Below are 60948 nucleotides of genomic sequence, written 5' to 3' on the forward strand. Positions count from 1 at the left end.
CTCACTTGTGTAATTTATTTCCTATGAAGGACTCAAGACGTAATAGTGCACCCACCTGGACTGCAAATTGTAATTAAAAGTTCAGACACCATTTTAAACGTTTTATATACACTAACCAAAATAATTAACCCCTGCCCTCCTCTGTACACCCATTGTGTCTCACATACAGCAGGGTTGTTCTTATTTCTACATGTGCCATGTTAAAATGTTGCTCTGCATTTTCAGGAGTTTAGATTTTTTCCATGGTTGTGCATCATTGAATTTCCCGAGCATAGAGACAGAAGATCAGTTCAGGCAGAAATAGACTTTTTGACCCAACAGTTGTCCTGCAAGTTCTTTTTTAAATCTAGTGTGGCTATATGTACATAAACAGTGGGCCAGAAGCACAAATATTGTGCAACTTAATCTGATATTGGAGTAAAGTAAATTTTTCTTGTTTAGTACAGTACTGTAATGCTGAACAGGATTTTTTGTTTCAATTCAGTTTTTCTCTTTTAGATTTGCACACCTGGATTCCATCATTGGTGTTTTTAGATAGAATTGTACAACCTGTGATATGTCAACCTGCTGAGCAATGTGATCACGGCACCGCCTCCCCTCTCCTCATCTCCCGCTCCTTCTTTTTAAATTTTAGGTAAGGTACTTTATGTACTTTACTTCTTTATGAGATATGCTATTCATTCTGAATATTCTCTGCAACAGTGATATAAACACAATGGTGTATCATGGGTTTATCATCAAGTCACAGATCAAATGTCAGTTATAGGGTATGCATTCAATCACTGGTGATGATACACACTGTAAATAAATATACAGGATTGTGTGAAAATACAGGGAACAGGTTTTCCTATATGTTCAAGAATTTTTTTTATAGCGTGTTGAACAAATCTGATGAGCGGTAACACATTTTCTTACACCGAACCTGCTGACTTGGTATCTAGATCATCTCCGCATGTCTTGTCAATGTATTGCTATTTTAGGTATAGCATCCAATCAAGCTTAGGATGTAATACATGACTTCAAATGGTCATAGGTATCAACTTACCTGTTTTAAAAAAAGTATCTTTGGACTTTTTTAATCTCTGGTAATGTCTTCAAAATCTGACCAGTTTATTCAAAAAATAATTTTTTTTTCTGCCATATACTGAATTTTAGGACTTTTTTACCCTTCATAGGGTAGATACTCTTGGTCACAGGAATCTTCATAAACTATTTTGACTTTTTTTGTGCAATGAAGATTGAATGGGGTCTTAAACTTTCTACTCTATCCAATGCAGAATGTTCATATTTTACTTATTATGCATAAAAGAGGACTGCTTGTATTTAAAAGTATGGGAAACTGTTTCTTTCAAGTGGGTCCCTTTGAAGTCAATCTCACTTTGTTTTCAAATAGGCTACCAAAGACATCATAAGTTACCTTTGTCTCATAGTGACAATTTGCCCTTTTTATTGGACATCAGTACCTACCTCTTCACCCAGTGTTCTGTCAGATATGGACAAGCTCTGTGGACAAGTCCTTCTGGCTACTTCTTTTACTTTCCTGTTAAGTTTTGTTCTTCATGAAGTGGTCCTTAGGGATACTAAATGTAGGCCATGACTCTTTTTGCTATATTAAATGTTTATGTGAACTTCAATGTTTATTGATACGTTTTTGGTTCATAAAAAGTTCTTTTAATATCTGGAGGCCAAAGCCTGGCTTCCTCCCATGTTTTCCACTTTTAGGAACTACAGTGCAGTTTTATGTGTCGTGTTATACTTGAATAGGGTATTCTAATTAGTTTACTCTGTGTTTGGTCTACCAACCTTCCCCTTTTTGTTTCTTAACCCTTGTTTTTTTTCCCTTTCCTGTCCTCCTCTTGTCTTGTAGGACTTTGGTATTGTTTTGGTTTTATGCCCCCAACAAGAATCGTTCGTTTAATGTTAAGGGCCTGAATTTTAAAAAAAAACTGTAGAGACTCAAGGCCCATATGGTGCTTATTCAGGAAATGCACTTTCAAAGGGATAAAGTGCGTAATTTAGAAAAGAGGAGTTATCCTATAGGCTACCACAGCAGCACAGGGAACATTAAGACTAGGGGTGTGAGTATCTTGATCTGTTTTTTTGAAATTTCAGGTTATTCACAGCTCTGAAGATGGTGGATGTTTATTCTTCAAAGGTAACTTGAATGGGATTCTGATTACATTGGCCATGATTTCTATGCCTAATACTGCTCAGTTTCCCTTTCTGGAAGAAGCTTTATTTGTCTTGCAGAATTTAGTTAAGATATACTTCTTTTTGGAGGGTAAATTAATTTTACTGCTGAGCCTGAGATTGATGTGTCTAGGTCTCCCAGGAATTCCTCTCTTTCTCATATCTATAATTTGAGGAGATGTCCATACCATCATCAACTGATGAATGTATTGTGTATGTGAAACCTCATGGGCAGAGATTTTTCTTTTCTCATGCACATCAACCCTGGTTTAGGATTGATCACTTTTGGCTTCACCATTCCGTTCTTCAAAGGGTGGTGAATTACTCTATAGGAAACATTACTGTCACAGACCATACTCCGGTGTTATTATTGCTCCATCTGACACATTATTCACAGACGTCTGGGAAATGGCATCTTACTGTCTCTCTCTTACAGGATTTGGTGGTCGCTATTTTAAGGAAAATACAGTACCAGACAGTGATCTGGTAATTCTTTGGGAGGCCCATATGACAGTTATCTGTGGAGCCTACTTCATTAAGCATGGTAGCAGGCACAAAGAGGCTGAGGATCAGGAAATGGAACAGTTCCTATATTCAGGTATTGAATGTAACATAATATAAATGTTCATACATTTTCCAGAGATCTACAAATTAGTGGAGAGTTGACTGCAGTTTGAACAAACCTGGCCTCCTTACATGTGACCAAAGCAAAGGTTATACTAGCCAAATGCAATAGGGCGGTTTATTAATATAGTAATAAAAGCAGTAGAATGCTTTCCAAAGAGAGTGCACTTCCATTCCATTACAACTCTCTGGCAGACTAACACACATATTCCTAGAGCCATTTAATAAATAAAACGCCTTAGCCTGGGCGCTACGTAAACTCCATCTAAGACCTTCCAGCCAAGCAATGGGACACCCTGTCTTACTGGATACATGCAGGTATATTTTAGTAATCTGTGGGAAGTATAGAGAGGACATGGTTCTCTATTGCTATAACATGTGACTGATACTGGATTGTATGCATTTCTCTTGAATGGTTTGTCCCCTTGGTCCCTTTTTACATTACATTAGTTCCTTTCTGTAAGATAATTGTTTTTTCAGTTTGTTACTGTTCTTTTTCTTGTCTAAACAAAATAAATAAATAAAAAATGTAATAAAAAAAGGGCTAATCCTATTCTTATATACACAGTACAAATTTAAAAGGTCAGCAAACTTACATCCTGTTTTTATAAACAGAAACATTATGAATTTATTTGTTCCGTAATTTAGATAAATACGTCTTCATGGACATTTTATACAGTGGAATGATAGATTGTAAAGTTAGGAGGAAATAAATGGTTACTGTCTGTACTGGTCAGCACGGTGTCTCAGTGGTTAGCACTCTGGCCTTTACAGCACTGGGTCCCAGGTTGGAATCTCGGCCAGGACACTATCTGCATGGAGTTTGCAGGTTTGCCCCGCGCTTGCATGGGTTTCCTAACGGGTACTCCGGAAATTAGATGTTCTCTCGAATAATGCCAATACACACAGCTGACTAATCAGTTATTTCTCTATCTGCCTATTTTTGTCTGTAAAAGAGTGCCCACTACTACCAGATGGACAGAAGCCCACATTGCTGTTTTGCTCAAGCCAGGAAGGGACATGCACTATTGTACTAATTACAGGCCGATTTCTCTCCTTAATGAGGATAATAAATTGGCCAAAATGTCGGGTAATCATCTCATAGCCTCTTTATTCAAACTGATAGGTTTGGACCAGGTTGGCCTTCTCCCGGGCCGGGAGGCTGGAGATAATATTATTATTACCATTATTAGTCATTAATTTGCTTCACTGGGCACAAACTAACCCAGTGCATGGCATGTTCCTATCCACCGACGCCAAAAAGGCTTTTAATAGGGTGGTTTGCGACTACATGCTTGAAACTTTATGCTATGTTGGATTTCGGAACCGCATGATGTCCTGGTTTGGGTCGCTATATCGTTCACCAACGGCGAAAATTTTAATTAACGGCATATTCTCTGAGAACTTATTTATTAGTAATGGCACCTGGCAGGGCTGCCCGCTGTCACCATTGCTATTTATTTTAACTCTGAAACCTTTTATTAGAAAGGCTAATCTGAATCATGACATCATGGGATTTAGGGTAGGAGAGGGAATATAAGACGGCAGCATATGCTGATGATTTGTTGTTTTCTCTTACACAACCTTAGACGTCAGTGCCAATTTTACTACAAGAAATGGAACAGTTTCATAAAATTTCTAATTTCAAGATAAATTATAATAAATATGCGGCTTTGAACATATCATTAGCGCAACAGATGGTTCAGACAGTCCGACATTCTTTCCCTTTTGCATGGGAGTTAGACAGTTTGAAATATCTTGGCATCTGAATTCCAATGAGTACTATTGAATTTTTTAATAAAAATTACACACCTTTAATAAGAACAATACAGGACGATTTACAAAAATGGAAAGATAAACCCTTTTTGTGGTTTGCTGAGTTTGCCATTGTAAAAATGAACTCCCTCGTTTGTTTTATGTTTATATAATACGATATACAATTGTCACTAAGGCCAAATTACAAGGTGGTATGGGTTTTCCCAATCTATTGCAATACTATCAGGCAATATGTTTAGCTAGAATTTTGGATTGGCATTGCCATTACAATTGTAAAGATTGGGTAAAGTTAGAAGAAGCGGTAGGGAAGGTAAATGTGGACACAGTCTTTTGGATAGAGAACCATTTTTTGCCTACTTACGTTAAGACCCACCCATCCATAGGGCCAACCATAGCAGTTTTCAAAAAACTATTTAAAGGGAAGAGTTTGGCGTCCCGGCCAGGTCAGCTTACACCATTGGTGGGTAATTCAGATTTTCAACCCGGTCTAGAACACAAGTTTCTAGTGAGATGGAAGTCGCAGCTGAGCCCAAAAGTTGGTGATTTTTTAGAGAGGGTGGAGTGTTAGACAGGTCAGAACTGAAGGACTTAGTAGAGGGAGATGAAGAGTCCCTGTGGTAAACAGATCAAACACTATATTATATTATGTTGGATTGTAAGTCCAAACTTCCAGTAAGACCAATGGTGTTTGAACAATATTGTTTACAGGGTACTCCACTGTTACGTACCACCTCTCTAATGTACGGTTACCTAAATCCTCCTGATTGCTCACGGAGATTTAAACAAAAATGGGAGAAAGAATTAGGTCTCCAGTTGATGGACAGTGGGAAAGACCTTGTTTTTTGGCACATAATTGTTCCCTAAGTACCAGATTGCAGGAGAATCCTTTTAAGATACTTACGCAGTGATACTGGAAACTTGACAAAATTCATAGGATAGCTCTGGAGAAATCTGATGTCTGTTGGCGTTGTAAGTCTGAGATAAGTACAATGACGCACATATAGTGGGGATGGCCCAGATACAAAATTTCTGGAAGGAGGTTGCAACATTCAGCTAACTTATCACTGGTTCTATATTACCTTTGCAACCAGAGGTATGTTTACTGCACCTACACGAAAAATCATTGAAAAATATAAAATATCTTTAGCAATGCACCTATTAAATGCAGTGAGAAGTGTTATTCTGTTGTTTTGGAATTCTCAAGAGGTTCCCACTATAAAACTGTGGTTAAGCAAAATTCATTCCGTTTATTTATTGGAAGAAGCAAAAGCTATTAGCTTAGACAACATAGACAAATTTTCTGCAACATTGGATGCTTGGATTGTTTTCTGAATGTACTGCTGCGTATCAAGCTATGTTTACAAAATGACTATTTTGATTTTGAATTTATAATCTCAGGGACATGTTCTCCTTCTCCCATACTTACCTTTTTCTAACTGTATCAATAAGTAATATAGCTTAATATGGTCTGTATTGTAAAATGAATCCAAACATTTTATATATTACTGTATGTTTTACTTTATTTTGGGAAGGTATCGAAAAGCAGATATTTTTCCTTTCTGTATAACTGAAAAGATTTGTATGGTAATGTTCTTTAAATGTTTTATTTTTCTACTCAAGAAGTTTTTACTTTTTGTTTTTACTCAAGAACCAGTCTGTATTAATGTTATGTTTTCATGTTTTATTCAAATAAGCTTTAGGTTTGGAGTGCCCACTGTTACTGTGTAAATTTTACATTTTTCACAAAATCAATTTTGTAAAAATCCTGTGTCCATTCCTTCCCAAGCATACACACCCAATTAGCCTTAAACTATCTTTTCACACAGTTTAAGCTTGTAAGAATATTTTTCAGAGTCATTGTTTTGTTTTAAATTAGGGACTGATGGCTGATGCCTATTCATGTATTGGTCAAGACTTGGTCACAGAGCACCATGATATCTTTCTTCCTGTGTGCTCTATGTGTCTTCTTTCCCCAAACACATGGCTGTGGGTTCTTGCCTCCTTTCTCCCTCCTTTTTTTGCTAACATCACTTATTGTATGTAACACTGCAGCAAAGTTTGGTGGGCACTAGAAAGCTGAAGCTTTTGGTGGGAGTGAATTAGAAATCTGCAATACAGTATGGATGACACTAGAATGCTGCAAATCTACTGGGGGGCAGTGCAATGTTGCCACACTACAAATTACCCAATTTTGTTCACACCAAGTGTTACCCCCGTCCCACCTTCCCCACCACATTCCCCCTTTATCTATTGTGCTAGGGTCATTTAGTTGTCCCTGCCCCACATGCCAGATCTTCTCAGTCCACCCTTGTGAAGGAAACTCATCCTCATCTTTTGTGTTCATGTCTCCATTCAATGGAGTCTCTTCATTTTTTGTATCATTTAGCATCAGTCTGTATTATACACAAAACAAGGTAAGGTTAGTAAAATGTTTAAGAAGATAAACTTGATTCTTAAAAATGTCAGAAGGCAAAAGAAGGAAGATACAGAAATGTGAAGGAACTTACCTGTAAGCCTTTAGGCGTTCACATGCCGAGATCAGCCCACCCTGTTGTCACTCCACTCATAATTGTAAGGAGGATTAGAAGGGTGTCGGCACATTATCCCAGTCGTTTACAGGATCGGCGGTTTTCTGCTTGTCGTTGTTGAAGGAGATGCATCTGTAGCAGGCCCCTCACCTTATTGTTGCAAGCCAATTGTCCATGATGATTTATGATGTTTTATGTTGCTTGGTCACACAAAGTCTGTGTCTTTTTTCCTAAACATATCTATGGGTTCTCACGTCTTTCCTCTATCAACATCACTTCTTGTATGGAACAGAATTTGGAGGCATACTGTGATGGTCAATTGAAGGCTGCAGCAAAAATTGGTAGGCACTAAAATGCTTGCGCATGCTGTGGGGTTGAATTAGAAATCTGTAACCGAAAATGGATGACCCTAAATTGCTGTAAATCTACTTGGGGCACTGGAACATTGGCATCATCCTACCCACAGTTAGTACCCACTACCCTCCACCCTCCCCCTATATATATATTGTGCAAGGGCCATTTAGTTGTCTTTGCCCCTCAAGCCAGATGTTCTTAGTCAACCCTTGCAAAGAAACTCGTCCTCATTTCTGTCAGGATCGGGAACCGAACCCGGGGTTTTGTCTGTGCCTGGCAGTAGCTCTTCACACTAAGCTACTGGAAGTGCTGGATAGCTCCATGTCTGATTTCACAGTCAACCTTCCCTGATACCCAGCGTTGTGATAAACTCTGAACTTCCTGCTTCTCCTCGTGACTTCTTAAAAAGCCCTGCTTTGGATTACCTGTTTGCCATGTTATTGTATTCCTGCCAGTGTCTTGCCTTTGTTACTGCTGCTGCATTGCTTCCAGATTAGAGGCAGCAAGCAATAAAGAGTCATTGATAATTATGTAGCCAAAGGTCGGTCGGTAAAAATATGCCTGTACAGACCTATAGGAACGGTGCATTGCATATTTTCCTGGAGGAGCCAGCTTTGTTCCTACAGCTACTGTTACCTACACTCTGCTGCAGTTATGCTAATGAAGTAAATCTTACCTGATGGGAAATCAAAAAGAAAAAAAGATTCCTAGAAATAGGAATGCCTGCATGTTTTCCATTAACATGCTCCGAAGAGTGAAAATGAATAAGTGCATTTCGAAAAGAGCAAACCCGTTACAAAAGAGCAAAATGAACACACTCTGAATAGAGCGAAAGAACAGCTAAAATGCTCATGACTGATCACTGCTCACACCGATAAATAATAGTATAAATTAAATGCAGATTTTAGAACAAAAATATTTACATTTTTAGAAGACATCTCTAGTGTGGTAGATTTTAAAAGCAGGGTGCTGCACAAAGTCCAACATCACAGTCAGGACAGTAGAACCTGGTTTCTTTGCATTTCTTCCTTCCTCTGTCATCTGTCTTTGAGCAGCAAACCACACACATCCTTGTAGGTGCTGCCTTTTTCTGGGTTGGTGGGATGTATTCAATGAAGTGATGACTGGTCAGGCGTTCTGGGTTGACAACGGTGGAAGCACGACGTCCAGGTCTATTCATAGCCACTGATGGTGGTTCTTGACTATGGATTCTGAAACTTGCAAAATAAAGTCTGAATGATTCATAGGCCTCTGACAATGTTTTTTGTACAGAATGTAGGCATTCCATAGGCACTGCTCAACTAGATGCCTGAAAATCTTTTTGTAGTACTTCCTTTGCTGTTTTTTTCTCATCGCTGGATAGAATGCCATGGCTTGTTCAGCTCTGTTGACACCTCCCATGGTCTTGTTGTAGTCAATCACCACCTTTGGCTTCATCACTTGTTTCCCACGTTTTGTGTGTACCAAAATGGTGGAGGCATCATGGACAGTACTCATCAGGCACACATCTTTCTTGTCACGCCATCTCAAGGCCATCATCTTTCCTTTCTGCTAGGCAACAATTTCTCCTGTCTTAAGCCCTAACGGTTCCATACGCATCTGTTCTGTGTTGCAGAACAGCTCAGGAGAGGTGTAGAAATTGTCAGTTGTGACACAATAGCCCTGATCTAGCAATGGCTCAATGAGGGATAGCACTAAAGATGTTGTCAATCCATAATGGCTGAATCTGGGGCTGAACTGTGTCCCTTTTCCAGTATACAGTACTGTATTCCAAATTTAGCCAGATGAGGGTTCGCACAGCATATACGTTTTCACTCCAAATCGTGCCCTCTTTGACGCAATGTTCTGGACCCAGCTGAGCCTGATCACTATTGCTCAATTCCACAAGGGACCCTAAATCGCTATCGCTGCTTTCAAATTCCTCCAAAACAGCGCTTGCGCTGGCGAGATGCCTTTTGGATGCCATGTGGTCTTCAGCAATCAGTCAGGAACAAAGGTCAAAGACAAAGTGATGAAATGATACATTCAGGAAGTGATTTATAAGCCATCAAAAGGTCAGATCAAGGTCAGGGCTAATAGTGGGCAAAATGTAAATCAGGGCACTGATGCTTGGTGCACTAAAATTTGTTTTTATACTTTTATTTTGTGTTTTTTACTTTAAAAAATTTTTTTTAAAGCAGATTATCACAATCCATCACACCACAGCATCACCCAGAAAATGTCACATCTTGCCGGGTGATGAGATGGGGATGTCCCCCGCCCTGCTCACTCCACTGAATCCACCAACGATTGCTCACATTACCAGGAGGGTGTGAGCGTCACATTCTCCGGGTGATGCGAGCAGCTATAGTAAACTCCTGGGGCAAATCGCCGCTGGCATCACCCCTGGAATTTACTATTGCTGCTCGCATCACCACTTAGATGTGATGCACCATGCAGAAGTCCTGTATGGTGCATCGTATGGTGCATCTAACTGCGGATTCGAGCAGCGGCGTGGCCGGGACCCGGGCAGCATTTAAAAGCAGATTACTTGGTAATCTGCTTTTAAATTTCCCACCCAGCCACACTCCTTGACGGAGAGACGCCCGGCATCACAGTGGGATTGTCCGATCGCCGTTGGAGCGCAAGGTACAGGTAAGAGGGGCTTCTAAAGTTACCCCGAGTGTGACTCGGGATTACCTTCTTTTTGCAAGTGAATTCCACCCCGAGTCACACTCAGGATTACCGCTAGGGAGGTTAAATTAGCAGGCTCCAACTGCCAGTTTTAACCTTGGCTTGTGTTGGTATGTTCCAATCCCCCTTTTAATTTCAGCTAGTTAATATCTCCCACTTGTCACTGTCCTAACTGTAAGTTGTTTACTATTTTCTTCATCCATAGGTAGTCAGGGCTGCAAATGAGCAGATTTTATCCCAAAACTGCTCCAAAACCTGCCCCAAACTCTGCTGTAACCTATATGTTTTGGTGCAATAAAGATTTCTTGGAACCCTTAGAAAAGGGTGTTTGGTGAGTAAAGATATCTGTAGTTGGGGTCATTTAGCATGGAGATTCGCCATTTATACAGACTTGGTTGACATTGGTGTCAAAATACCTTGGTATAAAGATTAAGGGCAGGAATCTGGCTAAGATCATTAAACTTGGGTGTCCTCATGTACAAATATCTTTACATCATGCACACTGGTTATTACATATTTCCCTGGGGTGAAACTGGAGAATGTACCTAATAGTGCTTTGCTATCCCATAGAAGTGCAGATTTCATTTGGACCATTGTGAAGCATTAGGCAGCCCTAATGTAGTGAATGAAGAGTGATAATGAGCGGGATTAGGCATGCCCCCTGGAATATGTGTTGCATGTATCTCAGGAGACTGCTGGTTTCCTATTGGCAGTAAAGATAGGAAGGGAGGGATCTATCCTTAAAATATTAAACTCCTCAAAAAAACACATTTATATAAAATAGTAAGCCACCCTTTTATGTAAAGTGAAAAATGTGGTGATAGGTAAGCTTTAACTATAAATTGCTATATTTAGGACATTGGTACAGATCAGAACATTACCAGTAGATGGATAGCTCATAAGCATGCACAGAATAAATGTATATATATACGCAAAACTTTTCTTGAATTGCAGATCCATTTCTTTGAAATGAAGAAAAACAAGCTTAAGCTATTTAGGTATTTAAGTGTACATTCCTGTCCACTTTGCTTTAGACCTTGATAATTAATCTGTATTTTTGGTCTCCGAGTAACACCCAGTTGAGTTAATTGCATCAGGGACTGATGGCAAACTGCCTCACCTCTAACAGCTAGACAGAAAAAAATGTGAATTACTGGTATGCGTGGTTTGTAGAACAGAAACCTATAACATACATCATTATTTGGCTTTGAACCATGAAGACTAGCTAAATTATAAAAGGTGGTAATTGTAAGTTTGCCTCAGGTGCTCAATTATAAACACAAAATATTTGGATACCTGTCAATAACCAATTTAGGCAAATGTTACATTACAAAGGTTGTAGACTCTCAAGAAGCCTAAAATTCAGAATGTATTTATTGTATCTATTACATGCCTTTTAGTTTGTGAACAGTTGTTTTTTTTTAAATATAACTATTCTGCTTTTTCAAAGGTAGAAAATGCAAAAGGGAAATCCATGGGTGAGAAGAAAAGTCAGAGCATGAGCTGCCCAAGGACAGTGGGGAGTGAAAAAGAAACTTTGGATAGGAAGATCATTGACTATGGTGCAAGATAGGCAACAATGGGATCTGATCATGGGCAGGAGATAGAGGAGGCTGTTTTCATGATCTGTTGAATGAATAAGTACCCTGGACAAGGTTGGGGGGCAGATTGAAAAATTGTTGTGGCTAGGGGTATAGCGTCTCAAAGGGGGAGCTCTTCATAGGAAGAGAAAAGGAAAGGCAGTGTGAGAAATGGGCATTGGTAGAAAGAGGATCACTAGAGAGGAAAATCATGGTACACGATAGGCAACAATGGGATCTGATCATGGGCAGGAGATATAGGCGGCTGACTCTGATCATGGTCTGTTGGAGGAATAGGTAAACTGGGTACAATTGGGTGGGGGGGGAGAGGGGAAGATGATTGGGGATGAAAATGGGAAGATTTCAATGGGAAGGGAACAGAGCAGTAAGAAAATTAATAATGGTATGGGTTGGGAGGAAGGGAGCATCATTCGCACAGATTAATGAACAAGGGTCAGGGAGCAAGCTGTAGTGGGGGGTGTGTATAGGGGTGAAAGGAACTGTGATTTTTTTCCCCCATGGGAGGACATCTATTCAACATTCCTCTTAATATGTGAAATGTTGCTTCAGCTGTTGTCAGCAATGACAAGCCTTTGAAAAACTCCGCCATACTGTTGAAATCAGGTGAAACTTAGGGTCTGATTTTTTAATACTCTCTAGGACAAGTGGGTATACACTTTCATTGGTGAAGCTTGGTGATTCAGAAAACCTGGAATCAGGCCCCTAGTATCTGCTTAGGGGATTGTCCTCACTATAGCAGCCAAGGAAGAGTGTGGATGTGATTTATTTTATAATACAACCAGAGTATGTACTTGAATTTTGTTTGATAGAAGCCTGTACTCAATGGCCTACTTTTAGAGATATTGTACACATCTAACCAAACAAGATATCAAAGATTACTTAAAAAAAAAAAAAAGTTAAACATCACAGGTCTATTAGTAAACACACATTTTTCTCCCAGGAAGCACCGAACCAAACAATTTTTTTTTATGTGTATAACAGTGCCAGGGGCCCTGTTGACTGACGAGAATCTGAGGCCGTCATGCAGCAGCAAATGTTGCACCTTTTTATGTCCACCGCTGGTTCAGGGTATGATCGGGAGCTGCTCTCCTGGACATATACTTAAGACCATGTCAGATGGGTGATTTTGGCCCTGGTGATTTGTCCACAGGGTCAGGGTCACTATGAGATTTAAACTCTATTGCACGGAGAATAAAAGAGTATAAGAGAATAAAAACTGAAAAAAAATTCTAATGGGGTGACTGGAAAACAAAAGTTGCTGAAGAGACTTCAATTTGCCTTGTCAGATATCACATTTCCAATACCTACATTGCAAATGTTTGACTGCCTGCCTGTAGCTCACTTTTTGGAAATAGCCAGCCCTGGTGATAGAAAATGTTTGGAAATCTCCAAATCAAACCAAATATGTATGTATTTACTTATTTAGTCAATAATAAATATCAAGATACTCATCAATCTAGCAGCCCTGCCATTGTAAAAAACAATTAATATATGATTGACTGGAAGTTGCGAAATCAAGGCCAACATTCATGACCTATAAAATGCTAAATAACCTCCAGTGCTGGATGATAGACATGGCTCTAAAATTACAGTTTTGTATTTAGAATCCTGATTACCAGCCAACGTTTTTTTAAATAATTTTAGAACAAGTCATAACAAATGTAGGCAGCTGAGCTGACTTGGGTCTTTTATTGAAACCATGAGTGTATAGTTTGAAATGAGAAAGTTTTCCTTGACTAGCATCCTTCCTAATATGGACATAACTGGAGATTACAAATAAAATATGATACATCAAAGTTTGGCTTCCCGAACAGGAAAAAAGCACACACGCTGTCTAGCGGTTTTTGGGAATACTTTATTTATAGGTTGTGCAAGGAGCCTCAGGCGGTTGTGTGGGACAAACAGGATAAACAAAATGGGATAAACCACTTCTATTAGGACTTGTTTATTTCAAGTTGTTCCTATTTTTTTGTTTGAAACAACAACAATCTGCTATGAAGTATTTTCTCTGAAGATGAACAATTTTTTTTTTTATATAGTGCTCTCTGTTGCAAACCTGAAATGGAGCCAGTCAGTACCTGGGCTCAGGCGACAGATGTGGTGTGGTATTCTGTACCCAAACATCAGCCCTTGCAGGTTTATATTTACTTGACCTCTAAAGAGAACTTTAACGAGACCCGGTTACCAGACCTCACGTATATTTTCAATTACTTTTTGTCATTAAATACATTAAAATTACTTTCTGAAATTCCATGCAGATGCAGCTAAATGACTTCCTGCAGGTTCTAATGCAAATTGTGAGAAGCTCATAGTGTGCAGTGAGATCAGAATAAGCATTATTAGTACAGAAGAGGAGCCTGTACAACTGTGCAAGACGAAAGGGAAAGCTGGAGGTCAGTTTTAAACTTGGATGACCATTTATTGACAGATACAGTGACAGCATAGGGTCAAAACCTGCAATGTGTGTTATTTGTAGAAATAATTGTGCCGTTTCACAGTTCACTTCTGCTAAATATAAATGTAACATTAATATAAGTTTTGTGCAGAGGCCCTTGCACATTATTTCAGTGATCTGAATAAAAACCCCAAAAAGGACTTCTTTGAGAGGCAATCACCATGCACAGAATAGAACAGGGACTGCCCAATGACATTACTCAATCTAAAATAAGGTATGTTACTGAGAAATTTTATGGGAATGGATGAAGCAAGAAAGACAAAATATATGCAGAATAAACCTTTGCTTTTAAATCAATAAACCAGAGATAGCCAGCATTGAATGGAAGTGCTTCAGGTATCCTACAAGTGTGGACAATTGCTATCAGACAGGTCCTAAAATAAACTTACCTGCATGATCCCAATTTTTTTCTTTTTTACACTCCACTGTCCTCATTTCCCCTGGGTGCTTTATCGTCCTCCTTTTTCCTTTGCTCGTTTTCTGGGTATCCAATATTTGGCCATCTCGATTTGCATGTGTGCAGGAGTTAATTCTCCAGGCCTGCCACTGTCAGGCTGATACCTGACATATCCCAACATCCTACACTGAGCTGCACATTTAAGACTGTGAACAGGCAGGTAAGTATAATTTATTGCAAAAGGGACAATGCCTGTCCCATTCTGCAATAAAATTCCTGCTTGCTTGCAATTTTGATCTGCAGAAATTTAGTTCTGCTTTAAATTCCTGGCCATAAGGATACTAAAAAAAACTGTACTTTAAACCTAACAGTCCCATGGAATCTCTGTGTTAGACATCTAACCACAGACAGCTATAAAGCTCTTGAGATTTTTTCCAACATGGAAACTGAGATATATAGATCATATTCTAAAGCATTCCCATAACAACTTCTCTAAATAAAGATTTGGGATCAATGACAAGCACCACACAAGCTCTTAAAATAGACTTTCCCATCTGAAAGCCTGCAGTAAGAAATGCTGTCCAGACATTAAGTTATAGAATTGTTTGTATTCGTTGAATGTATCTTTACAGTATCCATACAGCTTTAAATCAAAAATCAGACACTGGTGGGGAAAATATTTTTGGTCTCAAAAACATTCCCTTATTCTATGTAATTTGGTAAATATTTCTTAGATGTAAGTATTTGGAAACTTCCTTTATTCCTTGGAAACCCCAAAAATTTATGTTTAGTCTTATATGCAAATACATTGACATTAGTAAGTCAGGAGTTTGGCCCACCCCCTGCTATTCCTTACTATTGGCCCATCAATGTGACGGATGTCCCCACCGACCAATGATAGGATGTGGAAGGAGCTAGGCCATTACAATTGCTGTGCCATGGCATTTCTTACATAAGGCAGAATAGAGATTTCACAGCTTCTGTTACTCAGCATCTGGCAGCATATCACTTCGGTGTTTATTGCAGAAATGGAAAATTTTGAATTTTTCATATATTGATTTTTAAAAAGTATAATTGTAATTCAAGCTTAGTACTGGTTACATCTCTGTTCTCAGGAAATTCCAATATAAACATTTTAAGTAAACAACCCTAAGTACTGACTCCAAATGGATTCCTAAGACTTGCACATATGTAGACCATTACCGTATGTGCGTAGGGTTTCCTGATAGCGGTCAGCTTTATTAAACAGAGTTTTCCTATTAACAAACCACTCACTGCAATGTTTCTAAGTTATCTGAAGATATGAAACATGCTGGGGCAAAGCTTGGGAATTTTTTTCAATATTAGGTTTTACATATAGGCATGGATAGTACAGTATTTGTACTCTTTGGCTTTGCCTGGAGTTCAGCTTTAAGTTTATTTCAGTATTTACCCTCAGGTATCCTGTGGTGGGTATCATAAATTTAAAAGGGGTGTCAGGTATTGGTTTGGCTGCCAGTATATATTTCTCAGAGTGCTGATTCGTGGAATACAGACCAAGGAAGAATTACTAGATGCTTTGTGGATCAGATTGGTATTAGAATGCTTGGATCTTTTACGTAATATGCCTGGCAGGTTTTTTCCTTCATACCTGTGAATTTTATTCCTGAATTGTATGACGCACAATGTAAACCTCACTATTTTGCTTTCTTGTAGAACTGCTAAACAATTCTGTTTACATACTTTAGGCAACATACTTGAGCTTTTTGGCTCTGGCAGTATGTACTTTTTTGGCATAATGGTTAAGTGTTTAAGTGTTCAGCCTTGTTATTGTATGAACAACTTTGCCAATGTAAGGGAGACATACCGGAGATCTCGGATGTAACTCCCAAGAGTCAGGATATGTAGATAAAACACATCGTGTTATCTTATGTCAGGTGTGTTAAAAATGAATCTGTACTTGGCCTGGACACAGCCTTTGGGAAATTATGTCTCCATTTGGTAATATATTTTTAAACCTTTGTTCTTTTCTTCTTTGCTCTTGCGCTCCCTCTCTCTCTCTCTCTCTCTCTATATATATATATATATAGAGAGAGAGAGAGAGAGAGAGAGAGAATTCCAGAGAGCATTTGATATAGATTTATTGTGTGACCAACACTGAGGCTGTCCAACACTGAGGCAGTGTTTACTGCTCCTGTTTACTTCCTGTTTACGTTTCTCCTTGTAAACAGTAAAGGAATGGCTAATCACTGATGAGGGACACTTATTTCTATGGCCATTCAGTGGATCAGGTGTGGGATAAATATCGAAAATATTTCCATGAGATGAGGTTTATAGGAGTTTGTGAGAAAGTATCTAGATATGTTCTGCCAGGCCAGGGTCCCAGGCCTAGGCTGGTCCAGACCTGTGTTCTCCTAACCACAAGGTCAGGAATGGCTTGAGGCCTGAGGGAGAGAGTTGGTCACCCACCTTGAGAAAGAAGCCTGCCAAAACATGCTTGGTGCACAGATATCAGAACTGAGGAGGGTCAACCACCCTCAGTTTAGCAAGCAGACTAATGTATGGCCATGGACATTGAGAAATACTATTTGCGAGGACAGACTAGAACTTAGCAGAGTGTCCCTGGGAGGAAGAAGATGAGTAAAGAAGCTTGCGGAGGACTGAGAAGTTCTGCAAACCCCTAGACTTTATTTACAGAAGGAGCCTGTGTGTGAGGTATTGTCTTACTAGATGGCTGCACCCACAAAAATTCAGATGTTTCCATGAAGATGAGTGCTACATATGTATACTACCAAACTTCTCACTAGTTAGAACCCCAAACTGTGACACAGCACAGTGTGCAAGCTACCACGATATATACATATGATTCACAGAAACAAAAAAAAAAAAAAATTATCATTTGTGCTGGCCTACAGGAATCCTTTTATACATTTTTGTTAGTCCAGTGCTGTGACAGGGGTGGAGGTGGTAAAAGATTCCTGCTCCTAACCTCCTGTTAAACTAGAAATGTAATATTCATTAGATCCTGCTAGGTGACCAAAATTTATGGAGAATAAACTATGCTTTATAATAACCCTAGAAGGTGGGCAGACTTGGAAACCAGTGGAAAATTCATCTCAAGTAACAACTACCCAGGCCAAAATTGTAAGTGGACAAATCCAAGTTATTATTATTACTACACAGTATTTATATAGCACTGACATATTATGCATCACTGTACAAAGTCCATAGTCATGTCAATAGCTGTTCCCCAAAGGGGCTCGCAATCTAATCCCCCTACCTCAGACATATGTCATTAATACAGTCTTGGGGAAGCCAATTACCCTAACTGCATGTTTTTGGAATGTGGGAGGAAGCTGGAGTACCTGGAGGAAACCCACACAAACACAGAGAGAACCTGCAAACTCCATGCAGATAATGTCCTGGCTGAGATTCAAACCTGGGACCTAGAGCTGCAAAGGCAGGTGTTCTAACCTCTGAGCCACCACACTGCCCCTAATCCTATGAATTACATCATACCATGTTTTTTATTTATGTGGGTAGATTTTATTTTGATGCTTCAGATATCATTTATTATGATGTAGTTTAAGGAGAAGTCTCCAATTGCCAAAATTCCAGATGAAAGCAATGAAGATATCATGTCATCATGAGCAAAGGTCACAAAAGTTTGTGATGGTGTCAAGTACTCTAGTCCTCTACATATCCACTTCTCATCTTTGCCTATCTATCAGTAGACATAGGCCTTTGAATAATATCTTCCAAATGTTAGCACAAAAAACAAATGGAAATTTCCAGCATTCGTTCTTTCATGCTACTTGACATGTGGAGAAATACATTCTTCTGCCAATGTTTTCTGTTCCTGATTTCTCATTCTTTGATAATGATAATTTTTTTGAAAATGAAAACATCTGAAAACACAAGGGAAAAGTGAAAAAAGAATTGTAGGTTTACAGTTTTGCATTAAATATGGTTAACTATTAAAATCCCAGATGTCATACTGTGGCCTTTTTATCTTAACACCGAGACCCCTGGTGGGTCCAGCTGGCAGAAGGTTGTAGGATTATTGTTCCAAGTTTATCCAAATGTTTTCTTGTTGTCGGATTACATTTTTAATAATCAATATTTATGATTATTTTTTTATAACTGATTTAGAAAAATGATGCTATGCCATTTTTACAGCAATGTACTATGGAGGCCATCCATCACATTTAGCTATAATGGAGCCATCTACAATCCTATAAAGCTGAAATCCAAGCAAAAGATTCTTATTTTTTAAAAATATTTGTTGTACTTAACTTGTTCTACAAAATTGAAGCTACTGTTATGGACTGGTGAAATTAATGCTCACAATCCTACCTATGGTTCAGGAATGTCTGAAAATATAGTCTTGGCTACATAGCATAAAATTAAAATTACTGTTATGGAGTTGTTAAAATTAATGCTCACAATCCTACCTATGGTCCAGGAATGTCTGAAAATTTGGTCTTGGCTACATAGCATGTCAGCCATTGAACCTGCGCAAAGACCATCATAATTGCAATGATTATCTCTTTTTTTTAGTACAGTATATGGTTTCCGTTTCTGATCCGCACCGATCAATGCACTGATCACCACCATACAAAATCTAATTGGTCTTATATAATATTCCTGATCAGATCAAATGGCAGAAAACTAAAAAGTGGTAATCTGCTATTAGATCACCACTTCTTTATAAGTGTGCCCCTAAATGTAAAGTTGTTCTTTAAAATCAAACTAAACCCAAATTTGAACAAGGAAAACGTCTAAGGGCAATTAGCATGATAAGTTAATGATGGACAGAATACCATTCAAATAATAAAAAATAACATTCAAAATAACATTCAAAGTAGGAAGATCAATAGATGCTGGGGGTACATTTCCCAGGATCGAATGCATTATTGTGGTCACCATGGACCTGATTTATTAAAGCTCTTCAAAAAGCAAATTACTTTTGGGAAATCCCTTCCAGGTTTACTGGATCACCCAGCTAAACTGATAAAAGTGTATCCTCTCCAGCCTGGGAAAGCTTTAATAAATCTGCTCCCATTTGTCTACATGAGAAGGCAGGATTTACTGTCATGGAATGTAGGTGGTTAGTAATTGGAAGACCTCAATCTTTTACAGGAAACTAAAAGACATGGAACAGCCACAGGTAGACACCAGCTTCACCAACTTTGATCTTTTTAACATGGAGGAACCCTTAAAGAAAGCCAAAAAAAATCATTGGTGTCACATAGACTGAGCTGGGAGGCCCAAACTGCTCATTGCTCAAGGAACCCCCAGCAATTTAAGGAGGAACCCTCCATAAAACCCTGGCTGAGAAACACTGGGCTACACAATGAGTTTTTGAATTTGAAAAGTTCAGTTCCAAAGGTAACACTTATTGTTTACACTAATCAACGTGATTGCATTGTAATGTTGCCTTGTACAATCTTGGCTTTAATTGGGCTGTAAGCCTTTCTTTACCACACACAAAGCAGAGGCATGCAAAATGAACACAAATTGCATCCAGATGTTTTTTAGTCTGTCCATGAAAAACAAGACATGCCTAATGTGATCTCGGGAAACAGACTGCAAAAATGTTCCAAGATTCTGAATGTAGAATGTGAGACAGTGGGTCTGAACCTGACCAGCACTATAAGCAGCAGACAATAACATAGAGGCTAACATTACTTATTGTACAAATACTAGTTTCCTGGCTTTCATTCTTGCCACTTAACAAGGACAAGTATATAGGTAAACATATATGACATCGCTTTTTTTCCTGATATTGATGTCTGTTTCAGGACGATGATCCCCAACACACTATTGCAGCTTTACTCAACCGTTTTACCATGGAGGAACCCTTGTAAAAGGATGTAAGAAATCCTTTCAATTATTACCATATCCACAGCTCACAGTACATTAGTGTGGTGGTCAGTAGGAGGAATGTCTCTTACATTGCTGGCCAGGGGATAGAATTTCACCCTTACTGATACAGCTAAAGTGACCTGAGAAGAACAAATTGCTCATGGCTCAAAGAACCCCTAGCAACCTCTGGAGGAACCCTTTGGTTCTATGAAACACTGGTTGAAAAACACTACATATTATTCTTTAAACTAGAAATGTTGTACTCATTAGATGCAGCTAGGTGACCAAATGTTACAGAGAGTGAACTATGACTTGTAATAACCTTGGAGGGTGGGCAGACTTGGAAACCAGTGGAAGATTCATCTCAAGTAGCATCTATCGTGTTGTGAGTGGACTAATCCATTAGGTTTGCTAAAAGTTGACATGGCACTATGTAAAAATGTGATCACAAAACTGCACAGTCCTCTGCATCTCCACTACTCGTCTATCACTATCTATCCGTAGACAGCAGCTTTTGTATAATAACTTCCAGACGATAGCACACAAAAAAAAACAAACGGAAATTTCCAGCATTCATTCTCTCATTCTATTTGACACATGGAGAAATACATTCTTCAGCCAAAGTTTTCTGCTCCTGATTTCTCATTCTTTGATAATAATAATAATAATAAGAAAAACATATTTTTTAAGACCTTGAAAATGGAAACAGCTGAACACAAGTGAGAAGTTATAAGAGAATATTAGGCTTACGGTTTTGCATTTATTAGGATTAATCAGACATGAGAGGCACAAATTCCTCATTGGTCAAGGACCTCTAGCAACCTCTTAAGGATCCCTGGGGTTCTACAAAACCCTGGGTGAAAAACACAGCACTATTGTAACATAATTACATTACAGCAGACCACAGTGCACTCTACGGTTGTGCATTATGCTGGGCTGTTTGGGAGAAAAGATGCCAGTACATATTTTTGTGAATGGACAGCCTTATTGCCACACACGTTAATGAGTGACATAAAACCATTTACCAGAAATAGGTGTGAAGGGGCCTTACTGATCAAAATTCCTATAGATCTTTAACTTAGAAAGAATTCAAACCAGTATAATTGGCATAGGCCATTTTGTATAAGGTAGTTAGTAATTAGCTGAAAAGTGTTTCTTTAGAAAGGTTAATTTATAGGAGTGTATCTAGTAAAGTTGGTTAGGTCCCATTCACACTGGAGTGCTCTGTTGTGCAGTGTTTAACACTTTAGGCAGCCCAGCAGTTTGTATGGCTGATATATGTTCCTACAGCAATGTTCAATAGTCCAGCCCACCCCAAAACATGGTGGTGTGCTAGTGAATAGAACAGGCGTATTAGGTTGCTATTTGCAATAAATGGCACCTCAGCACTCATGAATGTAAATGGGCCACAAAGCCTTTCATAGGTTTGTAGTGTAGATTTACATTTCTTAAAAAAAATCTACTGTTAGTAAATTTTCTTGCATTCAAAAAGTTTGTCCTAAATGTTCCCAGCCAGCACTTCCATGATAACATGCAGACTTGGACTGTTGGGCTATATAGTGAGAGTGAATAGGGCAGATAGTCATAGTTCCTGTTCTCCAAGGAATCGATAGAATTTCTAAGAATTTAAAATCTTTTTAAAAGGATATATTAAAAGGATCAGCTTTATGCAGTCAGACATATTATCCTATGGTATTGTAAACCCTTTCTCTATGTATAGTACAAAAGGGCTAAAAACCCTATCAGGTTATTTTTTGCTGCAGTGTTCAGCTGGAGAGATTTACGCTTCCTTCCTTTTAGATGCAACAGAAAATGAGGGCAAAAATCTACCATCCTAAAACGTCACATGAACAAGGTGTCCCCATACCTTATCTCTTGCTATAGTCACATCTCAAAATTAATATTATTAATATTAATATTATTATTATTAATAAACAGGATTTATATAGCACCAATATATTATGCAGCGCTGTACATTTAATAGGGGTTTCAAATGCGACAAAGATACAGACAGTGACACAGGAGGAGGAGAGGACCCTGCCCCAAAGAGCTTACAATCAAAATGTTTTGTTTTTCCCTTACCTCCCAGTTGAAACGTCCTACTACCCCTTCCCCACTCTATCCAAAATTGCATATAGAATTTTGCCTTTGCATACACTTTAAAAATATTTGAAAGGTTTGCAGCAATGTGTTTCTTGTTATATTTATGTCGGAAGCACTTTATCATTGAGAAATACTTGATTGTAACCTTTTTTAAAAGGCTGACCTTGCCAGATCAGATGAAAATATGTCGGTGAAAACTAGAGAAATGTCTGGAAGCAGCGGGGAAGGAAAGGATCAGACGTTTTTGTGTCTGCTTTTTGTCTGGCAGCAAGAAATTCTGCTACTACAGCACTGGATGTGTGCCACCGCGAGCATCTGGATTGTATAAAAGCATAAAAAAAAATTCCAAGAATAATTGTTAGAAAATCTAAGGAATGTTCAATTAAAAAAAATGAGTAGGAGGGGTGTTGAATCTCCAAATTAACATTCCACAAAATGTGTGCCAGCAAAACACATTCTAATAAGTCCAAGCAAATCATCTGGCACATATGTAAATCTGAAAGGAGCTTTGTGTCAATTAGCTGGGCACAATTCCTTCTGGAAGAGTAATAACTTTGAACTGTGCCAATAAACAACATCTGGCTAAGCAAATGTTCCAGAAATCATCGTCTTTGTTAGTGGTGTTTTTCAGGAACCTGCTGACGACTGTCTAAAAGACAAAGTGCCCTATAATGAAAAATAATATGTAAAAAAAAGGTTTGGTTTTGACTGTTGCAAGCACACCATTGTTTGGCAGAAAGCAGGTTTTTATGTTTAGGACTACTGTGCGGTAATGCTGAAAGGTGTAGCTAAAAAGTAGTTAGTTGTTCCTTGCAAAATAGTTCCAACCACAAACAGATCTCCGAGATTTGATTTTGGACACCAAAAACAAGTAGTTTTTCACAAGCTAGAACACGACATCTGTCTGGGGTATTTGACTTTATAGTGACCTGTTGACATAGTTGTGACTATCAACAGGAAATATGGAGGAGGACCAGTGTAGACATAACCCTGCCATGCGAGCCATATGGGAACTGCCATTGTAACCCTCATTCTGAAAATGCTAGTTTTGCTAACCCTTTCGTTACAGAGTTTGTCAGAGACCTATAACGAATTTGCAGATCAAAAGTCTGGATCAGGGAGCCGCTTTCCAAATGTAGTATAATTACATACTTTTCTTCCATTTCTAGACCTTCCCTTGTTTCAATTTTTGCATTTCACGTATAAATGTTACTCAGTAATGGACTTGAGTGGCCCTGCTTGTTTTCTGTTGCCAGTACAATACATAACCCCACTGTGAAATTTTGGTGCATACAACTCTTTCTTATACCCCCTTCTATACTGAATATGGTATAGCCATAATTATCCTGGTAATAGACTGTTTCACTACCTTCCTGTGAGGTTCTTCTCCCTCACACATATTGTATTCTCTCTCCAATTCTTCTCACACTGCTAAAAATTATTGTATTGTAAAAGCTACTATAATTCCAATGTTATGTTTTTGATGGACACAGTTTTCTATCTCTATATATGTTTTCTGCCATATACCACTTATGCGTTTTTTTTTTTTTATGTCTGTTGCCTATTTTGGCAGAATTGCAATTACTTTTTTGTTCATTATTTTTTCTAAAAAAAAGTGTTATTGTTAAACAGGATTTATATAGTGCCAACATTTTGCGCAATGCTGTACATTAAATAGGGGTTGCAAATGACAGATAGTGACACAGGAGGAGAGGACCCTGCCCTGAAGAGTTTGAAAAAAAAAAATACAAAAAGGAGTCTAAAAGTGTTTCATATGTATAGATTAACAATGATTAACATATTTTCTAAATTAATAAAAGTGAAAAAAGAGGTTAATTTTTGGGTGAAAACGTTATAAATAGACCCAAAAATCAGATGTCAACATTACCCTTTCTTCCCTGTCCTTCTGATCATGCATCAGCCCTCTATTACCCCACACCTACTTTCTACATCCCTACAGTTCCTGTGCCTTAACCTTACCCATTGTATTCCTTCTAAATATTTATCTCCAATACACCTGGTTTCCTTAATCATAATGCTCGTATTGTCTTTAAGCCCTAATATCAAAGCCACATTTGTGATTCAATATTCCGGCAACAAAATCACCACTAAAAGCTCTTTCTAAGAAAATATTTACATTTTCAAATTCAGTATTGGACCCTCCTTTTTTGCGAGTCAGTATCATGCATGTTAATGTGATGTTAAAATATTAGTTCTTATCTGCAGAATCGTTCAATGTCAATTTAGAGTGTTTTCTCTCCTTGCTGGGCTTTGTTTTTTTCCTGTTGTGAGGAGGCATCCCTGTGCAAGACTAATTTTTGGGCTCCCCATTCCACTAATGGCAAAATGCACACACATCAATGTCACAGTCTATGTGACAATAAACTGTACTGCACTGATGTGAACTGATCACATAATAATTTATAGAAGTTCATACACTTTGCTGCATGGGCCCCCTGAGTGTTATACATGCAGTTTATCTTCACATTATTCTTTCTTTTAAATGCAGTTTGACCTTTGTTGTTCAGAAGTCTTTTAGCAAGTGAGGATCTGATTTAAGGTAAGTGCTTTTACTCATATCTTTTGGATTAATATTTGGTGTACCACTATGCACAAGAAGTGCTTCAATGTTCAGTAATGTTCTGCTTTCACTTGCCAGCAGGAAATGGTTGAAGACATCTTAAGGGTCTAATTTATAAAGCCGTAAATCTGGGATTCACTGAAATGTTCCCAGATAAAGAATCAATTACTGCCATTGAAACACATGGACTTGAAAGATTTTCCACCAAGGAATGTTTCAGTGAATGTGAGAATTACTGCCTTATAAATATACCTCTTAGAGATACCTGAATTCCCTTTGAGTAAATTCCAAGACTATGTAGAGCCCATTATGCAGATGCTGCTTAACCAGGACCAATGTTGGTCATTGGGCAGCCTATTACAGCATCAAACCAATAATGAGGAGCAAAGTTTCAAAGGTTCAAGGCTATGAGTATTCTGAAAGGTTCTTACATATATTTCCTGCTGTTGGTGTACTTGTTACAATGAGAGTATACAAACACCAAGGATACCTACCGTTACCATTAGGTACATTAGGTATTTTTTATACTGTTCAGGTAAGAGAAAAATAAATCTCTCCCATTGCTGTGAAATACCCCGCTTTTGGGTTTGCATACACATATCCCCTCCACACTTACAAGATGAATGAGTTCCATACAACATCCAGGACACAGACAGCCAAAGCCTTCTATTTAAATAAATATGTATTTGCTTTAGGTAGGTATGCACACTGACATACACATTGAAATCCATAGAAAAATAAATTATTTTGAAATATGTATTACAAAAATAAACAGTTTCTTTCCTGTAGGAATGCAAACTATGCCATGGCAGAGGAAGCTTTCACTTTTGGCGATAGTGCCTGCTTGAAGCGTCTCTTTAAGTCCTGCATATTGGGTGACTTTGGTCGTGGGATTATGGAGCCTCTCCTCTTCTCTACAGTGCTGGTGGATTGATGTTTGCTGATCTCTTTACATATGTGATGGAACACGTCACAAACGTCCTGGTAGTTCTCACTGGTAGAGATCTCCACATAGGAGCAGCCCAGTTCATTGGCCAGCTGGATCCCCGATTCTGAGGACACCTGTCTGACGTGCAGGAGGTCCCCTTTATTGGCCACTATAACAATAGGCATTTTAGAGTCCAGGTGCACCTTCCGGATGTGCTGGTGAAGGTGACGGATATATTCGTAGCTCCTTAGGTCTGTGATAGAGTAAACCAGCAGGAAGCCTTCTGAGGACTGAACAAAACGCAGCATGTCTGCAACTTGAGATGCATCATCCTCCACCTGTGCAAAAAAACAAAAAGGGTTTTTAGAACATCACTAACAAGAAAAACAAGATCAGACATTTATTGTAGACTTTACAAGCCTGATCTGTTCTATCACTGGATAACCAATATTCAGCAATGAATAAAGAGGAGCACGTTTAGTTCATTTGCCCTGGTCGGAATCCTCCAGGTCAATGTGTTTTAATGGCAGTAATTGATTCCCATCAGGGAATGTCAGATTCCGTTTGATAAATAGAGCTCAAAGTGAAGGTGTACTAGTGATCTGTGTGGGCTTAAAATGTATCTAAAGCCATTTTTTAAATGTTGGATTGACCAGTGAGTGGACAAATCCTGTGTCACAACTTCATTTTGCTATATGTGGTCAGTTAGGGAGAAATACCCTACTTGTAGATCAAACAGGAAGTGAGGAAAATCTCTCCAAAATAGCGTTATGTCTATTTAGTTGTTACCAGAACAATTGTCCCCATTGGATGATTTTCTTTTTATTCCTGATCTGGTAACAACTTGAAATTTCAGATTTTCTTTCATTTCGTGTGTAGTTATTAGGAAGTTTCTGTCCCTATTGTATGCCGTCTGTGATGACGATGAGCAAACTTCATTCACAAAACAGCAATAAGAATCTCATTCCTTGTATTGAAAAATCCAATATGGAGAGCTTTACCTTATTATTATGTGAGCTGGGAATTCCACCAAAGTCTACAGAAATATGACCTGCTAGTGAATGAATGAAATTCACAGCATATATTCATTTGGGAAAACTAATTTGTGAAGATTTGTGCCATAAATCATTCTGGGAACAGAGGCCACCTTTATGTAAATGGAAACTTGCACCCTCTGTGGTCCCAATCACTAGAAATTCCTCCGACAATTTCCTCCTCACCCAGTCTGAATTATTTGATGTCCTAACAGCTTTCTGTGGGTCACCATCCAGAAAGTGCTGAGGCAGCAGAAAAAAAACCTTGGGTGTCCACGGCAAGAAGCAGAGGAACTTTCAAAAACTGGATTTACACATTTTCAAAAACTGGATTTACAAATTTATATATTTGACACAGAAACTGCAACTTTGGATAAGGCATTGATTAAACTTCATGATTGCCCCCTCTGATGTTAAAATCTATAACTTGTGGGTATAACTCTCTAACTTGCACAGCTCTAAAGGATTCTGAATCCCTTATGATAAAGGTGATTATTAGTATTTGTCCTTCTGCTTGAACATTGAGTCACAGGAGTTGGTGACTCATTTATACGATGTCTATAATTTATCAAGAGATTTTAGAGGGGCCGAGGATAGAAGAATGACACATAATAAAAACTTGGTAAGCAAGCTGGAAATGAGTCAGATGGATCTTTTCATCAGACAATTACATTATTTGCACTCATTGCACAGATTATAGGATTCTCACCTTGACATAACCTGGCGTGTCCTGGATCTGTAATGCCATATGTTCCCCTTCCACAGCCACCAGCCTGGAGTACAGGTTTCCTGTTAAAGGAATAAGCAGTGATTAGTAAAGTGTTACATGGGACCTGGAAGCAATATATAATATATTGTAAAATAAACCCAAGAACAAAAACCTAATACAGTGCTCTCAGCCAGGGCTCCTCCAGTAGTTGCTAGGAGTTTCTTAAACAATTTGTACGAAGTGACACCAATAATTACTAAGGATGACATTCTTCCCACTGACCAAATACAGTAATGTACTGTTAGCTGTGGATTTAGTAATTATAGAAAGGGTTCCCTGAGGACCTGAAAGGTTTTTCAAGGGTTCCACCATGTAAAAAAGATTGGGAAAGCCTGATTAAATATATTGAAGCGTTTAAGTCCTCATATGGTGGCTACATTTTTCTTTAGGAAAAGAATATTTTTACAGAATATGCTTGCTCATCCTGATAGAACCCCAGTGTTCTTGTAACTTCCTGTGTAGTTATCAGCTTTCCGAAAGTTTTCCTATGCACCACAAGTACCCTCCCAATGCAATAGTAGGGAGTGGAATTTGTAGTCCATGCCATCATTAAAGGGACTTAGGGTTGTCACTCTAGAATAGAAATAATCACCGGGTGAAAATAAGGGGGAAAAAAAGCACTAAAAAGTCAACCAATGCAGCCACCGCATCAGAGGACTGATGATTTACAAATAAAAATTTAACTTATTGGGTTTAAATTTGCAAGCAAAAGAAAAAATGAACTCACCAGTATTGCTTTCATAGTCTCCAATAAACCTTTTAGTAAGGAATCGAACGATCATCGCTGCAAGAAAAAAAAATGTTTTAGTAATACAGCACAAAAACTTTATTATAGGAATACCATATGAAGAATTTTATAATACTGGCTGGAAGTAAAGTGCAGACCAAATAATCTAATTCCTTATTTCTGGTATGAACATGGAACTGGCTGCTATAAGTCTGCCCTCCACCTCTCCTTCTCCCGATATGAAATAAAAGTTCCAATGTACTACACTGCCCAATATTAGATTTGTTACAATGTATGCGCACTGGAATTACAATGGGACTGGTTTATTATAGACTAGTGTGGGAGAACCTGGGTGATTCGGGAAATACAGGAATGAGAAAAGAAAAAAGTTTTCATCTCAATATTTGTCCTGAGTCAGTGGATTAAAGCCCAATAAACAGATTTCTGTAAGGACAGATTTTCTCCCAGGATATTCCTGGAGCTATAAAATACAATTCTGGAATTCTTGATAAGATACAATATAACAATGTTATAAGCATACATGATAGGGATCATCTTAGGGATGGCAGAACAGTGACAACTAGCAGTCAGGACCCCAGTTTTGTGCCTCCTATGAGCCCCAACTTTCCCAAAGTACACACAGGTTTATTCAATGTGAAATCATTTACTGAGTGCAATGAGCCGAAAGGTGAATGGGTCATTGGGGGCACTGCACCCCGAGCACTGATATCTGCGCTGTGTATTGGAGGAGCTGACACTGGTAACTAACAATATGACATACAGCTGATATTTTCATTATATTGGTGAGCACAGAGTTGGGTTCTGATTGGCTGCAGGGTTGTACTACAATCAGCACATGTATCTTCAACTGAAGGCAATGAATGTGAGGGGTCACACATGGACTAACATTGCAGACAATGGAGACCCCGCAGAATAAAAGCTGCCCTGTGTGTACCGGGACCTGCATGGATGGGACACAGCTGGAGGGAGTATTGTCCATTTGGAGTATTGTTGCCATAGATGGGACACCACTGGACAGAGTACTGTTTGTGTGGGGTGTTGTCTGTTTGCTAATGACACCCCTGGATGGAGTACTGACTGCATAGGTATGGTCTGGAGTAGGTTGGACACATATGGAGTGTTGTCTGCATGGAAATGGCACACCTGGAAATTCTTTGGCAGTATGTGACACCCCTGGATGGAGCGCTGTGTGCATGGAGTGCTGTGTGCATGGATATCTGCATGGAGTGCTGTGTGCATGGATATCTGCATGGAGTGCTGTGTGCATGGATATCTGCATGGAGTGCTGTATGTATGGACACTGGCCTGACTATTGTCTGCGATGTGACACCCTGGATGGAGTAGTGAGTGCATAGGTCTGGGTTGAGTGTTGTCTGCATGGAGGTAACATATAGATGTGAGGACACAATTGTTCCCCCTATCCAGCTCAGATCTGCTCCCTGACACCCCCAGCACTGCGATCTGTGCATGCCAGTCCCGGTGATCCCCCATAGGGCACGCAGTGATCGGTGCACTTACCGGTCTTGCCCACACCCCCGGCTCCCATAACAGCCATCTTTATATCCCGGACGGTGAAATAGTCCGCAGACTCCGGGATGGGTGCTAGCAGGAAATTCCCGGACATGTTCGGTAGCCTCATGAGAATACACGGCAGAATGATCCCGGCGGGGTGACACAATGCATCCAGGAGACACCCGGTGATGTGATGTGAGCGCCCAGCCCGGCTACTTATACCCGCCGCACTCCGCTCCAGGAAAGGCAATGGGGGCGGCGCTGGAGGACAGCCACCTGTGACGTGTCATGACGTCATCCCCGCCGCTCGTCATCACAGAGCTGGGGTCCCGGCGGGGACAATGGAGACCCCCAGGACTGGCAGCCATCCTTCACCCCCAGAGGAAGTGTGGGCACTGCCCATGTAGATCACAGTGCTGGGGTGGCATCTGAATTCCTGTCTGGCACATCTTCCTGCAACTGCAGAATTCTATGTGCAATGTCCTTTATATAAATATTTGTCCTCCCTGACACAGAATAATGGCCGGAGCTGTATTGTTTTATATGTATTATTATTTTATATCACTGTACAGAGGGCACACACAGGGCACAGCAATACATGGCATTATTAGTACAAAACCCAACCATGCAGACTTCTCCAAACATGGAGCGCTCACTGCTTTCCATGCTTCTTATATTAATAATAATGATATATAAAAGTAATACATCTCCCCCTTACTTGGGGTTCTTGTCATAGTGAGAAGGATTGATGAGTAATTCTGCAGCCTTTTACAACTCAAGGGGTTCAGGGTTCTAGGAGGGCGAAGGATTCCACATGGAGCGCTGGCAGAAGTGCCCAGTCTCATTCTATACATTGGGCACCACATGAGCATTCCATAAATGAAAGTGCCTGCTCTTCTGCGTAGAAAGAGATTGGCGATACTGCCAGCACCCTGTGCGCACTCTCCTGGGATATGACATGGAGGGGTCCCAAGAGGCCAAAAGTGGGCCCCGTGCAGAATGACTTGGGGCCTTTTTGCCAAACTGACTTTGGGTCACTGTGACGGCACCTGTTGACTGAGGAGGGTCCAGGGACTTTATGCAGTGGCACAATTTTACCACCCTATGTTTGCCCTGGGCTGCTGGATTGCCCATCAGTTTATTTTGCTGCAGTGAGAACCCCGGAACTGACTGTGCCTGCCTTACCACCTCACTATGGGAAGTGATAGAGAAATTGATCATTATTCCTATAATAAATGATTCAGGAATTTGGCACAGATGTTACTATAGAAAAGATGGATATAAGCCATCCCTTCCCAGGTGGTGGTCCTGCCATCATCCATCAGAGGAGGATTGGTTGGTAGAAGGTCCAGCCAAGGTGCCAATCCTGACAACTTTCTTCTTGTGCATGAGTGGAAATCTGTCCCATCCCTGGGGGTAATTCTGTTGCAGACCTGTGGAAAATGGTCTTGGCTGGCTGTCCAGGATTGGAGACATGGAAATGTACCAACATTGTTGTATAGACTGGGGCAGACTGATTTATGTCTGATTTACTTGTGGATATGTCTGATGAGCACCCCTGATTGTGGTACCAAAATTAACAGTAGTCTACCATCATTGAGTCATGGGGGTGCTTTAAAGTGCAGCCCTTCATATGCCATTACCTTAGCTTTAAATGCTCCTCCATGGGAAAAAAATCTCAGCTAGGGCTAGCTAGGGTTATGGAAAATAGATGGCCACCTGCTAACACTACAACATTCCTCAATGTGGGTAAAACCTAAAAAACTGTTTTTATTTTAAAATGCATTGAGAATTATTTTACCACCACTGACTAATTCCTGCTTCTAGTGTGACTTCCGTTTCTGCAGGTTTGGGCCATAGTGGCATAGAGGATGAATGACTCTCCACATCCTTACAAGGTCCGTCCCTCAGTATCCAACAATTCATGGAAGGTTGGAATGTGTAGCTGGGACAACTGGTGACGCAGTACCCTCATCTCACACACCTGGGGTAAGTCAAGAATGTAGCTAAAGGCAGAAAACAACAAACAGATGCTGAAGGAATTGTAGGAATAGTTTGGAGGTTACACATTTTTCATTAATTCACTCCATCAAGGCTGAATTGTAACCATAAGTATATGTCAGAAACTACAACAGCCCTATAACAGATAAACTATATAAAACTCATATCTCCATGTGTGCACCTCTATGAGACTCTGGGTACCTCTAGCCTTATACAGCGCCTAAACTGCCCGCTGCCTTTACCCAATGTCACTGTCTGTATCTGTCTGTCATTTGCAACCCCTATTTAATGTACAGTGCTGCGTAATATGTTGGCGCTATATAAATCCTGTTTATTATTATTAATAACAATAATAATGTGCCAGGCCGATGTAACTTTTCAGAAAGGTGACCAGCAATGGCAATTCTGTATGATAATCATGACAGTTTTGCAATAGAAGTAATTACCTGTCCACCCCCTTCTTCCTGAATACACCATGATCAAGGGCCTCAGGGAGTTCAGTTGTACAAATACTGATCTTTGACATCAAGTAGAATTGAGGGTCAGGGCAAAAACACATCAAAAATCTGGTTGATATTGTATTTCTATATTGGTGCTTGTTTTGGGTTTCTCAGGGGTGATCACAGGTACTTCATCCTATATACAGGTAGCGGGCTTAGCATCCTTTCCTTTGCTATTTGCAAATGTCACCTGCAAGTGCAAATTAATTGAACAAATTCTGAACAGATCTGTCCTCTGAGATCGAGCTTCTCCCCCTTGGTCGCCATCTTACCTTTCAGAGAGTTGGTAAAGCCAGGGTGTGCAATGAAGGTGTCTGACTGTTCTATCACCTGCCAGGGGGTCTAGTAAGAGATAAAGGAGGGCACTTAGCTGGCATGTTTAGGGAAAAGAAAGGTGCACTTTCTAGTCCAGCCCCCCAAAGTTTCCCCCTGCTGAGAGCAGTAAAGAATATTTCACTGTAATCCCATCTACTCTGCATTGTTGTCCCAGGAATTCTGTTCAATTCTATAACTGCCACCTAATTTCTGGCCTTAATGACACCCATCATCTCCTCCACCTTCCTTTTGTCCCAGCAATCATGGTGCTGTATTTATGTAGTGTCCCTTTATTGTTTGCATTCCCGTAGATAGATAGAAAATATAATAAAACCCATCCAGAAATGCCAACTGCAGAAAGTTGGTACTGATCAAAGCGTCCAGAAAGCAGTTTCATGCCAGGATCCTCTGTGACATTTTGTATCCCCTGCTTGCTGCTGTTGATCACCACTTTGGAAAACATTTTCAGATGTTTACTAGGTAAAAATGAAATGCAGTAAATGCAAAGAGGGAAAGTGATGAGATCACTTTTCTGGATCCCAGAATTGGGTTTTATGGCAAGTAATACTTCTAGAATCTAATTAGCTGAAAATCTCAAACTCTTCTCCTGATAAAACATGAATCATCATCAATCTTATCACCTGACACTTCTGGTTTCCTATGAAATACTAACATGCATTCCATCAACGGGAAAAAATAAAATGCCAGAGATATTCCAAGGAAATAAAAAACATTTAAAATTTATGATTAAAAAATCTCAGAATGTAATCTCTACCCACTGGAATCTTGAGAATATTTCCACTCTAACAATGGTCTATATAAAGTACCAAAGATTTCCCATTATACATAGAAAAGGTCAAAATTATCAAAACACTGAAATACTTCGGAAGTTGTTTTACTATTTGTGGAAGCTCAGTTCTTACATCCACATTTTGTTTTACCCATGAATATAAATAGTGAATCATTTGTTAAAGTGCACAGGACTACAGACATGTAACTATTTACATGGAGGCATTAAATAACTAAAATGTGTTAAATGTGGCGGATCGGCGGTTAATGTGCTAGCCACAAGGTGCTGCATGGGAACTTCTGTTCTCAAAGCAAGCCTGAACATAGCCTAAAAGTGCCCTCTCATTTGTACCATTTACAGAATACCAGGTGCTCCTATGATTGGCCAGGGAGAGATGGTGCAAAAGAGGGCAATGACCTATCAACACAAGAGGTAACTTTTTATGCTGAAACTATTTTGCCCCTTTGATATAACATATTTATAGCTGAATTTCTTTAAAGAAAGCCTCTAAACATTAACATGAACAGCTCATAAAAAGCCTAAAATAATCTTCCCTGATAAAGCTCCATACACACGACATACTTCTCCACCAAGACGAATGTTCATCTAGGTAAAAAAAACCCTGATATGTTTATAGTGGTTATCAGACGTCATTCATCATTGGCCCTGGTGCATTGATCATTAACTGACCTCTGTGCTTTCCTTTTGAGAAGAGCACAGCAGGGTGCTGCTCATTTGTCCTCCCCTCTCCAAAGCAATGCTATGTGCACAGTACTCATTCCATCACCAGAAATGATCACAAAAGATTGTTCACAGAGACAGTGATGGCATTACAGAATGTGCCACCTATTGTGTGACTTCCCCCACCTCCTAGATTGTAAGCTTTTCTGGGCAGGGTCCTCTCCTCCTGTGTCAGTCTGTATTCGTCTGTCATTTGTAACCTCTATTTAATGTACAGCACTGCATAATATGATGGCACTATATAAATCCTGTTTAATAATAAACCTGAGCTTTGGTTTTCCAATTTACAGCCTCCAGATGAGAATGAAGAACTTTCTAGGTCACTATCAGGATGTCTGACGTCTAGTTGTGCTTTGTCAGGCTTATTTATCAATTAAGTGCTTTTTCTTGTCCTTGCCACTGGGTGGCAGCACATATATACCTTTATGGAATTATGAAAAATGTTGAAAGAATGGGAGTCGCTCAGGGTGACTAATCTGATTTCTTGTTCATTTTTTCACTGATCTGAGTGGTCACTATTGGAAACTAACCTGATCATTAAAATGTACCCTATAAATGTGAACTGTAAACAATTGTAAGTTTACAGTACTCATTAAAAAAAAGTCCTTTATCCTCCTCCAATGAGAGACACTGATATGTTTTAGCTTCGGGATCAGTCTGACTGCTCATTTGCACACCACTGGTGAATAAACACATAGCACTCTGGTCCTGGCTACCAAGGATTTTGGAGCGATACTGGGTGACCTAATGCATCTCTTCCATCAGGTACACTTACAACTTCAATTGCCCATTACATCTCCCCACTGACACTTTTCTTGTAAAGGGAGATATTTAACAATGGAATCATATTAAAAGACACCCAGCTAGAGATCTTTTTGGATATTTGATGTTTTGCTTTTCCCTTGCGGTATTTGTACTGGATTCTTTATATATTTCTATTTATTGCAGCTGGTATAAAGTCGGAAGGGGGTTTTAGAATCCACACAAAGTGTCAACTGTAAGTACAGATCCATCTCGTATCATTACAAACTAAATATGCTCAAATTTTTACCAAGTATTATTACATAATGTAAATTGAAAGCCAGTATATATCCTTGTTATAAGGAATCTATGCTAGATTTTACATTCAATTATTGTTATACGTTCAGATAAATTCTATTGTTTCTATACTGACCGATAAGTCCCTAAACTTCTCCTTGGGGTACTATGCATTGTCTGCTTATGATTTCTGAAAGTGGGACAACTAGAATCAGTACACTTGGATTAGGTGGCACCTTACCAAAATAGTCTTCAATTTGATAACTGTTCAGCCAGAGCTCTCCTTTAGTATTTTGGGTCAGTGACAAGGAACAATCATGTTGATCAGGTAAGGCTATAAGCCACCCGCTTCTAGATCAGCAACAGGACAGACCGTGATCAGCCAGTGTTTCCAGAAGAGCTTTACACAGCATTGCTGGATCATTCCCTTTACCTGAATGGCGGGGTCAGCCTAACTGGCAAAACAAGCCCCATTAGATACCTTAATGATGAAAATTCTTTAAGCAGTAAACAATGTCCTGCTGTACCAGCAACGCCAATCAAAAGAGGACAATAGACTGCATAGTACACTGCCAGTTCTGCTTACCAAAGGTGAAATACCAATCGGCCGTAGTCATGTGAAAGTCAGACAACTTTAACTATTGTATCCCACACTGAAGTACCGTATTTTTCGGACCATAAGACGCACTTTTTTTCCCCCTAAAGTGGGGGGAAAATCAGGGTGCGTCTTATGGTCCGAATGCATATTTTTTTACTTACCTGTATCCCCGCCGGTCCCGGCAGCCAGTGTCCTCTTCCTGTGTCCCAGCGTGCGGCATTTGTGCCCGCCCACGAAGGCGGCGCCGATTGGTTTGATGAATGCCGATCGGCGCCGCCTTCATGGGCGGGCACAAGTGCCGCACGCTGGGTCTCAGGGAAACACAGAGGAGGAACACAGACAGAGGCAGATAGCAGCCAATGTCTGTGTTCCTCCTCTGTAGGAGGCTGCTATCTGCCTCCACACGCACAAGTGCCGCACGCTGGAACACAGAGGAGGAACACAGACATTGGCTGCTATCTGCCTCTGTCTGTGTTCCTCCTCTGTGTTTCCCTGTCTTCCAGCGTGCGGCACTTGTGCCCGCCCACGAAGGCGGCGCCGATTGATTTCATGAATGCCGATCGGTGCCGCCTTCATGGGCGGGCACAAGTGCCGCACGCTGGATCTCAGGGGAAATCAAATGAATTTTTTTTTTCTTGTTTTCCCGTGCGGAAAACCTGCTGCGTCTTATAGTCCGGAGCGTCTAATGGTCCGAAAAATACGGTAGCTTTTTTTGCTTGCTAATTAAAGTAACCACCTCTGATTTTTAGGTATATGACTGACATGTCTGCAGCATAATGCTGCAGAAACACTCACACATTATGTAACATTGCCCATTCACCAAGACATCAGGACAACATACCTGCAATGTTTTGTTGATCAGTTTTACAGTACTCTGATATAAATGTATTAGGTTAGATACCTTGAAGCAATATTTAAAAAAAAAAAAAAAAAAAACACAATATCACAACATCTAAGGTGGGCTTCACCTATGTGCATTGCTCTAAGAACCCAAGATATACATCCTGTTCACAAAACTTTTTTGAGGACAGATTTTAATGCCCTTTACTGGGGCAATTTACCTTTTTTTGTCTAAATTACTTGCCAAGGACTCCACATACATCTCAAGATGTTGTGCAGGCTCCACTCTTCTTCAAAATTAGAATGCTAAGAGCTATGGCAAGCTGCTACACGTGCTAAGCTTCAGCTTCCAGTCATTACGAGCAATGCAGAGATCTGATTAGCAAACAAATTAAATCTTAAACAGCTCAGAGGAGCAGCCCTTACTTGACCTGTTGTGAATCAAGAGCCTCTACAGATCTCTGCGTGACCGCACAATTATTAGTTCAGTTATACAGCAATAAAACACAAACGCTGGCTTGAGAAAAGGGTGTTTAATAGCAGTAATTTATGCCATGAACTCATATGGAATTGGTTCGAGGAGCTCTGGTTCCTTTCCATTTGTTCGCACAAAGTGAGCCTCACTTGGTTGGGCTGGCTGTAATGAAAACACAAGTTGTTACCATTTGTGCATAATAATGCAGTTATTAAAAATGATCATCCAAAGTGCTCTCAGAACCGGTGAAATAACACTCACTTTTACTGTAACAGTAAATAATTTGGAGAAGGATCATCACTGAGCATTCTACGAAGAGAACAATGGACAGATTCCTTACCTGACGTTTCAGTTCCACCCAGGTACCATTCTCCTTGGCTTCCTTCTTCTTCCTCTCGTTTTCCTTCACACGCTGCAGGAAACTGTCTCTGCTCTTAGAGTGGCGGATATGCTCTACACGAACATTAATTCTTTTGGCAAGAATCTTACCCCTGCACAAAAGAAAGCAATTCATGTAACGCCTATATATTCTCATATGCTTTGCTAAATATGGGTTGCATATTATACCATCCCGCAAGCTACTTATCCAAGTTTGTGATCAATGTGTCCAATGGGTGGATATTGGAAATCAACCCTAGATCATTTGAAGTTCTCAGAGACACCAGGCTTTTTAAAAAAAAGTGTGAGCAATTTCCTAATAACCTTGTAGTTATACCAATATTTCAACCAAAGTCACATGACTTGCAAGGAGCAAAGACAAACTGAATCTGTCTGTCATTTGCAAACCTATTTAATGTACAGGGCTGTATATTATGTTGGTGCTAAATAAATCCTGTTTACAGTGCCCAAGAAGGGACTCCGAATTTACAAAGCTACCACCAGAATAAGCATATTTAACTCCATAATCCACTACACAAGTTCTCATACAGAGATCTCTTTAATTGATATCCGTCACACAGTGTGATTCTTGGTAACGATAGCAGGAATAATTCATGATAACTGCTGCATTTAGACACAACTGTCTCCTCTGACAGGATACAAGCCACACACAAAGAACTGACTTGGGTTTTAAGAGGAGGTTCATATAGCCCTCTTGAATGACCATAATAGACATACAACAATCTAAATGGTAAAGTGAAGGGGCTGTGTAGGGGACAGACCACACAAAAATCATACTCACTTGACTTGTTTGTTGACAATAATACCCACAGCATGCTGTGTGACATTGTAGATACGTCCAGTCTTGCCATGGTAGCACTTGTGTGGCATACCTTTTTGGACTGTGCCTGTACCCTGTAAGAAAATAAAATGGGTTAGCATTACCATCACAATAAGATTTCCAGAAGGACAGAAAGTCAGATTTAATAAGGTTATTGCTCTCAGAACCGGTGAAATATTCGACTCACATTTACTAAGAAAGTAAATAGTTAGGAGAAGGATCATCACAGAGCAATTTAACCTCCCTGGTAAAAAAAAGACAATGTACATAATTAGCAAAAATGATTTTATGGTGCCTCAGCAAACTAGGAGTACATTGCCCATTGCTGCTTTTTCCATCAAACAAGACTTCGGCCAAAATAAACTTTTATATTCGAATACTTAAAAAGCAGCAGGAGTTTGTTGAATGTCTGTGGGAAGTTAAAGTAAATTTAAAAGTGAAACGGTGCTAAGATTTAATGGATTTGATTTTTTTAAATTTTTTACTAAAGGCTTTAAAATCATCCCTGAAATCTGCTTCTAAGGAAGTTATTTATTCCCAAAATGTGTAGAGTTTAGTTGGTTTGTAACAGCATTAAAACTGGGTTCACCCCAGCCCCTTTTATCTGGGTGCACCACCTAGCCTTTTTCAGTAACCACCCGGCTGTTTTTGGGTGATTACTGAAGAGTTGGGTAACAATACAGGGGCTGCCACCCTCCTACAATTTCTTCCCACCCGGCTTAAAAAAAAATGTTAAAACACAAATGTTAAATGAGTTAAACACTGATTAATTAATCTGAAAACTTTTGAAAATTATTTTTACCCCAATGCTTACAGATACAGGAGATGAATGATAACTTGGTAAGGGCTTGTAATGCTTGTTTAGAATAATCACCAAATTTTTATGAGTGTGGGGGTTCACTTTAAGCTACTGTAACTTTTAAATGGCGGCTGCTGTTTTCTTATCAGGCTTTTCCTGCAGCTGCATTTCAGGCAAATACAAGAAGCATTTGCTGAAAATGCTCCTAGCTTGAAGGAAAATAAATGCAGCCAACACACCCAAGAACTGATCGATTGCAAAACAATGCATTTGTGGTCTATGCTTTGACATTTTCTGTTATTTGTCCCCTCCAGTCCTGGAGCCCTTCCATTATGTTGAAATGGCTGCAGCCTCGATTGTGTTATAATGACAAGGATAGAAAAATTATTTTAGTCTAATTTATACAAGACTAAAAAAAAATGTAGATATTCTGTCAAAACAAGGGCTATGTACTGAAGCTATAGTTCAGTATAATATTATGGTAAAGAGGTTTCATGCATTATAAATGTACATTTGTTGCTCCTGATTCCCAAGAACATGCCATGAATTTTGCACACCCTGTTCCTGTCAGTATTGTTTTATGTTTTTTAATGCTAACAGAAAAAAATCATACCTTGATGTCCACAATATCACCCTTCTTGTAGATGCGCATATAAGTTGACAGTGGAACTGGACCTAGAAGAAAAAATAGGAAGTTAGCAATAGAGAACTATAGCTTATTCTTCACTCTTCTTTTTCAGTAACCCCACATCTACAGTTCTCAACATTGTGGCTTAGAACCCTTACTGACAACCATTTCATTGTGAACAAATGCTAAATTCCTCTTTTCGTAAATGAAAACATGTTTGAGAAGTTGAGAAGCCATGGAATTCAATGTCAATTGCAATATTTCACATATTGTGCGAAATTACAGAAACTGTTTATCTGAGCGATATTCCCAGAAAAACACAATTCCTTTTATTTTATAGAACATTTAGAGATCTGTCTGTGCTCTAAAATATGACATGGCTTTACCACTTTAACTCCATGTTATTATTAGGATAAAGGGGTGCTAAAAAGTCCTACGTAAATATTTTCTGTGACAGGTCCTTGTTATTGATAAGAACCTACAAACTGTGTACATGGAACGGTGCTCTTACTGCCAAAAAACATCCAAATATCTTTTCTTGTACTGTAAATTAGGGGCCTTTTACAGAAGTTCATTTTCCAGCAGTAATGTTTTTTGTAGATATCTCGACTTGAGACTACATGGGTGGTAATTCACTTTTATTTGCTACAGCTTGGAACTAAAAATGTGCGATAGTAAAAATGCATTACAGCATATAGTCGGGAAAGGGTAAAAAAAAAAAAAAAAAGGAATTTATTCTGTTTATAGTAACTTGTTACCATTATATATCACCTTAAAGAGATATATGTCCATAGGGTCCTGTACTGCATTAGGGCAATCCATTCATCAGGACCTACACAATTTTCAGAAAGCACCAGGAGTTCTAATGGCACAACATGTTCTTGTACGGCTGCAAGTTTGTGATTTGGTCTTGACACATTAGAAGGTTAAGTATCAGAATTACTCACCATGCTTGCGGAAGGGTCTAGAGAACATATAACGGGTTCCACGTCTTTTGCCCCTTGTGTTCGTCATTTTGAACTATTAACAGTTACCCCCTACTGTGCAAAACAAATAAGATAGTTAGCAGGTGAACTCAGGCAGAGGCAAACATTGTAAACAAATCTTAAAACAACCGCACTAGTAAAAGCTGCATCCCAGATAACGTTATACTTCATCTGCCAATCAGATTGCTTCCTACAATATTTGTTACTTTGCTTAGAACAAATTAAAAGTTTGTTTAAAGCAAAAAAAAGTTACACTCAAAAAATGTCCCATCTCTTTCTGTTCTCAATAGAAGGGAAATCTCCCCAAGATGGACAGACAAGATAAAACATTTAACATTTACAAAAAGAGAAAAACAGACGCCTAATAGTCGTGCCATAGTGTTCTCTCCGTATCCCAGCACTACAAATACCATCATTCCTGATAGAAGATGTTACAGTGAGGGTGGTCTGATGCACAACCACAGAATAGGTGTTATGTAGGATACGCAAGGGGGACCTTTAAGGGGGACGATTAACATTCGTAAACCTCATCAATCAACTTAACATGTTTCTGAGCTGTCCTAAATTGCTTTAGATTGTAAGCTCTTCGGGGCAAGTTCCTCTCCTCCTCCTGTGTCACTGTCTTGTCATTTGCAGCCCTATTTAGTGTAAAGCGCTGAGTAATATGTTGGCGCTATATAAATACTGTTTTTATACACAATAACGCTGCACAATTCTTATAACATACATAACTGGACACTCACATGGAGACCAAAGCTGTCCAGCAAATGTGCCCAGAAGTAGCAATGATTTGAAAGACTTAAAGCAATGTTTCCCCACAGGATCCCTGAGCAAAGAGCAATCTGTGCCCCTCAGGTCAGTTTTACTGATACCAATGATCTTTTTGGCTATCTGTAAGGGTGACATTCCTCCAACTGGACAGCAATGTAAGAGGCATTCCTCTCACTGACCACCACACTTATGTTCTGTGAATAAAGTAATTATAGGAGGGGGTCCCTGACAATCTGAAAGTTATTGCAAGGGGGTTCCCAATGTTAAAAAGTTGAGAAATACTGATTTAAAGTGTTCTTATACTGGCAGACTGCTGTCCCTTCCCTACACTTTATATGTGTTATACCCCTCCCCCTTAGATTGAAAGCTCTTCAGGGCAGGGTACTCTCCTCCTCCTGTGTCACTGTATCTATCTGTCATTTGCTACCCCTATTTAATGTACAGCGCTGTGTAATATGCTGGCGCTATATAAACACACTATAATAAGCCACTCCATAGAGAGCTGCTGATGTGTCAATGAGCTCCATGCTGTAATGTAAGGTAACAAGAATTCAGAACATTATTTACTACAAATCCTCATGCACACCCATCATACCTCCCACACCACACAATGCCATTGAGAAGCTGCAGGACTAGTCACAACAATCGTTTAAATTTGTGTGATTGCTCCGTAAGACATCCTATGGGGATTGCTGCAATGAGAATACAGCTGGCAGCCAATCAGGGTGCAGAGTACCCATGGGGGTCAGGAGTACCAGTACCCAGAGGGGTAGCATGCAGCCCTGGACACACACAGATGACAACCAGGAGATCCACATCAACATGTGCTATAGAAGAATACACTTTAGGGAGAAGATGTCATTTACAATAGGCTTTGTATACACAGAATCCTGCAGGTGGGGTTCAGAGTCCCAGCCAATATTATCCAGTATTTATATAGCGCCATCATATTACGCGGCACTGTACAAAGTCCATAGTCATGACATCCCCTGTGTATGTGATTAGCCCTGGGATGTCAGCATGGAGGATGTCTGCTGCCAGTAGAGCCCGGGGATCAGCACACACACCCGGCATCTCCTGACACCCGCACATCACCCGATCTGTCACCAGCACACAGCAATCACATGCTAATACCTCACATACAGCCACGTGACTTATCTCAGCCCCGATGGCTCACTATCCGGCCTTCTCCCACCAGGCCATACCATGAAGGCGGCCCCTAAAGGGTTCCAAGCGACCGCTAAGCCGCCCTATGACACAAAGACTGCCCCCAGCCTGTGCACAGTGCTCTCCCCTTTATACCGCGACCCCTCTCACCAGCCTCCCGCTATACAACGCACCCTTTTCCCCTCAAACACCGGGAGCTCGAGCTCTCATGCGGCTACCTGCAAGATGGCGGGTCCGGCGGAAAGAGAGAGAACAAGCCCCGCCTCCTACACGTGATGTCTCTGGGACTGTCTGCACACCGCCTGATCATTTCCGTTCACAAATGCTGACAAGTCTGTCGGAACTTAAAACGTATAGGCATGACAACTTAGAAATGCGATTATAAAAATAAAGATATTGTCTAAACAGAACTGAGTATATTTTTACATTTTTTGAAACAGGCATATATATAGACAGATACTCAAATTCTGAGGGCGACTGTCTTTGTCGTGACGTCATTTGTAGTGTGACGTCACGTTTGATGTTTGCAGTGAGGTTCGAGTTTGTTTTTAGCTCCCTGGCCCATTAATAAACCAAACAATGGAGGTTACATATTTTTGTTAGTGCTGCATTGCAGGTTCTTAATTATCATTATTAATAAACAGGATTTATATGACACCAACATATTATGCAGCGCTGTACAATTAGATAGGGGTTGCAAAATGACACAGATACAGGGAGTGACACAGGAGGAGGAGAGGACCCTGCCCAGAAGAGCTTACAATCTAGGACAGGGGGCAAGTGACACACAAGTGTACTATTTAGGGTTAAGCTTTAGGCAGATATAACATGCAGTTAATTGGCTTCCCTCTAAAACTGACCTTAGACCAGGAGTGTCAAACTGGCCCTCAAGGGCCTTTTTCATTTTTGATTCCCCCCCAAAGAATTCTGAAAATTAACTATCTGGCCTGCCTGCCTGCGTTACCACTTCATTTTATAATTTTCAATACATGCAATACATAGACATTATTCCTGTACACCCATCATGTGACACAAATCCTAGGCAATAATCACATGGTGCCTGACTACCAGGGACTTTGTGTTTGTTTCAATCCATTAGAGACTACATAGTGTAATAGTGTCAGACAAACTTGTGATGTGGGGATGAGAGAATGAACAACACACAGCCTGCAAAGATAGAGAGAAATTAGCCTTTTCAACCCCAAAGTGTGTGTAGAGGGGTTTGTTTTTGTTAGTTATGAATGAAATAGTAAACTTCCTCAATTTTTTCATTAAATTTCAAGTTTGGTCCCGAACTTGGCCTAAGTTTTTAATTTCGTCCCTCTGTGTAATTGAGTTTGACACCCCTGCCTTAGACTGCGTTAATGACGTATGACTATGGCAGGGACATTAGATTGTGAGCTCTTTACAGGCACAGTTAATGACATGACTATAGACTTTGTACAGCGCTGCCTAGTATGATGGCGCTATATAAATATTGTGTAATATTATTAATATAAAAGGCACACAGTAATGCAGAGCTGACATTTTTCATTTTATAATGCAAGCACTGCATGTACCGGGATTAAATATAATACCAAACTATTGCTGTAAAGCAAAAACTGGAGGAGCAAGAAGCCACACAAGGAGCCAATCAGATGTGCTGTGGTGCAGGCTGATAGGAGGAGAAAGCAGAATGGGACAATGATATGAGCCTATAGGTGTGTTGCCTTACATTTACCTGGAATTCAGCTTTAATTGATAATAAAGAATTTAGGTGCAGCCTCTGATTTCTACATAGATTAGTATTAATTGCATTAAAAAGGAATAGAGCGACAAATAGAAAGTTCAAGCCTTATATAAATGCCCGGTTATGAACAGCATAGAGTTGGGTTTAGTCCATCCCAGGGTCCCTCCATACTCACACGTGTGTTACCATGCATGTAGTGTCCTGGGGGGGGGGGGGACCCAATCACTTATGGACCCCATTTTTTCACGCTTGCCTACCCATCTTCTTCTGTCTTTTGAAACCGTTATTCCCAGCATTCCAAATCTCCTTTCCTATTGTGTTTTACTTCCCCCACCTCCCCAGCTCCTAGATTGTAAGCTCTTCAGGGCAGGGTCCTCTCCTCCTGTGTCACTGTCTGTACCTGTCTGTCATGTGCACCCCTTATTTAATGTAAGCACTGTGTAATATGTTGGCGCTATATAAATCCTGTTTATTAATAATAATAATAATAATAATAATATTAATATTTAACTTCTTATGGACCTTAAACAAGCAGTCACACAGGTCATGTGACTCCAAACTGCAGCTTCCATCATCATCTGTATCACTCAGCACCTCTGGGAGTTTTAGATCCCCTTGTCCCCTGCTGTATGCTGTGGTTTATTCCTCCATCTCTAGCATCACTGCTGTGTCCTATAGTAGAGTAGGAGCAGAGGATGGAACCCCTGCACACAGCGGTATAATAGTAATATATAGTACCGTATTTTTCGGACCATTAGACGCTCCGGACTATAAGACGCAGCAGGTTTTCCGCACGGGAAAACAAGAAAAAAAAAATTCATTTGATTTCCCCTGAGATCCAGCGTGCGGCACTTGTGCCCGCCCATGAAGGCGGCGCCGATCGGCATTCATCAAATCAATCGGCGCCGCCTTCGTGGGCGGGCACAAGTGCCGCACGCTGGGACACAGGAAGAGGACACTGGCTGCGGGGACCGGCGGGGATACAGGTAAGTAAAAAAATATGCATTCGGACCATAAGACGCACCCTGATTTTCCCCCCACTTTAGGGGGAAAAAAAGTGCGTCTTATGGTCCGAAAAATACGGTATAATAAAGTTTGAAACACAAAATCATGTCAAAATAATAAATAAAAAAAATGAATAATAAATTTAATAGAAAACTTTGTCATGATCTTGTGTTTCAAACTTTATTATACTCATACTCATAATATATTATACTGTAAAATACATTTTCATGAAAGACAATGTATCGCTTTTAGACATATAAATGCAGTGTATTGCATTCAATACAGTTATTTTGTATTGAATGCAATACAAAATACATTGAAATTCCTGCCACGCCCCTAGTGACGGCTGCATGCACCTACGTCACCGGGAACACCCAGCTGAGGACCAGATGGGATCGGACATCCAGGACACCAGAGAACGCCGGGGGGGCCAGGTAAGTCTTTATTTATTATTTTTTAGCTACCCCGAGTGTGGCTCAGGGTTACCGCTATTAGCTGTTTTTTTTTTCCTGGGTTACTGCCCAGGAGGTTAATTCCCTTCAAGCACAGGGAAAGCAGGTTACTCCTGGTATCCTGACCATGCACAGCTCAGCTTTTTAAAAGGATTTTAATTTTTATTGAGTTTTTCCAAATAAACAAAAAGTAACAACATCAACAACAGTGAAAGAAGGTAGCCAAGAAATACAAAGTAATAGTTTAACAATAACCAGGAATTGAAAACATATATATGACTCTTGTAAAAATTACAGTGTATCACAGATTTCAGTGGAATAACACAATATAATCCTTAAAGTTAAAAGGTAGCAATAAAACAGAGACGTTCTTTCAATAAGCTTACTATAAAAACGGCAGTAAACATATCTAGCGATACAATTTTCTACACATGAAATTTCTAGGCGAAACAAAAAAGAGGCAAAGAGAGGAAAAAGGAAGATAGGGGGAAAGGGAGAGGATGTAGAGTGGAAGGCAAATATCTGGTAATTAATTTGAGGAAGTCCCCAGGGTAAGTAAAGCAAGGAGATATATTGCCAGGTCCTGACTGAAGATTAGTAGTTCTGTGCTGGAACATATTAGTAGCAGACAAAAGATATGAGTCCCAAAGAGCCCAAATTTCCGTGAATTTTTCATATCTATCATATATTCTGGCCGTAAGATGTTCCATAAGCTGAACTTTTATCCTAGCATATAGATCCATGATGCCCGGGGGCAAAGTGAATTTCCAGGGTCTAGCAATCTGACTGCAGGGAGTGCTGACAAGGTAGGAGCTGGTTCCTATTATGGTTCTGATATAGTGATAAAGTATGATTTTTGTCAAAATTGACAAGGTACAATAAGAGAAAATTTTAATGATCCAGCAGTTGGGTTAAGGAAACACTCAGTTTGATAGATAAAAATTCTTATAAGCTCTTGCCAAACCCAATATCATCAAGTAAAGAAAGTAAGGCAAACAGAGGGTTTTTTTGGAAACAATAGTATTGTATTAGTGATATAGTCACTATATATATATACAATATATATCCAACATAATACAGATCTCACATTTCTTTGAGGATCTGTAAATACCTGGACAAACAACTGGCACTAGACATATGTATTGGGCTAGTATTTAAACCAGTAACTAAGTCAAATTAATTATTTATTTGTGTATTATTGCTTTTACTTTTAGTTTTACTTATTGTGCTAATTTTTTTATTTCTTGGAAAAGAAATGTTAAATGTTGAGGTTACAAGGTAACAGTTTAGGCCACAAAAAGATCCAGGATAGTGGCAGCAAAATAAAACAAAAGAAAAAGAAAAACTACATCAAAATAATATTTAGTACATAGAAACATAACAACAAATGTACAATTTTAAAGAAAATAAAGAAAAGTCTACAAGATAAGTACAACCCCTGGGATGGACTTTATCTAACCCAGTGTTTCTTAAATGGGGCTCCAGAGTTTGCTAGGGGTGAACAATTTGCACTTCTCAGGTCAGTTTAAGTGACGCCAATGATCTTTTTGGCTAGCTGTAAGGATGACATTTTTCCCAATGGCTAGCGATGTAAGAGGCATTCTTCCTACTGACCACCACTCTAATGTACTATGGATATATTAATTATAGAAGGTATTCTCTAAGACCTAATATTTATTTCAAGGGTTCCCCTATGTAAGAAATTTTCTAAAAATTTCTTTATAAAAAGGAATGATAATGTAGCTGCCATTCTCATTTTCAAAATAGTAATTATAGCAGGGGGATCCCTGAAGTTATTTTAAAAGTTCCCCCATATTAAAAAGCTGGAGAAAGGCTGATCTAACCTGTAGATTTATTTTTGTTTGTCTCAGTTGACGATTCTCACCCCTTACAGGCTGTGTACATGTGTTAAATTATTATCAGGAGGAAATATTAGGTGTGTACAGCTGTCCCTCAGTGTTGTACATCAATCCTTCCTGGCAGATCAATGAACCACTGATCAGGAATGACCGCTATGCATTTCAATGGAGGTGGGCACAGTGGGGTGCCACTTGTTCATCCTTTCCCTCCCCTCTCCATATTTTGTTAATATAAAATATTATTTCTAGCGACAGTTATCTTCTAAGTGTGAGCATAGCCTTACTTTTTAAAACAAGTTGTCACAATTTGTTTTAACCACTCATGTTATGTGGATGACAGCTGATTTGTTTGTGGAGTATTTGTGTCTTACAATTCGACCGCTGCTCTAGGGAACCCCTATTATAATTACTAGAAAGAATAAGTAGAAGAAATGCCTCTTACAATCCTGGAAGAATGTCACCTTTACAGATAAGCAAAAAGATTATGCACGGCTCCAAGACTATTCTAGAGCTGCCCCAACTCTCTCGAATGGTCTTCCTCGTCCTATTCAGCTTGCTCCTACTTTCTGCTCATTTAAAAGAGCACTCAAACCCCATCTTTTCAAACTTGCCTACCCATCTCCTTCTGTCTCCTAAACCCTCACTTCTTCCCACCCCTCCAAATACCCTATTCTATTGTGCGTTACTTCCCCCACCTCCTAGATTGTAAGCTCTTCTGGGCAGGATCCTCTCCTCCTCCTGTATCACTGTCTGTCAAGTCGTTACCCCTATTTAATGTACAGCGCTGCAAAATATATTGGCGCTATAAATCCTGTTTATTAATAATAATAATAATAATTATTATTATTGGTGTCACTGACCACACATTGCTCAATCAAAATGTGGAGATTACACCTGACTTCCCATATGATAACTAAGACAAGAAGTAAAGAGAACTCTCCACCTCGCTAGTAATATTATTATTATTATAAATAATATAAAAAACAGGATTTATATAGAACTAACATATAATGTAGCACTGTACAAAAATTAGTAAATCTTTATTGCAGCCATTAATGTATTCCCATGTATTCTGATGTCAGTGAGATTCCTCTGTTTAGTGACATTATTGTGCCCACGTGCAGCATCCTAAACTGGGTGTCTATACAGGTCATGTGACCATAGACGGATGACAGCTGATCACGTGGGTGGCTACAGGGGGCGGGTTCTCTGATCCACTCCCTAGGAAGCTCCCGGAGGTCACAGTGCTCTGATTGGTTTCCTTCTGCTGCGGCGGATGTAAGTGCCTGCGTCCGTGACTTGTTCTGCCCTCACTTTTGTAGGAGAGGTCGGGGTCTCACTTGGGGCCTGCTGATATACGGCTGTGCGATATAATGACCTCCATGGACAACGTTTATGAAGTTCATTGCAGTGCTTGCTTAGATAACATTTTTGAGGCTCTGCATACAGCCAGGGCCACCTTATTGTGACAGGTGAATGTCCCTGTGCTATCTGCCTTCTTCTATTATTGCTATGGTGCAGTATTTATAACATACACAAGGGTGAATGTATGGCTGCAGTATCCTGGCTCTGCAGGGTGTTTATTCACCTTACATTAGTCTCCCACCTCCTAGATTGTAAGCTCCAGGTGCCAGGCCCCTCTCCTCCTCCTGTGTCACTGTATCTATCTTCATTTTCATCCCCTATTTAATGTACAGCGCTACGTAATAAGTTGCTGCTATGTAAATCTTTTATAATAATAATTAGTTATAAGGGCCCCGGCACCCCACAGACATGGTGATGCCATGTTCAGGCCATGTACAGGTGTGCAGCTCCCAGACACATAGCCAGCCCGATGCCATGCGCTATTCTGCACCATGGATCAGTGTGATGTAATATCAGCCCAGCCAATCAAATCAAAGATGTGAAAATAAATGTCAGTTTATCATGGGGTATACATACATGTGTTTATTATCTTGGCATATACATACATGTGTTTATTATCTTGGGGTATACATACATGTGTTTATTATCTTGGGGTATACATACATGTGTGTGATCTGATTACATGACTAATAGAAATATGGTATCAGTGGTGTTCATTTATTTATGCTTCTATTTGCCATGTAAGTAGCAAATAAATATTACAAAATTACCATAGGGTATACATAAATATATATATATATATATGTATAATGTTTCTTGTTAATGTACACACTCTCCTAATGAAGTATACTGAGTAGTGAGCACAGGGCTTTTTATATTACAGTACTTTCCCCCCAGAAATTTGTTTAACCTCCCTAGCGGTATTCCCGAGTTTGGCTCGGGGTGGATTTTCCATACCAAAAGCGGTAACCCTGAGCCACACTCAGGGTGGAATTGCCAAGCAGTTTAATAACTTACCTGGTAAGCGGTGCCTGCAGCATTCTTCGGCTGGCATATGAACGTTGGGGACATGAGGCCAGGGGAAGCAGATGCCGGCCGGGCATCTACTCGTGAGTGTGTGGGTGGGAGGCAGCACCAGGCGGGAAATTTAAAATAATAAGTATTTTTAATGTACCATTTTACATTTAAAAATACTTAGTATTCATACTGCCAGGGAGGTTAAAGGGGACCTAAACTCAGTTTTTTTACTTTACATAGAAGGGTAGAGGAATGAATGGCAGCGCAGAGCCTACCGGATACCGGGCACTTGGCTGCTCTGAGATGCTTGGGCATGCACAAAGGGGAGTCCTTTCATGAATAGAAAAAAAACTGCTGATCTCATGCATTCGAGGGGCCAATTTCTTACCACCCAGTTTAAAATAAATGTCTGTATTGAGCACTGTAATTGTAACTGTGAAGAACAATATTCATTGGGGTGTGGTGTATAATAAATTCTTGTTATATGTTAAATTTTTCTTAGCATTCAAACCCATTTGCTGAAGGTTCAGATGCAGTGTCTCATGTAAAAGTCTGTGTGTGTTTTATCGATGAATTCTATCAACGTTCACACATCTTTCACCTGTGTAAATACATTAATGAGAAGACCCTTTAAATTCATATAGGGCCTTCTTGGCGAAATGTCTACTAATGTGACTGTCCCATCACTATATTCTGCCTTGCTAAGGGTTGGAAAGACTTTTATATAATAAAAGAGAATAGGTGATGGATAAAAAATATTAGTCCATATGTCCTTGGTATCAAAATAAAATTTGGTGGTAAATATTATTATTATTTTTTAACAGAATGTCGCTGTGTAGGATTCAGGTAAAGAAACTTATTTGTCAAGCTGCAAGTCAAGGATTATATTCCTTTGAAAGGCACCTTAGATTTTTCAGCCCGTGGTTAAAAGTATCCGGTCCTCAGCTATGGAATCCAGAAACTTATGTAAAGACTGGAATAAGATTTCACTGCACCGAGGAGCCAAAAGTACAACACGTTGTAAAGAAGAAATATAACCCCAATGCTAAAAAGTTTATTGGAAATGTGGGAAGGCTGATCCCCTATAACATTATCCAAGTGATCAGTGAAAATGGAGAGGACATGGGAAAGATGAGCAAAAGGAAAGTGATACAAATCATGGAGGACCGCGACCTCAAACTGGTGCTGCTGAAAGAAAATGTAGATCCTCCGGTGTATAGGCTGATGACTGGCAAACAGCTTTTTGAAGAACAGACCAAACTGCGGGAGAAGCAGAAACTCTCCACTGGCTCTGGTAAGTATTGTAAAATAAAATATTCTTATGTAAATTGAAAATATGATATATTAAAGGCAAAACCCTATTCAGTTCAGCTTTTTTTTACATTTTGGGCATTATTTTGGATAATGTCCTTCCATTTCTTCTATCCATGTGAGGGAAAGTATTTTTAAGACCGTTTTCACACTGGTTTGGGTGTTGGTGATTAAAGTCACAGGACAAACAGAGGATAAATCTCTCTAACCCAGTTACACACTCCTATGAGGAGAAGGGTTTTACGATCCAAGGAGGTAGGGGCTGTTCTATCAAACTGACTCTTCAATTCCTAAGCAAGTGAACAGGCAGATTGTAATTAAAAAAAAATGTTAATGAAATGAAAAGCAAGTTATCTTCAATTACTAATTTTTCGGAGCGTTTACCTGAATTTTTTGGTGACCGGCTCTTTAATTTTGAGAACCTTACAGTTGGTTGGCTTTTTCCAATGACATGATCTAGAGCAGTGGTTTCCATTCTGGTCGCAGACTGGTGAGTTTTGGGCCGCAAATGACAGGCAGCCGCAAGTGACCGCAGGAGAGCGGGTGTCTCTCCTCACACTGCTTACACAGGAGCTGCTGAGAATGGCGGAGCAATGTATGTAGGGCTTATAATTCTCTGCCATTCCCAGCAGCTCTGCCCCCTGACAGCACACCGGCTCTCTTATACTACTCTGCTATTCTCAGCTAATGTTCTGACAGGAGGCCGAGCTGCTGAGAATAGCAGAGTAGTGTAAGCTGTTCATATACCTCGGCAAAATTTTATTCTATGTTACCGTGCCCTGCTGTCAAAAAGGTTGGGGACCACTTATCTAGAACGTTATATGAGCCTATGTGGTAAGAGAATGTTAAAACTTAATGTAGAATTCTGTTGTGTGGTTATCCACTTCATTGGAGAAAGATGAGCTTCAAAAACCCACCATGCACCTCACTTTTGGCCCCTTGTTGATTAATGACCTCTAGGATCAACTCCCAACTATCTAATGGTAGGCAGTGTTCTCCCCGGCACCTTTTAGCCGGGTGCACCAGCCGGCACTTTTCACTAACCACCCGCTTGCTTTATGGGTGGACTGATGAGTTGGGTCACAATGCAGGGGCTGCCACCCACCTAAATTTTCTTCCCACCCTGCTTAAAAAAACTTCTGGGTTGAGCACTGGTAGATGATTATAAATACAGAGATTACATGTTTGGATATTAGGGCAGAAAATAATGGTTGTGGTTTCCTTGTTGTGGTCATAGATTGACTTATTTTCTGATAAGCCGGCTTCTTTCCATGTCCAAATTCCATATAGACATAGCTGACTGTTTTTAAAAGCATTTTTTCTTGGAACAGCCAGACTTCAGACCTAAATTTTTACCATCATGTATCTTCATAATGAAAATATGTTTTCAGCAACCTGCCAAGTTGTTACCCAAAGACAGAGCTTCACTGACCCTAGGCTCTTATGTTAGATATGTAACAGCATTTCAGGTATTCTATGCTTTGCATTGCTTCTATGATGGATAAACCAAAGCATGACTACATGAGATTTAAAGAGCAGATCAATTAGGAATTGCACAGCCCCCTCCCTCCTCTGATGTTTAAGTCGGAAAATGGCTACTGCAATGTACAGAAATGCGTTTCAGAGTGTTATGTGTCATCCCAAGAAATTCTGCTCAATCAGGTAAAGCAGTTAGAGAACACTGCAACATTGCATGTTTTACATCTAATATCTAAACTTTGAAAATTGTGAAATGTAGCTTCCTAACCTTTGGATGTGACAGCTGTAATAGTCCTTTCTACCAAGCTTTTTCCCCTTGATTTCACCTGGTGATCCTTCCAGTTACGTACTTTCTTTCCTGGAGTGACAACACTCCTTGTACTGTGTCTGTGGAAAAACAGTGTTGTCAGCTTAAGACAGTAAGTATATTAGTAAAAAAAACACATGTCCATTTTCTCTTCTTCATAACAGAGGGAATTGTTCTGTAAATTTCAGAGAATATTTGATACAATGCTAATTGGTAAAAATACAGCACAGAAAGCATAGAACGTTACTACCCCACCACATTTCTGTAGGTATTAACATTGTTTTTTATTTATTCATTCAAAAGATACTACAAAATATTTTTGAGTGTCAATTTGTCAAAATAAGAATTTCTGTTAGGCTATGTACACACATGCAACCATTGCCATTGACAAGGATCTTTCACGATCCTTTCCAACGACTGCGCGATGCATGAACATGATATATACAGCACCGTTCTGCTCTATGGAGAGGGGAGGAGGGGAAAGACAGAGCGGAACCCCGCTGCACTCTCTCCCCTTCACTTTCATTACGATAGTTCATCGTCCGTGGATCTGCCAGGACGGTCGTTCAGACAATGGCTGACGAGCATTGTACACATGCAAGATTCTCCTCTGATTATCTCCTGAGCCGATTATCGGACGAGAACTATTGCACGTGGGTACCCAGCCTTAGGGTTTCTATACACCTTACAATTTTACTAACAAATTTATTAATAAATTATTACATTTGTACTGTTTTATGTTGCTGGTATAGGTTTACACCTACGCTTGATGAACAATTAATAGACTAAATTGGTGCCTGTGGAGCAACATAAACACTTTTAAATTGAACCAAATGAGGCCAGTGAGTTATGTATTTTTTTTTTTTTATTTGTAAAGTCAAAAGAATAAGGCCAACCATGGTTCTTTAAACAAATATATTGTACTAGGATCCATCCTACCAGATCTACATTGTGAATGATTTTTACAAGCTCTTGCTTGCTGGTAAATCTAAAGGAAGTTGTACGATCCTATTGCATTGTAAGCAGTTATAAAATATCAGCTTAATTTATCCTAATCTGGAGTTTTCTTTTGATCCTCTAAACACAAAATGGATTTAGGATTTGGTTCTTCAGGTATCATTTTTTTGGTGCCAGTTTGTAATAAGTACCTTTTTTTTTTTTTATGGGACCTCCTCAGGTAAGGCTACATGCACGTTAGACTTTTGTCGTTGGAAAGAATCTTTCACAATCCCTTTCAATCACAGAAGACTGAAAGATGCGCTGTACATACAGCACTGTTCTGCTTTATGGAGAAGGGAGGGAGGAGAACGAGTGAGCGACACCCGCTTCCCTCTCTCCCCTTCAGTTGTATTACAATCGTTCGTCGTTCATGGATCCCCTAGGACAGATCCATGAACCACGTCGGATGAGCACTGTACACATGGCAGATTCTCATCCCATATCAGCCCTGAGGTGATAATAGGACGAGAATCATCTGACGTGTTTATGTAGCCTAAGACTTTCTTGATTGAATTTCATGATTGTGTTCTATCCTTAATCTACATAGTAAAATTAGACAAGGGATATTTACTTCTCCGCCTCCTCTGTAATTACTGATCCACACATACTTTATTATCTTCTTTATATCTCAGGTGTTATTCAGGTCAAGGAAATGTCCTTTCTAGCCAGCATTGAGAAACACGATTTAGATGTAAAAATGAAACACTTGTCACAGTGGATTGAAAAGAAACATCATGTCCGAATTACTGTCATCCAAAGTCGTGCTGCAAGTGGGCCAAGCAAGGAGGTGAGTTGCATTTCTCTGTGCGAATGTTCAATGTTTGAGCAATGGACAGAGTGCCACTTCAGGGTACAAATCGGAGACATTTGAAGCACAGCATTTGAAGAAACAATATTATAGAAAACTTTAGAATTGGAGACAATCCTTTTGGGATCTTGTGAAATATTGATCAGAGTTGAAATTTTGATCACTTTTATTTTTACCATGCACAATCAGTACTGGTTTGAGGTGCTTCTAAAATCATTCAGAAATTACTGACAGGTGCCTTTTAATTGTAGTTGATCTCTTCATTGCGGATATTGGACCCGCTTCAAATGAGTTTTGATTTTCTATAGACTTATAAGAATGCAGACCCCATCTGAAGCAAGCGAAAACCCATTGACAGAAGCCGTTATGCTTATCAGATGTTGATAATGCAATATATAGCCCTTTAATATGATTGAACATTGATATACAGGGTTACTTTCCTGCATTTTTAGTAGCTTTTTTTTTTTTTTTGGTCGTTTCCACTTTGTCTTTAAAGTTAAACTAAAGTCCCACTTTTAACTTAGGTTAACATCGATTTAACTGTTCTTACCTGCCTAATCGCCACCCAGCTGTCAAATTTTTCTGAGCTGTGCGTGCTGGGAATGAATGAACTCCTGCACCCCTGCAAGGGAGTTACATCATCCCCACACTAGCAATCATCTTGGGGAAGAAAATAAAATGGAATAGGGATAGGTGAGTTTAGTTCTGGATTGAGTGCCAATCTCACTGTGCATGTGTAGGATATTTTTTCCCATTGAAGAAAAAAAGCCCCTTCTGCAATGAGCCAAAAGCCGCCTGAGATGGGTGATGTGGGTATCCCAGGAGGCTCTTCGATCCCAGATAAAGACAAAAGGGACAGGGCTTCACCCTTTAAAAAAAAAAAATGTTTTATTTTACATAAAAGGATATTATACCCTTTCATGTAAAGTAAACTTTTGGTGATAGGTCTGCTTTAAGAGATAAATCACATAAAATGTATGCACATGCAGAAATGTAAGCAGTATAACTTTGAAATTTGAATTCTCTTATTGCAGTCTATTATACAGTTTGTACAGCAGAGTTAAACAGGGAGAAGGGAGAATGGACTTAGGCAGTCATGTGTACTGAAATACAGGATGCATGCCACTAGAAGTGTAGAGCAGAGTACCAAAAAGATGAGCTCATCCGTGTTCTGACTTCCTTTCACAGGGTGGAGGTGAGAAGAAGACCTGTAAGTGAAGTGTAACTGCAGCAGAAATAATCAGCTTCCTATCAGCTTCCTCGTCTGCTAGATGGGGCTGTATTATAGGAAAAATAAGTGTAAATCTTAGAACTAGATGGACAGAAATACAAAATATTTGACAGGTAAAATGGCTCACATTTGGAGTTCAGATTTAAATTCCACGTTCTGCTTTGTCGTAGAAAAAAAACATTTTGTGGTACAATAAACATTTTATTAAGGATTTGTATCCAGTATGTTTGGATGGTAACTGTGGGGTTCCTGCAGAGGTTGCTACGGGTTCCTTGAACAATTTGTACCTATTACCACTAACACCAATGATCTTTTTGGCTATCTGTATGGGTGACATTCTTCCCACTAGTCATCAATGTAAGAGGTATTCATCACACTGACCACCACACTAATATACTGTGAGCTGTGCATATATTAATTATAGAAGGGGTTCCCTAAGACCTGATAATTATTTCAAGGGCCCCCCTCTCCCATGTTAAAAAGGTTGAGAAGGCTATTAAAAGGGTTGAAAAGGTAACTGAATAAAAGGATTGTTGTTTTTTTAAGGTTTTATTTGTTTGTTTTTTAAAGTATATTTGATATTTCTGCCTAAAAAGGAATGATAATGCAGCTGCCAACCTTGGAATCATGCCAGCTGGGATTTGGTTGGTTGCTGCATTGTTGACAAGATCATTTTTTATTTATAAACTTCTTTGTGGAAATAAGCTCTATCATACATGCTTATATCCAATCCGGTTTATTTATGATTGACAACCCTTTAAGTAGCCTTGTCAGTGAGAAATGCATATTGATCTTCGCAGTTTTAATTCAGCCTGTGAGTTACTGTCAGCGGCTAATAAGCATATTATGGAGATGTCAGCCAGAACAGTTTAACAGTTATTATGAAAAGGAATATGATTGCAGAAGAAAGGGATGAAAATAAACATATTCTTGTGAAACAAAATGTTTTGTGCACCATTACTAATGCAGTTCTTATTTACATAATTTGCTACATTTTCAATAATATCCATTATGTATTGTATTGTTCCAACATTTTCTTTTCAGATAGTATTAGTTCTTCTATTCTGTCATTTTTTTTTAGCTTACAATTTAATGTTCTTAAAGATTAAATTCAGGCAAAACATAAAATACCAATAATGCAGCTGTCACAAGATTTTTGTTTCTTTGTATTCAGCCCTAATAATTGCGAGGGATTACCATCAAACATGCTCCTTGCATAGAGGTATTCAGATGGGATTCCAAATAGGATTTAAGGGCAACCTGTCCTTTTTTTTCACACCAAAACATTAACAGGGCTTTTCCCTCGCAGGGGATCAGTCCCATCACCATAACACAAATTCCAGGCCCCTTAGCTCTCTCTGGCACTCTCCCTCCAGAGCTAGTGGTCCAGCAGACCTAAGTTTTTGGAAGAACTCCTTGTCTCCCCCCTCACAGGCTACACACAGACTTTCTCACTGCCCCAGGTTCCAACTCCACCCAAGTCTCAAATACAAACTCCCTTTTTATTATAGCGTCCAAGCCATCTTTAATTTTTGGTATAGAAGAGGGATAGAGCATCTGGCCCACCCCTTCCTTTCAATACATTTTGGACCTGAATCCCCAATAAAGTCCTGCAAATCTGCACCACCACAGTAAGGCCACATACACACATTGGACTTTTGTCATTGAAAACGATCTTTTATTATCCTTTCCAATGACAAAAGACTGAAAGATGCATGAACGTGCGCTGTACATACAGCACCGTTCTGCTCTATGGAGAGGGGTGGGGGGAGAAACGAGTGGCACCCGCTTTGATCTCTCCCCTTCACTTGCATTGCCGTCTTTCACAGTTCGTGGATCGGCCATGACGGATCCATGAACAGCATCAGACGGCCGCCGTATACATGTCAGATTTTCAGCCAATACCAGCCCTGAAATGATAATTGGATGAGAATCATCTGATGTATGTACGTAGCCTTATTTATAGCCTGATTCAGGCTCTTCAATCACTTTCCCAGGTGAAAATTCTGCCAATTACCTTCTGAAATTGGTCTTGCATTTCCCATTTTTCTACAACTGCCATATTGTATGACCAGGCTTTTTTGCTGTTAAGGTACGAGGCAAAATTCTGTTTTAATAGACTCAACACAAGTTTGTTGCCTTTACAAACGGATTTATTTTTTATTTTTAACCTGGAAGGCTTAAAGAGATTAGTTTCATTTTATCATAGAGGCTTGGCTGGGTGGAAATGTGCTGGGCTCAGATCCTCCCTGTTTTTCTGGGACAGGAAGTAAAATGAAATTTCCCCAATGGTACGCAGGCAAAAATAAAGAACCTTGAAGCAGTTTTAACCCTTCCCTGTTTCAGCTGCATATGTATCTTAAGATGTCTACTGAAGCACATGAAAGACTTGGCCTCTTTGGTATTCCCTTTAGGTAGTCATTATCAGAGCTTTATTTTCTGTATGATAATATGTGGTTCACATTCAGTATTGTGTATTTCTATAGATAGCTATGATAGCTATAGTTTAGCAGGACCTAATAATTTTAATATCTTAGATTGTAAGCTTTGCTGGGCAAGGTCCTCTCCTCATTCTGTGTCACTGTCTGTATCTGTTTGTCTGTGTAATATGTTGGTGCTATATAAATACTGTTTATTAATACTAATAGAAAAAAAATGTATAACCCACTACCATTTTCATACAACAATTAATGCTTTATTTTGATTTTTTTTAGGATGTTTTGCAGGATGTACTTAAATTCATGCAAAATCAGGCTACCTGCTTATCAGCTCCCAAAGAAAGAAAAGATGGCCGGGCTGTGCTTTGTGTCATACGTCCACTGTCACAAAAGGAACTACAAAAGCAGAAAAAGGACAATCAACAGGAAAATAAAAATACAAACACAATACAGAATAGTGAACTTGAACAGAGTCCAAATACAGAGCCCACCAATCCATAATATATGGCCAATTTATTAAAGAAAAAAATTGCCTTAATTATGTGTTGTACTCAAATGATTTCCCTAATCAGAAGGAGAACGGTATTACATGTGCTGTGTTTATATTCTTGATAAGTGTTCTTAATTGCTTGAAACTTTTCAGTGGGCTTCTGGTAATTTGGTATTTCCAATTTCTATGTGATATACGTATTCCAGAATATAAACACAATATCTTGTATCTTTTTGTACAGATATGTACAGTTCCACATTATTTCAGCTCATTGTATGGATTTTTGCATCATGTTCCCAACCAATTTGATCGCTTTTCATCCCCAATATAATAAAGAATGTATTTTTTATAAGTAGCACATGTATAAACATTGCTGTATATTTATTTGACAAATGGTCATTGATAGAAAAAGTGTGTAGATATCTTATCAGCGTTTAAAAAAAAAAAAAAAAAAAAAAAAGGTTTAAAGGGTAAATTGTTTTAAATGTCAGGTTTTCCAGAAATATTTGAGCATTCATATACCCTGTCAGGCCATATAAAAATTGAAAGGTCTGATCAAATATATTTCGGAAGACCTTAAGAAAGAGTTGGAGGATTACCACGGGATTCCTAAAGATGTTGGTAAAAGGTAAAATGTATTGGAGAAGAAATGTAATGCCCTGCTACTTTTTCAAGGAGTAAACATTCTTTAAAAGTGCTGCACAGGCAATCTGTATAAGGAGCCCTGAAGTGACTGTTAGGTCAGGTCTGCAGGTATCTATGGAACAGTACTACCATAGCACAGATTATACAAGTGTTCATGGGGGTTTACTAATGTAGAAACCACAACTAAATTAGAGTGCAACCCATGTTCGCTTTCCTAGGCACTGCCTGGACAGCACTACTGAAACATTGTTCTGCTGACCAAGGAGTTAAAATTTGAACTGTGTGGGAAAATGTTAATGTGGTCAATGTTGAGGTATGGTGTAGGAGAATAATGTACTGGAGCAGCATTTATGCCTTGGGATCTGCAGTTTGTGGTTCAGCAGGGACGATTAAATTCATTCCATATGCATCTTCAAAAGGAAAATTCTTTGACATTTGTTTGTAACCTAAAACTCAAAAGCAGCTAGGTGATGCAGACCACAATTAATATACAAGAGATTGACTACTACATAAGGATTTTTACATTTTAAGATAGATTGGTCAAACTTTGAAGTGAGAGCAACTGAAAAAGTCCCGTCCAGTTTGAGTTTGATTTAAATTTTTATTATTATTATTACATCATATTTATATAGCGCCAACATATTATGTAGGGTTTTACAAAGTCCATGGTTTTATCACTAGCTGTTCCTCAGGGACTCACAATCTAATGTCCGTACTATAGTCATATGTCTTTGATACAGTAACGTGTTTTTTTTTTTTTTTTGTCCACAAATTCCAAACCAAGGTGGGAATAGGTTGAATCCAAGATGAAATTGACTTCAGAAC

General features: G+C 39.4%; 3 protein-coding genes and 1 non-coding gene across 5 annotated transcripts; 1 reads left to right on the forward strand and 3 right to left on the reverse strand.

Annotated features, from left to right (window-relative positions):
• Positions 1–25793: 25793 nt before the first annotated feature.
• Positions 25794–30358, reverse strand: RASL11A (RAS like family 11 member A). The gene is made up of 4 exons (XM_072404661.1): positions 30127–30358; positions 28588–28644; positions 27801–27880; positions 25794–26395 (listed from the first exon to the last, which is right to left on the reverse strand). The coding sequence occupies exons 1-4, from the start codon at positions 30245–30247 to the stop codon at positions 25928–25930; spliced, it is 726 nt and encodes a 241-aa protein (XP_072260762.1). The 5' UTR covers positions 30248–30358; the 3' UTR covers positions 25794–25927.
• Positions 30359–37461: 7103 nt separating this feature from the next.
• Positions 37462–43280, reverse strand: RPL21 (ribosomal protein L21). Its single transcript, XM_072404676.1, has 6 exons — positions 43207–43280; positions 41012–41104; positions 40050–40111; positions 38599–38711; positions 37759–37909; positions 37462–37580 (listed from the first exon to the last, which is right to left on the reverse strand). The coding sequence occupies exons 2-6, from the start codon at positions 41076–41078 to the stop codon at positions 37491–37493; spliced, it is 483 nt and encodes a 160-aa protein (XP_072260777.1). The 5' UTR covers positions 41079–41104; positions 43207–43280; the 3' UTR covers positions 37462–37490.
• On the reverse strand, positions 38435–38566 carry LOC140321913 (small nucleolar RNA SNORA27). The gene has a single exon (XR_011919039.1). It is a non-coding gene; the product is annotated as a small nucleolar RNA SNORA27 (small nucleolar RNA).
• Positions 43281–49186: 5906 nt separating the features above from the next.
• Positions 49187–59846, forward strand: MTIF3 (mitochondrial translational initiation factor 3). Of its 2 annotated transcripts, none has more exons than XM_072404687.1 (4): positions 49187–49311; positions 51240–51709; positions 55144–55298; positions 59265–59846. In XM_072404687.1, the coding sequence occupies exons 2-4, from the start codon at positions 51241–51243 to the stop codon at positions 59487–59489; spliced, it is 849 nt and encodes a 282-aa protein (XP_072260788.1). In that variant the 5' UTR covers positions 49187–49311; position 51240; the 3' UTR covers positions 59490–59846. The 2 variants fall into 2 exon arrangements, with proteins under 2 accessions (XP_072260788.1, XP_072260797.1); XM_072404696.1 differs by lacking the exon at positions 49187–49311 and adding an exon at positions 49336–49505.
• The last annotated feature ends 1102 nt before the right edge of the window (positions 59847–60948 follow it).

Source organism: Pyxicephalus adspersus, chromosome 1, assembly GCF_032062135.1.
Source record: "Pyxicephalus adspersus chromosome 1, UCB_Pads_2.0, whole genome shotgun sequence".
NCBI classification, from domain to species: domain Eukaryota; kingdom Metazoa; phylum Chordata; class Amphibia; order Anura; family Pyxicephalidae; genus Pyxicephalus; species Pyxicephalus adspersus.

What these genes read in the sequence shown, in the direction of transcription:
- RASL11A (XM_072404661.1), bottom strand. Translation starts at nt 30,247, where the DNA reads ATGAGGCTACCGAACATGTCCGGGAATTTCCTGCTAGCACCCATCCCG. An exon ending in AGACTATGAAAGCAATACTG is followed by an intron (nt 27,881 to 28,587) that starts GTGAGTTCATTT and finishes TTCCTTTAACAG; the next exon opens with GAAACCTGTACTCCAGGCTG. An exon ending in ACACGCCAGGTTATGTCAAG is followed by an intron (nt 26,396 to 27,800) that starts GTGAGAATCCTA and finishes TTTTTTGCACAG; the next exon opens with GTGGAGGATGATGCATCTCA.
- RPL21 (XM_072404676.1), bottom strand. Translation starts at nt 41,078, where the DNA reads ATGACGAACACAAGGGGCAAAAGACGTGGAACCCGTTATATGTTCTCT. An exon ending in ATTGTCAACAAACAAGTCAA is followed by an intron (nt 37,910 to 38,598) that starts GTGAGTATGATT and finishes TCTTTTGTGCAG; the next exon opens with GGGTAAGATTCTTGCCAAAA. An exon ending in GGGTGGAACTGAAACGTCAG is followed by an intron (nt 37,581 to 37,758) that starts GTAAGGAATCTG and finishes TTTTCATTACAG; the next exon opens with CCAGCCCAACCAAGTGAGGC.
- MTIF3 (XM_072404687.1), top strand. Translation starts at nt 51,241, where the DNA reads ATGTCGCTGTGTAGGATTCAGGTAAAGAAACTTATTTGTCAAGCTGCA. An exon ending in GAAACTCTCCACTGGCTCTG is followed by an intron (nt 51,710 to 55,143) that starts GTAAGTATTGTA and finishes TTTATATCTCAG; the next exon opens with GTGTTATTCAGGTCAAGGAA. An exon ending in CAAGTGGGCCAAGCAAGGAG is followed by an intron (nt 55,299 to 59,264) that starts GTGAGTTGCATT and finishes GATTTTTTTTAG; the next exon opens with GATGTTTTGCAGGATGTACT.